This window comes from Cyprinodon tularosa, unplaced genomic scaffold (assembly GCF_016077235.1).
Source record: "Cyprinodon tularosa strain WSP-4 unplaced genomic scaffold, ASM1607723v1 ctg32, whole genome shotgun sequence".
Classification (NCBI taxonomy): Eukaryota; Metazoa; Chordata; class Actinopteri; order Cyprinodontiformes; family Cyprinodontidae; genus Cyprinodon; species Cyprinodon tularosa.
This window is the reverse complement of record NW_024039030.1, coordinates 2,047,636-2,117,543: the sequence shown is the minus strand read 5'-3', so window position 1 is coordinate 2,117,543 and position 69,908 is coordinate 2,047,636. Positions and strand designations below refer to the sequence as shown.

Sequence of the window (69,908 nt, the reverse complement as noted above, 5' to 3'; positions counted from 1 at the left end):
CCTGCTTAGGACAGATGAGGTACTGTAAAAACAGCCAGAGCTTTTCATCCTGAGGTGCTTTGTCTCGCTGTAGATGATCTGCCTGCAGAGGAGCTCATCTGTCATCTGTTTCTGTCAGCCTTAAATCAGCTGACTGCTCTGTTTGGAAGCTGGTGTTGTTTAATTCCTACCTAATCACCAAGGACTACTGTTCTAAGTGTTTATATGCTTTTGCATCTCAGGAGAGATTCTTCTTTCCTCTCTTGGTTTGTTGTGGTCAGCATTATTTCTGCTCATGCTTTTTAATTTTTTTAGCAGATGCAATACATTGAGTTGAGTTGCAACTCGGGAAACTACATGTCTTATGCTGGTGTAGTAATGATGCAATTACATTGCAGTTTGTCAAGAATGTGTTTTTGTTGTTGATATCGGCCAGTCTGCCTGCATAATTTCACAGCTGACTTAGTAGAGTTGTTTTATGCCCCAGGTGTTTATTGGCACCTGCATACTATCTGTGGTTTCCATGTACAGTGTTGAGCAGTAGACTATGTGACTTTATGTGACCAGACAGGAAACGCTCACTGAATGAATGAAGGAAATTCTCACATGTTCAGAGATACGCACATGAAACACTACGCTGTAAAGCCAGGAAGGAAGCATGCTTTTTCAGTGTTTCACTCTTAGTTTTGTTAAGCGAAAGATTCGGCGATGTGATCATTCCACAGCCACACAGTAAGGAAAGCTGAATGTGAGTTGTTTTAAATTGAAACATTTGCTTTTCCTTGTAAATCCTCTTTTTTTCTGTTTATGTATACCAAAATATTCTTGTAACGCTCAAAATGCATATTTGTGTGAACGCACCTCCCGTTCTTAGCTGCTCTTGCCTTTCTTGGTTTTACTCTTTAAAGGAAGCTGCCATTATTTTTAGAGTTTTATATTAAATTTAGTTTTTTTGCTTTTAGTTACATTCATCCATCAAGAAATATTTTAGAACGTGAGTACAACAGTCGAGAAAACAGCTAAATAAAATTATATGTTACATTTATAACTCCAAACGTTTGAAGACAAAAGGGGTGATTGCAAATCTCCTGCTAAATTTAACTTCTTTAAGTTAAGGTTTATGTGGTGATTAGGCAGGAGAAGGGTTATATATAAAAAAAAAAACTGCTTCAGGATTAGTACATCCAATGCAGGTCCAGCAGATTCCAAAACAGCTTCTCCCCCACTGTCATTAGAATACTGACTGTTGAATAAAATGGGGGGAAAAAGCACGAAATCTTAGAAAAACTGTAAATCATATACCAGTCTTATGTTTACATTTGATCACCATGTTTACATTTTATCACTGCTGTACTTTAGAAATGAAAATGGCTTGAGAGCTGTACTGAATGAAATGTCGTTTTGTATACAGTCTGTGTCTACAAAATGACAATAAAGTTTGTCTTAAATCTATATTTATAAGATAATGCTTTTAAAACAACGGTCTTAAATGGCCACTTGTACCCAAAACTGGGATTCAGAACATTCAAACTCTACAAACTGATATTAAAGGCATGTGTGACCAACTGTGTAACCAGAATTGCCCACTCTACATAAATTAACCATGGATAGGTTGTCTTCAAGGATACCATCTTTTGTACCACTTACACATGCAGACATTTCTAAAGGCAGTAAAAGCTATACAGGAAGTCAGACAGGGGAAGGGTGAAACGGATCCTGAACATTTTAAAATAAGCGGGGCAATGTACAGATGCTTGAACCGATCCTACGATGCAATATGCAACAGATGACAGAGCAGAAATGGAACATAGTCTGTGTGAAACCGGAGTAATGCCACCCTGGCTAGCTGCCCACATATCCAGCTATATAAGCAGCTGCTGCTGCTCGAGCTATGAAACCATTTGTCCTATTTTCAAATATGTGTCATCATTGATATATGGTACCCATATACAGCTTTTAAAAGAGTGCTGGCTATAAAAGCTTTTGGGGGACAAAAAAGTAATTTGGAAATAATTCATTGCTCCGGAAAACAACACAAGGCTGATTATGATGGATTTATGTTTCATACTTTTAGTATTTATGAGTTTCTGAATCTTAAACACAAAAATATCTGTCATTTGATATTTAGGGCACCTCTGATATTTAGCCTCAAAATTATGTTTGTGTAAAGAAAAAATATCATATAAAAAAATCTAATATAAAAATGCAATATATCAAAGTATGAATAACTTCTGATACCCTGAGGCAGCTCAGCACAAAAACATAGTTCTAATAAGTTACAGACACAATTTTCTCTGCAGAGACCAACCATCCATTCAACCATTTTCTTCCGCTCATTCCATCTGGATTGCAGTCTATGGGTGAGATGTGGGGTACACCCTGGACAGGTTGCCAGTACTCTCCAGAGACCCAGTGGCTAAATAAGAACGCATGACTCCTCATTTACATCCTCCATTTGGCTCTCTGATATCATAAAGCCTAATATAACATAATGAAAAACAGCAGCTCTGCTTTGATGTCACCCTAAGATGATAAAGAGTTGGGTAAGTGAACTGTTGCATGCATATGTTTGCTGACACGCATTAGGCTGCTGCAGCACTTGAAGACTGCCAGTTTTTTCATTGAAAAAACACACATTGTGATGCACTTCCTCCTCCTTCACTTCTTGGTGTGTGAATTATCTTTAGCACTTTCTTTGGAATACAGCTAAGCTTCATAGTAGTAAATATGTATTGATTTTGATTATGGACACCTTTAAAGTATCACTAACTTTTTTTTTATATAGAAACAGCTTAATATCAAGAGGGGCCTCCTGGAAAAGCTTTTTACTAGGATGAAGAAAATTCTTACTAAAATAGACGAAGAAACTAAGTTTTGGGTTCAGATATTAATTCTGTTACCGTTACTAAAAAGTATTCCTTTAAGTTGTTTAACTAAATAAAATCTGCTCAGTTTCCACAAAGCGCTTTCATCATAGATAATTTCACATGGTAAACAAACATGGTACATATCATACAATAAAACCAAAGTTATCAGACATATAGCATTATAACCATTAAAAGCTGAAGATAATCTCTAGTTATCTCTTCATCATAGTACCCAATTTAATGGAATATGTGGCAACAAGTTCATATTTAGATTTAAAAGCAATTAAAAATGGTAACATTTGTGAAGTTGGATGAGTTTGGTGGGGGGAGGGTGTCAATTACTGGGTCAGAGCTTCTCCCAAAGCTCCTGGTTTGCCTTTTCCCAGTCTGCAGTCATCGGTATCTATCTCAACGGCTTCCAAGGAAGGAATTGTGATGAATAAGCATAAATGTCAGGGTCTGCTAAGACTCACTTGATGCACTTGGGGAGTAAAGGCTCCCCCACTCCAGCAGACTACTATAAATCAAACTTAGAAAGTTTAAAGCTGTGTCTAAGAAAAAGTTTTCAGAATGTTTTATGCTTCACAGCTTGTTGTGTTGGGTTTTCATAGCTAGGGACAAATGAAGGGACCCCATACTGGTCTTTTTTTTTTGCCTGATCTGTGTATGTATTTCTTTTGATATGTAAGCAGACTGTTTTATAGGTTTTTCTGAAATGTGGTGTTGCTCATTGTTTATGCCTTCAGATCCTATTATGCTGTTATTTATTCTTCCAGATAAAAATGAAAGAATGGGACTTCAGCTGAGCTTCAGTCGCTCCATTTAGGATCCGGGTTGTATTTTTTTTTGGTAACAGTGTTGACAGCTACACTAGCATTCCAGCAGTTTCCAGTTTATGACATGTTTGAGCCATGGTAGTTTCCTGGCATTCTAATTTTCTTGTTTCTGAGGGGAAGGTTTGGATAATGTTGTTAAAACTTGCACAGATTTTGATGTTCTAACAGGACGAAACTCCCAGACATGCATCAAACCATGCAGCCTTTCCAAAGCCCTGACCTCAGCCCTAATGGAAATTTTGGCTTTCTGCTTAGAGGCGATTGGTATCCTGGGATGAAGAGCCTTTAAATTTGCACACTTAAAATCTTTTGGAGTTGTCTTCTAATCTTCTCATCATGAAAAAAAAACAAATGCTTCAAATTCACCATTAAAGGCCCAAGGGTAGTATAACATCCATGCCAATGGAGAGTAGATGTAGGTTTCTACTGGAGCAATGTCTCCAGCCTGCAACAGAGCCATTTAACTCTAAAAAGATACAGTGAACATTCACTTGAACACATGGCGACCCTGAGAGATCACATGTGGGACATCACAAGGCTGAAACTTTCTGCACCACATGCCTCCCCAAAAACAGAAACACACGGATTGCATCCCAAACAGAACATTTCTGATTAATTTCAAAATAGACATGCTCTCATTTTTTTATTCTGATATTGCTATTTCTCAATATACCTTTAAAATCTCTTTGGATTCTAGTTGTTTTTGCAGAAATACAATAAAAGCCATGCACTGCTGTAATATGGAGTCAACTTGATCCAGATGGAAAAAATGTTGATAAAAAACATAATTATGTGGACGGCCCATGTGTTTCCTATTTGTTCTGTTAGTTCAAAGGCGTCTGGTTTGTACTGAGAGGCTATGAGGCTGGTGTGCACATCTCCCTCTACAAACAACTTTAAATCAGTGTCCGTGGAGTTTAATGAGAGTTTATGCCAGGTAAATAGCGCTGAGGAACATAACCCAAGCTCCCCTGCAGTCCAGCGAGTTCATTAGAGTAAACATCAGGTTTATAAAATTACATAAGACACAGCTTCTAATATTGCACTGTAACCTCCAGTTAAAAATCCTGTCTGCAGCTTAGTTTTGAAGTATTATTTGTGCTTTTTTAAAACTTTATTTATGATGCAGCTCTGAACATCATAAACCTCTAGAGTTTCCGAGCTGTTATACAAGAATGCCTTTACATTTTACCTGAAAAAAGCCTTACCAACTATATCTAATCTACTTTTTTTACCATAAGAATGTGTCTGCCTTGTTTCTAAGACAACTTCTAGAACAACACAAAACTTTCACAGACACACCAGCATGGGGAGATGATTGTTTGCACGTAGTCACAGGTTACTTTGAGTGTGTGTTTGCTCAGGCTTTTTGGGCCAATCAATGTGTGTTGGTACTTTGGACCTTTGTAGGATTGTTACATTTTTTGTAGTAAATATTCTTAAGTCATGACAAAGGTAACTATATCCAGTCACGTGAAGGCACATAGGTTGACACAGTCTGATTGAATGACTGTATAAAGTTGCACATTTCATTACGTGTTCAGGGAATTACAACACAAAATCCTTGAATACAACGTGTACATGCGTGCTGCATACATAAACTCTGTGAACTTAGCAGTGCTGTCATGAACTGTGGGGGATTCCTAGATGTTTACACACTTGGTTACCTGTGACTCAGCACCGATCAGAAACCTTATTCCTCATCTGCACTGTGGACTAATGTGCTTACATATAGTGCCTTGCAAAAGTATTCATACATCATAAACCTTTTAACAAATTATTACATACACAACCTCTGATGTATTTTATTTACATTTTATGCAATGGAGGAACACAATTCTTGTATTATGTTGAAGTGGGAGTAACATGGTTTAGGGTTTTCAAATTATTTTACACATTAAAATCTGAAAATTGGGGATTTATTACACAACAGTTCATAGAACCACATTCCCTAAAATAAAAGCGGCAAGGGGTATATCTGTATCAGCTTTTTATGTTAAGAGACGGAAGGATTTTCCCATTGTTTTCTGAAAAAATGCTCAAGGAATGAATTGCATGGAGAGACACATATAAATGAGCATTGATTCCTTGAAGGTATGACTGGGGTTTTCCTGCTAGTTGCTGAACCTAAAGCCCAGTCTCAAGTCTTTTCCGATCTCTTGCAAACAGATTTTACTATTACCGTTGATGAATTTGCCTGCTTCTGTTTAAGAAAGGTATCCCCACAGCATGATGCTTCCACCACTAGTTAAGCCATGAATATTGTTTTTAGGTAAATGTACTGATTTTTTGCCAGGATTTTCCTTTGAGGCCATAAACTTAAGCATTGGGCTCATTGAACCAGAATGCCATCTTTTTGGATTGCCATTTACTTAGCACCATTCTGATTCCCATTTACTTTGATCAGCCGACCTGTCCCTGCTTTAGAAAACTACCCCAATGTTCCACTGGGATAGTGTGCAGAGGGCAAACTGAATTGCTAGTTTTGTCTGTAGAGCTAGTTGTTTTGATGCTGGCATTGAGGTTCACCTCTTGAGTGCTTGCTGTGTTCCCTACATGGCTTCTAGCAAGCTCCAAACGAGGCGTCTGGAAACTTTCTTTCAATGTTAGGCATCCTTTTGCTAATTTGCCCAGATAACCCAGCATTATAAGAGTAAAAACATCTAGATGGAAAAGTGTGCCATAATTGTCATGTTTTTGTAAAAAGAACCCTGAATTATATATCTCACACATTACAATTGTGCTCCTCTTTGTGGTGCAATTATCATATCAAATCAAAATTAAAATTTATTGCTATTTCAGCTTGTATAAGAAAAAACGTGATAGAGTTTAATGGGTTTGGGGTTTTGCTTTGAACTACAAATGCACATGATTAATAGTGTTTAAAGCTTAAGCAATATTTATAGTGAGCAGATTATTTGTTAGATGTAATGTATTTTCCGCAGCCTTTATGGTAGCCATGCCAGATGCATGGGCCAAACCGGAAGGCAGCCTGTGGTTCTTTTGCTCATAACTGTTTAAAGCCCACTGAATTACAAACCCTTCCAGAGCTTTTTGAGTCACATCTCTTCTTTATGTTTCTCCTCTGCATCTCAGGTGGCTCCAAAAATCGGCTCGATAAATGGCAAAGGCAAGGCACCGATGGAGGATACCCACACAGCAATGGAGGAGAATGAGGAAGTGGATGGCCGCATACCTCATACTCAATCTCCAGTCATTGTCCAGTCCATCACCAATCAAGGCGGACAGTTGGCACTTATCAAAAGAGAGTCAGAGTTGGACTTGACCAATGGTGCACTTCACCAACACATATGCTCTTCTGTGACTTATCAGAATACTTCTGATGAGACTTTAACTAAGCCTTATGGTGCTAACATGACCAACGGGTCTCAGTCTGATCTGAAATCAGTTTGTAAAAAGGCCACAATGGCATCAGAGCTTCAAAGGACTATAATCGCAGCAATTCCAAAAGACAGCTCTGAGAATGGGTCTAAGACGTCTGTAGACGAAATGTCAGTTCCACTAAAGAAGATCAAACTGGAAAAGCCATGGCTGTGGATCACTGAGCAGACCCCCTCGCAACTAAGTAAAGTAAATGATGATACGTGCGAAGATCCATTGTCGATGCTAGCAGCGGTTGTATGCTTGTCTGTCACAGAGAGGAAGGGACTGGAAGAGAAACTACTTGGGACGCAGTCCTCCATTTTTCGCTCCATCAAAACAGAACCACCAGATTTGCACTTTGTCAAAACAGAAAAAGATGAGTTTAAAAAAAGCACTCCTGCTAATTTGCAAAGGACTCCTCAATCTGTCAAAAGTGAACCTCCTCAGGGTGTCCTGCTACCCAGTGTGCAGACTTTGGCAGAGCGAAGAAACCTTAGTGTTGATCAGGCTATCGCCATTGAGGCCTTGACTCAACTGGCAGTTATACCTCAGAGCCCCTCAGGTCCCATTAAAGCTGAAATTAATAGTGATTTTCCAATTTCTTCCTGTTCCCCAAATTTGAACCCAATTTCTCCTCAGCCAGGAGCTAAACCTCCATCAGGCATCCACTACAATAAAGTCTCCGTCATCAGCTCACCACTGAACCAGACGTCAGTGATACGCCCTCCTGTGGCCAGACAGGGGAATGTCATCCAATGCTCCCGTAGGTTGAGTTGCGACACAGAACCTTCTATGCCAAGTAGAGGCTCAAGCTGCAGGGAGACAGAGCAGGCTCCTTATGTCATAAATTCTCAGCATCAGTATAAGGAGAACATTCACCTAGAGTCCCACGGCAATCACGAACAGTTGGTGGAGGGCAGAGAAAGGTGTGTCATTAAAGTGGGGAGAAACAGGGATGAGGAGGAAGTGGCAGCTCAATTGGCCGATCTGGCCTTCATCATCCAGTTACGACACAATCAGAAGTCAGAGAACGGCCAACCAAAGGGAACACCTGTTTCAGCTATAAAATATAACTACCAATCCCAGCAAGCTGCTTCTCAGAGAAAGCCTCCCTTAAAAAAGGTAAAAACTACACCCTCCAAGCCCAGGAAGAGGAAAAGCGACGGACCACAGGAGGGAGTCAGTCGTAGGACCCCGTTCTCAAAAGGTCTGATGGATGGGAAGACATCCCATAAAGGCAGAGGCCAGAATGGCCTTCTCCATGGAAAATCAAACCGTGTCCATAAGGACCATTTATTTTTGCCTCTGGCTCAAATTGATTTGAAGAAATACTCTGCTGAGGCTCATGAGGCAAAGAGACAACTAATCCATCAAACCAATGCTCATAACACAAGTCTGTTAACTATGAACCACAACGGTGCTCATCAAAACCAGCCATGGCCTCTTTCTAATGGTCTGCCTTACCAACACAATCACTGCAATGGTTTCATTGCAGGACCAGAGGAGGGCCATGTTTCTTCTCAGGTAGCGCCACCTATTGGTGAGCTGCAGCACGGTGCAAGTCCTAACACCAGCCCTACAAAACCACCTTTTCTCAGCAATGTGAATGGGCTCCATGTTGTGGCTAATGGCTTTTCAGGGCCTCCTGATTCCCCTCCTCCAAGCCAACAGAGCTACTACAAAATAGAGACATCAGGGTCGGTCACCGTCCTGTCCACAGCTGCTGATGGGACTCATCCTGCTGAGTCGACTCCGACGAGAAATGGCGTCAATAGTTTTCTGGACTCTCCAATGAGTTTTCTAGATACCCCTATCAAGAACCTGCTCAGCACACCATCCAAAAAAATTGCAGATCTTCCATCCTGCCAGTGTGTGGGTGAGTTTGTTCTGCTTTGTATTATTCACTGGAGCACAGCAGTGCACACATCACCCTTAGTAATTATTGTGTTACAGAAATAAAATGGATTCATTCTAAGCAGTTGTGACAAATACAACCTTTAGTTTGAGAGTATTAATGTGGGAAAGAATATTTGCCAAGTGAAGTGACATATTTCTAAAAGACCATTTTAAGTCTTTCTAGTTAGATTTAGGTCTGAATTTTGACTGGGCCATTTTGATTCATTGTTTTGATTGATCATCAGTAGATTGTGTTATTTTTTCTAAACCTAATGAAAAACCTTTGCTCTTTGCAGCCTCTTACAGATATTCCAGAAGTATTGCCTTTTAATCAGCTCATACATTGACTATATCAGTGTTAATTTTGTCATCTTTTTTAAATTTAGTCTTAGTCTTAGTCACAATGTCAAAAATCTATTTTAGTCTTAGTCATATTTAGTCATTGCCTTCCTGGTTAAGTTTTAGTCTTAGTCTAGATGACAAAAATCAATTTTAGTCTTAGTCATATTTTACTCATTTTCATTTTTGTCATTCTAGTCATTTTTGTCATTTTAGTCAACACTGTAAATAATAGAACTTCTCCACACACTGCTTTTTTTTTTACATATATATCACACTATACAGAATAAAAATTCTTCACACACAGCTTGTCTTTTTCTCTATTTTATTTAACACTGTGCAGAATAGAACTTCACATACCGATTCTCTTTTTAACATATATCACACTGTACACATTGAACCTTTTGTCAGCTTGTTTCATCATATCCACAAAGTGTTCCTCCTAAATGGTCCTTGCAGGCTGGTTCTCCTGGGCTTTCTGCTCTATGGCGTCAGGTTTGTGCAGTTGGGGTGCTCCCAACATCTCTGCAACCGACTTCCCTTCCTTACACAATCTCTGATTTGACTGTGGTGTCACTGTGTCAGGTATCTAGTTGGGAGGAAGAAATTTTAACAATTAATATCCAATTTATCAGTAGAACATCTTTCTTCTATGACAGAGAGGCAGACAGATACAGGCACAAGAAGGCACACACACGCATGTGCCCGTGCGCGCACACACACACCCCTGTTCCTACTACAGGACCACCCATTCCTTACCTTCTTCCATATGGTAGCATTTTCGCAACTCAGATGTCGCTTGAGATTCGCTGTGTTCTTCCCTGCCATTTTGAAGCCTCAGACTCTTTGCTGGCATCCTTCCTCCGGTGTTGTCCTTCGCGTTGTAAACAAAATGGCTCCATACATCCAGGCGTTGTTTTCGCCCAGCTCCTCCAACAAACCGTACAAACTGTACACCGATATCAAACCTTAATGACTGCGAAGTTGAGCTAGCCATGGTTAACTGCTACCAGTGACCAATATATAAGCCCTGTACTGCTACTGAGCGGCGTGAGGCACTGTGGGACAGGTGGCGTGTAGGGACAAACAGGGCAACAACACGTAATCTTCTATGAAGCTCAAGAAAAACGTATATTAACAATTACAAATTAATTAAATTTCTTAATGTCCATTTGTCCATGGCTCGTAAATTTCGTCTGGTCTTAGTCTCGTTATCGAAAATCATTTTTTATTTTCATCATATTTTTATTTTCTTGAAACATATTTTGTGCGTTATTGTCACATCATCATCACAGGAAAATGGGGCGTTGACAAAATGTTTTGGTCATCGTCCTGGTTGAAGAAATTAACACTTGACTATATTTTTCAATTTTTCAGACCAAATCATTGAAAAGGAGGAAGGCCCTTACTATACTCATCTTGGTGCAGGACCCAATGTTGCTGCTGTGAGGGAAATGATGGAAAACAGGTAAACTAAACAGTTTTGACCAAACACATTTTGTGAGCCCCCTTGTTGCCACTAGCAAAGGACTTGGTTGCAGCTACTCTGAGAAAGAAGGAAGTTTCGTTATGGTAGTTAACACTTGCACTATTTGTAAGACTACAACAGCTCTGCACAAAGTACACAGAAACACACAGCCTGGTGTAACAGGAAGTCCCTTAAGCTGAGACCGGGGGGCCCATAAGCTTCTTTAACTGTTTTTTCCTCCATCACTGTCCAACTGACAGCATGTTTGTACTGGCAGAAGAAAATACGATGAATTATAGTAGAAGATAGAGTTAGGATACAATGAGAGTTTGTGTAAAATAATGTAATGATTTGTAATATAATCAACTGTGATTATCGTGGTCTGTCCTCCAAACAAGAGCTACTATGGCAACAAATATGAACTCTTATTGACAGGATGTAAAAGAGCCTGAACAAACAACATTTGGCTTTGAATGGAGCCATGTCTAGTAGGATGATAGGGCCACTGTTTTTAAACAACCATCAGAAATCTTTTAACCTTTTGAAATTAGATTACCTTTTTCTTTTTCCTTCATTGAAAAAGGAAATAACATGACTAGTAGTTTGATTAGTTGCCTAAATCACTGATGCTACTGTAGTAGAGGTTACTTATAGTAGTAGAAACATCAGCTTAAGAGCAACGGCTGCATTGTGGATTTAATCTGCTGACTAATATTCTGTGCCTTCATTTGATAAAGGACATTTCTCTTTTAATATGCAATATAACTGTACTTAATTTACTACTTTAGGGGCCATGGCTGCATTTATGCTGTTGCTTCAGAAATAAAAAAGTAGAAATTCAAAATAACTGAATTTCAGGACTTTACTCCTTATTCTATTTTTTGTTTCCTTAAAATAGAACTATTTTCACCAGTATGCAATAGCTGTCAGCTTTGAGTCAGATCAGACCAGTGTTACAGCAATATTTTTGTTTTGAAAACTTATAAAGCAATGTAACTACTTTCATGAATAAAAACTGATCTTTTGCATCCAGGTTTAAACCTTTAAACTGAGATATGTATGTACATAAACCTGGTTTGGTTTGAAGCCAAAAAAGACTGAAACAAATACTGTTAGAGGTGATAGAAACAGCTCAGTCATACTTACCAGATATGTTTTAAAGATCTGAAGTTATAATTTAATTTTTCAGGCCTTATTAGACTGCTTTAAATGATTAGAAATTAAGTTTACTATGCAGCGAGATATAACTCAACTTCAGCGTGGTATTGCTCCATGAATTGTTGAAACTATGAATAGTAAAACTTAAGGGAACTTTTATTGTTGGAAATGTAAAGAACTGAAAAAAATAGCCAACCCATAATGATGAAATCTTGAAAATGAATCTCAGAAATAAACAAAAAATGTGACATATGTTCAACATGATGGGATTGCTTTAATGTTTGGTTTCATTTCACAGATATGGTGCCAAAGGAAATGCAGTGAGGGTGGAAGTTGTTGTTTACACTGGGAAAGAAGGAAAGAGCTCCCAGGGGTGTCCCATAGCTAAATGGGTATGTGATTGCTGTAATGCTCATCATTTTCTTTCCTATAATTACATGTTGAGGCCAGACATGTATTTAGAAAAGAGCTTCTCGCTTTTGAAATTGGATTTTGAATCTGTTGCCTGATTTAATCTGCTGTGCATCATCTGACTTGTTTTCTCCCAAATCACGTGGCAGGTGATCCGGCGTGGGAGCGAGGAGGAGAAGCTCCTGTGTTTGGTCCGCCAAAGGCCAGGACATCACTGCGAGACAGCTGTGTTGGTGATCCTGATACTAGCATGGGAGGGAATCCCTCGACCGGTGGCGGATCACCTTTATCAGGACCTCACAGAGACCCTCTTTAAATACGGCTCCCCTACCAGTCGACGATGCGCCCTAAACGAAGAGTGAGTGTTTTCCTGTTCTGCCTCTTTATCCAAACTGTTTCTATTACTTCCCTGCTCTAACCTCTCTGTCTCTGCAGCCGCACCTGTGCATGTCAGGGTTTGGACCCAGACACATGTGGAGCCTCGTTTTCCTTCGGCTGTTCCTGGAGTATGTACTTCAACGGGTGCAAGTTTGCACGCAGCAAAGTGCCCCGCAAGTTTCGCCTTCTTGGAGACCTTCGGGAGGAGGTTAGGGAATGTTTGCTCATTTTGCAGCTTCACGGGCTAAACCATTAAAAATCCTAAAGTACTACTAGAACTCGTCCCTCTGCTGCCTGGCTTTATAATGGTTGCTCCGTGTAATCAGTGTTTGATTTACTTCATGGTTTAATTAGGCAGAGCTGTTTGTTTTATTAAGCCCCATGTCATTTACTTTACCTCTGCATCTTTAAAACCAAACATCTTCCTTGTGGTGAATGCTGAGTATGACATTTGAAGCCACTTTTTTCCAAACTTCTTTTTCACAACTGATCTCTCAGCAACCAAAGAAAAAAGACCTAAATCTGTTGCTTTTAGGAAGAGAAGATCGAGAACAGCCTTCAGAGTTTGGCCACTGATCTTGCTCCACTCTACAAAAAACTGGCTCCCGCTGCGTTCCAGAACCAGGTATGAAACAAAAAACAGCTCACCTTACTTGCTCATCATAAGGGGGACTTTTTTGTCCTTTTTGTTACTTTTATTAATTTAAGGTCTTCTGATCACTAGATAAAAAAAAAATTGACATAGTCTTATGTATTCTTTTAATAGAAACCACTTTGTACAAATGTTTTATTGTTCTTCTGACCTTTTACAGGTTGAGTATGAAGCAGCCGGGGACGCTTGCCGCCTCGGTAGGAAGGAGGGACGTCCTTTTTCAGGAGTCACGGCTTGTGTGGATTTCTGTGCACATGCTCACAAAGACACCAGCAACATGAACAACGGCAGCACCGTGGTAAGCATGCCTCAGAGTCAACAGTAAGTGCAGAGAATGCGATCAGAAATTTTATTAGGCTGTTTTATTTTAGCACATATTTACAAGAGTTTTGATGTCTTTTGAAAGAAAACTTTTTTAGTTTTGTCTAATAAAAACAAAAAAACTGTAATGTGTTTTGTTAGGATGTTTATGTTACAGACCAGGGGAATGTCTATTAAAGCAAATTTTATGGCAGATTCTTAAAGATATAGAGGACGATCTTTTGTATCCAGGTGGATCATCTAAATAAGTGATCCTCCTAATTGTCAATCATTCTGGTTATATGTTTACGTATGGCCGTCCCACGTGCTCTTCCCGTTAGCTATCTTTTCCTGTGCATGCACACTTTCAGGCGTATATCTGTGGTGAGCTACAGTTTTAAGGCAGTAATTGAAGCTCTCCTTTCACACCCTGGTTCTTTGAAAATGGCCAAGGATCTTAAGAGAAAAAGTGTCTAGGAAGTGTGTGAGAAGAAAAGAAAGGCCTCAGAAGAGGCATTTATAAAAAAAATTGAGGGCAGACATTCGGACACAGTAAGCTTGTCTGAGCTATGATAACAGAACCTTTTAAACAGAGCGTGCATGAGGAGAAATGAGCTTGTGCATGCTCTCGCACGCATTTAATAGGCATTCCCTGTTGGGAGCCGGTACAGGGCTTTCCATGTGCATTTGTTTTTTTTATTGGAGAAGGCTGGTCTTTTAAAAAAAATGCTTTAAGATTAAAATTTTAAGTGATTATAAGTGGGTCACTAAGTGAAACAATCACAAGAAAAAATCAGCAGAGACACTCCTTCCATAGCTCTTATAGTAGGTAGTAGTGATGCCCTGTTTGGAAGCTGTCCCTCATCATTTCACACCATAGAAGAAGAAACTCAAAGTTGTAGTTTTCAGTTGAAATAAAAATCTTGCCTTCTGTCTGGTGTTCTTTTTCAGGTATGTACTTTAACACGGGAAGATAACCGTGCGGTGCGAAACATACCCGAGGATGAACAGCTCCATGTGCTCCCCCTCTACAAGATCTCTGAAAAAGATGAGTTTGGTCAGGTCGAAGGCCAGTGGGCCAAGATCCGGAGCGGTGCTTTACACGTTCTCTCCTCTTTTCCCAGAGAGGTAAGTTGACAGTGATGCATTGTTTGGGGGGTGGAGACTGCTAAGAGAAACTTTCTTTTTTTTTTTTGTGCTTCACTCATCTCTTTCTCCTTTATTTTTAGCATCTTTTCTCATTTATCCCACTCCTATTTCTTTCAGTCCTGTCCCTGTTTTCTTATTGGACTGCTCATCTTCTCTTAATATGCAAACACTGGTCCAGTGAGATGTTTTGCTTAACTATCTGCAGCTGCTACACAATGCAATGATGCTGTGCTTTATTTGGTAGAAAAAAAAACTTTTAACATCGGCCGGTTCGGTTTGACACTCCAGTCAACCTCTCATTTATCTCCCCCCCCCCCGCCTTCAAAGGTTGCGCTCTGTCTGCTGGCAGGAGCATTTCTTTTGCTTTTAATAAAAGACTCTTTACATTCTAATGTGGTATTAGGATAGCGTTGAAATAAAATACCACCAGTTTTCTTAACCTTCTGCTTATTTCTTCCACCTGATATTCTTTATATCTAGATTATGACATGTTCCTACAACCTGAATCCCCTCCATCTTAAATGTTACATTTGATGTTACATGTATTACTCCAGGAATACATTTGACCATAATCTTCTTCTCTTCCTTTATTTTTCTTTCCAAGATGATTCTCCCCGTACACAGGTTTTCCATATTCAAACCTTAAAAAACTTGCAGCTCTATATTTAGCAATTTTTGCTGTGAGATATTGAATTACCAGGACTTGATTATTTATAATACATTACTCAAAAAAAAAATTAAAAGAACACTCTGTAATCAGAGTATAGCATCAAGTTAATTAAACTTCTGGGATATTGATTTGGTCAGGTAAGTAGCAGAGGGGGTTGTTAATCAGTTACAGCTGCTTTAGTGTTAATGAAATTAACAACAGGTGCACTAGAGGGGCAACAACGAGACGACCATCAAAACAGGAATGGTTTCACCAGTTTTGCATTTGGCTAGGGTCACTGTCACTACTGCTAGCATGAGGCACTACCTGGACCCTACAGAGATTGCACAGGCAGTCCAACTCCTCCAGGATGGCACATCAATACGTGCCATTGCCAGAAGGTTTGCTGTGTCTCCCAACACAATCTTAAGAGCATAGAGGAGATTCCAGAAGACAAGCAATTACTCCAGGGGAGCTGGACAGGGCCGTAGAAGGTATACAACCCATCAGCGGGACGGGTATCTGCTCCTTTGTGCAAGGAGGAGCAGGGGGAGCACTGTCAGAGCCCTACAAAATGACCTCCAGCAGGCCATTGGTGTGAATGTCTCTGACCAAACAATCAGAAACAGACTTCACGAGGGTGGCCTGAGGGCCCGACGTCCTCTAGTGGTCCCTGTGCTCACTGCCCGGCATTTGCCACAGAACACCGGAATTGGCATGTCCGCCACTGGCGCCCTGTGCTTTTCACAGATGAGAGCAGGTTCACCCTGAGCACATGTGACAGACGTGAAAGGGTCTGGAGAAGCTGTGGAGAATGTTATGCTGCCTGTAACATCATTCAGCATGAGCGGTTTGGTGGTGGGTCAGTGATGGTCTGGGGAGGCATATCCATGGAGGGACGCACAGACCTATAGAGTCTAGACAACGGCACCCTGACTGCCATTAGGTATCGGGATGAAATCCTTGCACCCATTGTCAGACCCTATGCTGGTGCAGTGGGTCCTGGGTTCCTCCTGGTGCACAACAAATTGATTGGCCCCCATGCTCGCCTGACCTAAATCCAATAGAACACCTCTGGGACATTATGTTTCCATCCATCTGACACCGCCAGGTTGCTCCTCAGACTGTCCAGGAGCTCAGTGATTCCCTGGTCCAGATCTGGGAGGAGATACCCCAGGACGCCGTCCGTTGTCTCATTAGGAGCCTGCCCCGATAATGTCAGGCATGCATACACGCACGTGGGGGCCATACAAATAGCTAAATACCATTTTGAGTTCCTGCAATGAAATTTCAGCAAAATGGACTAGCCTGCCGCATCATTTTTTCACTGTAATTTTTAGGGTGTCTTTGAATTCAGCCCTCTGCAGGTTGATAATTTTTATTTCCATCAAATGATGCGGCAACCTTTTGTTCCTAACACATCACCCAGTCCACATCAGTATAAATAAACAGCATGATTTTTTCCTCCATTAAGATCTGATGTGATTTCAAAGTGTTCCTTTAATTTTTTTGAGCAGTGTAAAGATTTTAAAACCATGTATTATTTTGTTTGACTTCAGAATAATGCACTACTTTGCATTTTGTTTGTCACATACATCACAGTTCCATTAAAATGCATGTTTGTGTGAAAACAAAATGCCGGTTTGTGGTTGCAACATGGCAAAATGTAATTGCAATATGATGTAATATATAGATTTGGTTTCCGTTTTTAATACAGTCATTTGTTTTTTTTTTTGTTTTTTTAGGTGCGCCTGCTGGCTGAGCCCGTGAAATCTGCCCGCAAGATAAGACAGGAAGCTCGTCTAAAGGCTCAGGCAGAAAAGATGGAGAAGAAGCTGGGGGGGTCTTCTGTCACTCCTGGAAAAGTCAAATCTGAAACCCCAAATAAAGGTGATACATCTAAATATCTCATTTCTATTTTTATAATAACATTTCAGAAATGATCAGAAGAGATTTTAAAGTTATGTTAAAAAATGATGTTATTTTTTTGCCCTAAAAGAGCCTCAAGGCATCTACAGCCCTTACAAAGTACCACTAAGGCCGGCCAGTGTTGGCAAATCCTCTCCAGAGAGAAATCAACCCACTGCCTACAGCCAGAGCATCAGCAGCTGCTTTTCTGCAGGTGCCGGGGCCACTGCACAGAAGGAGGTGTTCCCCTCCAACCACCATGGTATATCAAAGCTCCAATTGGAGCAGAACGGCATAGCTTACGGCTATCATACAGTGGGTAATAATATGAGTGGATTGACTCATGCTTTTGGAGAGCATGGTGCTTTGTTAGAACATATACCTCCACAGAACATCAACAATGAATATCCCTTTAAAGCTGAGCCCAACGAGGTGCACTGCTCTACTCTGCACAGATTGTCCCCCTCCTCCCTCTCCCCTAGACCTACCTCTGAGGGCCTCTTCAGCAGGCTTAATGGACTTCAACCTGCAGAACATGTAGCAGGAGAGGTAAGGAGCCATGACCTCCCTCCAGGCCATTCTCTCCCCTTACAAACTCCTCCGCAAAACATGCAACAGGAAGAGGTATGGTCCGACAGCGAGCACAACTTTCTGGACGAGCATATAGGCGGAGTCGCTGTGGCGCCATCACACGGCTCGATTCTGATCGAGTGTGCGCGGCGTGAGCTCCACGCTACCACTCCCATCCTCAAGCCTAACCGCCGCCACCCCACCCGCATTTCGTTGGTCTTCTACCAGCACAAATCCCTGAATGAGCCGGGCCACGGTATGGCGATGTGGGACGCCAAGATGGCAAAACGAGAGCGGGATCGGGAGGAGGAGGCTGAGAGACTGAGAATGGAGGGAAACAACAGTGCAGGGAAGAACAGAAAAACATCAGGTGGCGTAGAGGGAGAGGAGGATGAGGAGACAGAGGAGTCAAAAAGGGTAATGAATGTCCCAACGCGTCAGGCTTTAACTACGCCTACAGGTGGCGTTACAACCGTGTCTCCTTACGCACTTACACGCGTGACAGGCCCTTACAATCGCTGGTCTTAGTCTGGGTGTTTAACCAGACTCACTCAAAACTCCTACACCGTGGTTCTGCCTTACCTCATTCAGCTTCTAACCGCTTCTCTCATTGTTATCGTGTCTGGGTTTTTTTTACTGTGCTTTTCTAATGTCTGCTGACTTTGTCCTTCTTGGAGTCTGCCCTGTTTGGTAATGAGAAGGACCAAAGTTTGTTGGCTTTTTAACTGTGAGTTTCGGTGCTGGTTTTTAATGTAAAAAGATGGTGCTTTGAAGCAAGATGTTTTTAAACTGGTTTTATACACATGATTTAGAAGAAAAAAAAAGATGTGATTATTTATTCTTATCATAACGATTTCTATTTAATTTCTGACGTAAGCCTGTTTACTGCAAGATGTCTATATTACCCTGCTTTATATTGTACACTAATGGTGTACTTTGGTGCCATTCTCACTGTAACCGTGGTTAAGCAACTTCTTTACGTCACACAGTTTATTTACTACAGATTGTCACATGTAGCATTTTTGCTTGTTCCTTTAGCTGCCTCCGTCTTCTCTCAGTGGTTGAAGAGAGAAATGTTCTTCTTTTATTTGTTTTCTGTCTTCTTTCCTCAAAATATTTCATTTCTTCAATTCACAGCTATAGATGGCATATTAAGAAGCACTTTTTTAATTTCTCTTAACTTAAAAAACAGTGCATAGGCCTAAATATGTATGTACTGACAGATACAATAGAGTAAATATGACAGCTAAGCATTATTTTACAGTACAGTTATTTTACTGTTTTATTTTACACTATTTCTGCATTAATTTCCTTTTTATTTAGTTTATAAAATATTGCACATGTGTCTAATGAAATTTAGTAGTCGCCACAATGATGGAACATGAGAAACTGCAGGGGATTGTTAGTTATCAGCTTGACTAGAGCCGGTCCAAGGCCGTTTTCAGGTGCTAAACAGAGTGTGAATTGGGCCCTTTCTCTAGCTACTACCTGTCACCAAAGCTCAACCACTGTTTGCTTTTAAAGTACAAATTTTACTCTCATGCGATACTCTCATACGACGGGGCGAGCATGTAGGACGGACTTCCGTAAACATATTACCAAAATGATTGACAATTAGGAGGACCACTTATTTAGATGATCCACCCAGAAATAAAAGATTGTCCTCTCTATACCATTAAGTCATGTTTTATAACGTGTGCATTAACTATTGATGTTATCATGGATCCAACAGTAAGAAGTAAAGAGAAGTAAGAGAAGTAAAAAAAAAGTTTAAACAGCCAATTGAATAATTTGAATTAAACTATCAGATTTAGAGGCTTGATAATTTAATCATTGAGATGATGTTCTTATCAGTATTGGATGGAGTATTTTGTCTCTAAAAGATAAACACGATAAAAGCCCATCCCTAATAAATCTAGTCCAGCTGGTGAGATAAAAAAAAGTAGATTCCAATTAACTAACTTTTGCATCAGTTAGGAGTTTGAAAACAGTTGTTGATCTAGCATCTAACCTGAGAAATGAAGCAGGCTTTTTCATAGAAAGTTGTTTTATCAGCAACATGTTAGGATGTGTCTGAGGTTTATTTAGGGTGTGAGAGTCGGGGAGAGGGGTCAAGAATTTCGACAGATAACAGAATGGTTGAAATTCTTTTAGCTCTGTTTATCCTTTGGAGCTTCCCACATTTATCTTTTACGTATGATGCCACCTTTTGGAAATGATATTTTTATATTCTCTACCAGCACACAAAGAAAGAACTGCTTTAGTAATGAAGCTGATTGCTAACTAGATTGCTAATTGCTACAATAAATGGCAAAAGTCAGTTTCCGTGATCAGCTGTTTATGTGATTCCTCTCACACACAAACGTTTAGAAAACGAATGAAAACCCTAGAGGGGAGCCCTGTTGGTGGCGGTAGAGCTTGGGTTTGGTTTGCTTCTTCCTTGGGCCGGCTCATGTATTCCACTCACAGAATTGGCATTCTTCATAGGGGGCAAGAGTGATAATAGGAACTTAGAAATATATTTTATTGGTGCTATTTTCCCAGAAACTACCTTCTTAACAGAAGTGTCAGATATTATCACAAAGCCATCTTAGCAACTGCTGAATCAAACTTCTCCCTTTTATTATGAAACCACTTGAACACCACCTCCCACTAAAGCAATTAAGCAATTAATTAAGATCTTTTTTGTGCTCGACTCTCATGAGGACCTTTGTTTACAGATATCTTTTTACAGGGTCTCAATAATAGTTTTTTCTACCCATAAAAGAGAAGCTCTTTATTTTAGGAATACCAATGAATGCAACTTTAGAACAATTCTTCAATCACTTTCACACTAACACCAATGGCATTACATTTTCAGCTACAACGTTTTGGTCACATGCTTAAACTTGGTTTTGGTGCTAAAAGAAGACTTGTCCAAGCAGACATTGACTTGAACTGGTTCTAAAATGCATAACGGTGCTTTTTCTAAAACCTATCCATGTGGTACTTATTCAGCAAACGTTGTCTTTGTCATTTCCTTTGACATTTACTAGCAGACAAGGGACAGCAGAGAGAATAATGAATACATCTGCTCAAGTCCCATTATAAGGTGCAGTTTTTTACTTTCAGATTAAATGTCTTCCACAGGTAAGGAATTCTCCAGCAGCTCTTAAAAAAAAATCAGAACCTACATGCAAAAAAAAAAAATACATGAATGTAAGCTGTTTAGAATCCAGTGAATTTTAAATACATCACATGATAAAATGAAAGTTGTATTTTTGTGTTTTGTTGTTGGGACATTTTCAGTCCACATGGAACATTTTTGTAATGAGCACCAGCATTAAGAAAGACTGTAAATATCTATGTGAACCACATTGTTTTTACTGTACTGTTAAAGGTGTTTTAGACAATGGGTGATCTTGCTTATTTTGAAACTGAATTACTGTATGTTGGTAAAAGTATATCCAGTTTAGACTTGAGGAGAGACTAAATTTAGCATTCCTTTTGTGGATGGCTGATCTCTTTTGGCATTGTGAAATAAAAGTCATATTTATATTTTGGACCTCATCTTGATTTTCTTTGTTTTATTTTCAGTCTTCTTCACAAGCTAGCAATACTTCATTTACAGTTTAAAACAGAACTTTACTTACACTTAAAAACAAGACAACTTTGCACTTACTGTCTGATATTCAGTCAGATTAAACTTTTGCTGTTTAGGTCAATTAATATACCCCAAATAGTTTATATCTGCTTAACTGGAATGTATAGTAAAGAATTTTCATATCTCTTTAAAATGTAAAATTTTACATACAGTCAGGTAATTATGCCTTCATTTAATTTACAAAATCCATTGGTCATAATTTTGAGATAGACTGGTTTAAAACAGTTCACTTAAATGGAGGCACATTTGCAGCTGTATTAAAAATAGGGCTGCAACTAACAATTATTTTGCAAATCGATTAATCTGTAAATTATTTTTCAAATTCAACAATTAATAATTGAATTGCCAAAGGTTCTTTAATGAACACTTTTTATTAAATGAAACTCAAACTTTTCCACTTGTGGAGTTCTGGATAGAGCATATTGATGCAAAATGTTTTTTTTTTTTTTTACAATCTTGGTATAATTTCCCCATTGTGGGACAATAAAGGGATTTTATATTATAATTACTGCTCAAAGTGTGTCGGTCTGTCAGCTAAAGGCATGTTTTACAGTTTCTTTACCCCAGTTAACGATTAGTCGATTATTAAATTAGTTGACGATTATTTCAATAATCGACTTTTCATAATTAATCCGATTAATTGTTTCAGCCCTAATTAAAAAGGCAACAACCTGAACACACTGCTTTCTCATTAGACATCAGTGGAAAAGCCAAATATTTCTGTCAACATATCAGAAAAAAGAGTGTTGACCTCTGCAACCTCCATCTGTTCAAACAGATAAATCAAATATTACCAATATGGAGTGTCCATGGAGCAAGTTGTGGTTTCTACCATGCACATTAAAATTAACACAAATTGAAATGCCTTTGAGATATGAATATTTTTTCAAGGCATTACATTGAATACATTTTTTTGAATTCATTCCATCATTTCTGTGCACTAAAAATATCAAACAGGAGAATAAAATATAAAAAAAAACCCTTTACTTCAGGATACTATTTGGGAATTGTTGCCTACGTGACAGGTCCCGCAAAAAGAAAAGAGCTGGTAGTTTACCTGCAGGATTGAGAGCAGTTTAATAATGGACCAATGCTATCTTTAAAAGCTTTGAAAGTTTACAGTTGGGCTATATCCTTTGCTTTTTAAAAAGGGCAGCATCTCTAGTTGAGATAAAGTATTCATTAAACAAAAGCCCAAAGGTCAGTCTGCATTCTGAGCTGAGGCCAAAATACCAAAGTGTCCTTTAAAACAATCTTGTCATTATTGTATTTCTCTATGTAAAAACACTCAGATTAAAAGTCTTTCCAATCATTTAAGTAACTAAGACCCCTTTCATATGACAAAGATATACACAGTGGTGAAACCCAAAAGGATAAATAGGATTAACAACATAAACGGGGAATAACAGATAGATTTAATGTGGTGGGTGTTAACCTACCCCCACCATTGTTTTTTTTTTCTTTTAGATGATTACATTACTCTTTCAATAGCTGTATGTTAACCTGCATTTTGAAAGATTTAACTGAATCAAAGCAGCATAAAGACAAGATGACAATGCATTCCACAGACAATGGCCAATTCTGTACAAGATATTTCTCCTCTGTCCCTAAAATGAGAGCATCAGATGATCTCAGACTTGGATTTCTGAAAAGTTAGATATGTAAACTAGATTAGGACTGCAAAGGACTCTGAATGAAAAACTTCAAATGGATTCTCAAATTAATAAACAAATTGCATAAATAATGTGTTGTCTTTCTTGAGTTCAGTCTAATACTTGATTGATATTAAAAGAGATGAAATTAACAGCTTGGATTGTTTTTTTTTTTTTTTGTAAGACTACAGCAAAAGTTAAAGGATCATGAGCCAGATGATATAAGCAAAATGATTCATCACTAAGTTCCTCGTGACTTTTTGTCAGCTTTAGTCCCGGCTAATGGAGGATGGTCTGATCACTCAAGGAACCACATGTGACAAAGATGCCTCTTAAAGCTAATAACTAAGGAGGAAAGTGAGTTCTAGGCAGTAGATTCCAGGTTCATCTGGTTCAAAGTAGTTTAGCATTACAGTAAACAGCTATAAGGGGAATTGGGACCAACCTATAGGTAAAACTACCTTTAAACAGGGGATTTTCAGTTTAATTATCTAACTGTAGACTGATTGTCAATTTGATCATTTTCTAAAATATTTGCCACTTTAGGTTTTTCCTTTTTCCATTTGTATATTTATAAGATACATCCATAAGTTGCATTTTTTTGGCAACATTTTACATGTGTTGATTAGTAATTTGTGTTTAAGGTTTTTAAATCTTGGAAGACTTAATTTTTTTAAGAATAAAAAACGTAGACTTTGATTATGGACCTTTCCCAATCGGTGGCTACTCCCTCGCCCTACCCACCTCTCATTCCGTTTGTGTGCCTATGGAGAGTCGGCCATATTAAGTCCCGTCTGAAACCAATTACGTATGAGTGTGAGTGGTTCAAAGGCCCTCCACATTAAGAAAGTATCTGTTTGGCCCAGTCCCAATACCTGCACTCCTACCCTTGCATACTTCAATTATGCGTTCCCACTAAGGGTTCAAGTGCATAGCGTGTCCCAATTCCTTAGAGCGGTCTTTTGCTAGACTTAAAATACTTTTGTTCCAATTATTTACAGATATTTCGGATAACTTTATTTTTCCTCTTACAATGAGACAAGGTGTTATTATCTTGCCCCAAACCAGATAAAGACCCAAGACCTACTGAGAATAGAAGATGTATCTCACTCAGAAATTCTGATTATAAGTTGCCAACCTACATATTTACTACATTCCTATTGACTTGATTCTCAAATATTGTTGCAGAATCACAATCTGGCTTCTTAAAAGGAAGATTGATCCACAGCGTTGTACTAGTCATGGATTTAATTGAATATAAAGTCTTAATCAACAATGATGCTTTAGTATTTCCTTTTATTCAGATTCTGTAGAACGGCAATTTTTTTACAGTACTTAAATATTAGGCTTTGGAGAGGGACTTGTTAATTTAATTAGAGGCCTAAATCAGAACATGGAAAGTTGTGTAACACTTTCTAACCGTACGATAGTTAGATTTAACATTAATGTCGGTATTCCTGAAGGATTACTGACATTTCCCCATATCTGCTTATTTTAGTTGCAGAAATGTTAGCAATTTGCCTGAAAAACATTGAAAAATTAGACAATTAGACAGATGACACAATCCTTTTCTTGAAAAATGGCTGTCAATATCCAGTAGCAATAGATAAAATCAATTTATTTTCAGAGGCCTCGGGACTATCAATAATTTACTGACAAGTGAACTACTATCCATTCATGACAAAACCCTAAAAGAAATATTGAACATCCCATTTAAATCTGAAATTAAATACTTAGTAGCTATTTTAATGTAAAAACCACAGTTCAACTTTAAATAACGTCATCAAAAAATGTCTTTCCAAACTTAAGTCATGGCTCCAATAAGACCTTTCTATGTAAGGGAGATTCTTTCTATCAAAAATGGAATACTTGTCTAGATTAATTTCTTCTACTTGTAGTACTTATGTCCCAAATAACTTGTATTAAACCATCAATCAAATGAACATGAACTTAATTTGGAGGAACAGACCACACTACCTGAGAAAAGGTCACATGGTAAAAGATATTAGACATGTTAGTCTGAAGGTTTTGAATGCCTTAATGGTATTCTTAAAGTTAAAAGTTAGTTAAAATCCTGGATTAAGAATCTATTTAATCCTGGGTTAAAAATTATATTTTGGTACAGTATCCCATATTGCCTCTTTAACAAAGTTCTAAAACTTCTACTGCTAGATGATTTCAACACAAAAATTCCCCATTTAACTATCAGTTAATCAAACAAAAAATTTTTGGGCATATAATTCCATAAACCCTCAATTAGCCACTCTGTTAATGTAATTTTACTAACAGGCAAAAAAGTGTATAGCCTCAAAATTAGGAACTAGGTAAACGAAACTCTGTTCGCTGGTAAGATAAATAAAAATAACATACTCTACAAATATATATATAAAAATCTATTAAACAGTTAAGAAGCTTACTTCTAAAACTGTACAACCAAAAGCTAATGAAACACACTTTAAAATCTTAAATGCTTTTTACCCTTCCAAATAATGATTAAGATTTTGTTTCAACATTGATGATAACAGATGCTAATTTTTTGAAATACATATGGAAAAAACAGACCATATTTTCTATGAACACAATAAAACTAAGATATTTTGGAATATCTTTAAAATGGATCAAAACAAAATGTATGCTTTTTGAATACATTTCTAGAGATATGATAACACTTGGAGTTTTGTCTGAAAAACAAAAAAGGAAACAAAATTGTTTTTTAATCTCATTTTTTTCCAGGTGAAAATCTTCTTTTCGCAAACATAGATGATAAAATCACCACTGGTTTATAGCATTTTTTTTAAATCATAATTTAATTTATATCTAAAATCTCTAACATATTGAAAAATAAGATTTGTATAAAATGCTGATAGAATTTCCCACCAATAATCCTTAAGCATATAGTCCAACTTTTTGTGCATTTTGGTGAATTTTGTTCTCTTTATTTCAATTAAATTGTGTTGACTTGATATTCTTAAATATCTAAATGTGCCTCAGTCATGTACTCTGTACTCTAGTTTTTTTACATTTGATTTACATTTGTTAATTGCTATATTTGTTTGTACATATTTTGGTATTTAAAAACAACTAAAGCAGCAGCGAGGGCGCTTCATAGCGAGTGTAGTGTGAAGTGAGTAAGGGGAGGGAGTAGCCACCGATTTGGAAAGGCCCTGCTCGAACTCGAACCAAACTGAACCGTGGCGGCTTCCGTAGGAGTGGATTGAAGCAGTGTACAGTCAGATCATTTTCTACGAGTCAAGATGGCGACATCGGAACCGGTAAGAGAGAGGAAACACAGATAAAAATAACCAACTGATGCGCAATGAAAGGCTTGCAGGGACCTCGTCTCATCAGCTTGATTTAACACCCAAAGTTTCCAAGTTAAAAGTGACGCTAGTAATGTGTTTAAGTGGCAGTACTTTATTTTTTTTTAAATCGGCGTGGATTAGCGTTAGCATGCAGTGCAATGTGCCTGACTTTGTCAGCAGGGAGGGACTGATTGACTGAACCTTGTTCATTCATACTTCACACAGTAGTTTGCTTTACTCTTAATCAACATCAGACCTAATATATAGTGGCAAATATAGTGGCGACATTTTTCTCTCGTCCTTTTTAAGTTATTGGTAAATTTTATGACGTTAAAAACACGTGTGAATCGCGCTTTAGCTAGCCTAGCACGGTTGCTAAAAGTAATGCTAGCCACCCTTAGTTCAGTTAGCTCAGCTTTGACTTTTTTGACACATATCTCGAGATTTATTTGTCCGTTTTTCATCTGTATGTACCCAAAACGTTAATTCAGAGTGATAGGCAAATACATATCATTCAAAATCTGAGCTAAGAATAAGTTAATAATATTGTGTTAGTACGGCCTATAAACCACAGAAGTGTTTCATAAGGTAGATAAAAAAAAATTGCAGCTGTTTTAGGATTTTATGTAGCAGGGAGCTCAAAGGATCACAAAAACGACGTTGTCCTTCTTTAGTTATGCTCATCTCTATATATACGTGTCCTCAGTAGCAGGGAAGTTGCATGCATTTCACTTAATCTCGTTTATTTAAAAGGTTTTTGCTAATATATATCTATTGTTTTATCCAACCAGATGTGCCCATAATCTGGGATCTGGACAAATCCATGGAGCTGTCTGTGGTGCTGAAGAAAATGTTAGGTTGTAATAAATATATTTACCTGGATGGATGTTTACTGGGGTCACTTCATGGTAGATGTTATAGTGTACATGAGCAGCAGTTATAATATGAAGCATTGATCCAACTACAGCAGGAAGCCTAAAGGAAAGCTTTAAATTGAAATTCAATAGTATGGACATGTTGAAATAGTAAGATGTGCAGGATGTGGGAATGTTGTTTTTATTGGTTATATCAGCATAACTTCACCCCATTCCTTACAAAACAGCATCAACCCACTGTTTTGTCTTTTACTGCTGTTTTGTGGGGTTTTCTGTTCTCTGATGCTTAAAATGTTTGGTGTTGCTGGAAATTCAGAACCATTTTTTTTAAATCACAAAGGAGAATGAGCTCTCAGTTCCAGGTGTTTTATTTATTTTTTTATTACCATTAATATAAGTGGATATCCTGAATGCACTTGCAAACCCTAGATGCAGCCCTGTCTGTACTAATTACCACTCTACACTATATGGAACATTACACAATCATTGATATTCTTAAAAACTTGTTTTTTAGTTATTTGTCATATTTACTGGGGGCAACACTGAGTTTAAATTGTTATATATATATATATATATATATATATATATATATATATATATATATATATATATATATATATATATATATATCCTTGATTATGGTGGAATGCCCCTGTGCTACAGATCATTACAGGCCAAGTTCATAGTCATGCTTTCAGAGGTCTTACTTATGCACTGATCTCTTTATCACGTCGGATCTTAATACTTTAAATATCCATGTTTTCAGGGATTAAGGACTAAAATGTTATGAAAATTCTATTCAGAAGCATTGCAAGATTTTTGTAGTCCCGATTTAAATATTAGTTCCTTCTTTGTCTACAGTACATAAAAATTACAATTCATGCAGAATACCTCTACCAGACATTGATAACTATACGTGTCGTCTTCTGTGTATGTATGTATGTATGATATGTTTATGTGTTTATCTCTATAGAAAGCAGCTGAGACTGAAGATCAACAGGCTGATGGTCAGGTTATTGCAAATCCTGAGCAGTATATCAAACACCCTTTGCAAAACAGGTGAGTATTAAAACTGTAACCACAATAGATTGTGTACATTTATACCACTTTTAAGTTTGTTTATAATCCTGGTCCATGGGGCTGGTCCTTGTAAAATAGTTGGTAAACCTGAATTAGAGATCACATTGCAAATTAGGTATAACACTTTTCTGTTTCTTGGTTTTGACTCGACATATTGCATTATTTTTAGATTTAATACAGGTTTAGATCAAACTCTGCAACTCAGTTTCCGTGTTGCAACGTAAGACACTTGATTGTCTCCCAAATTTCAAGTGTTTCGACCTGATTTGCTTAAAACGTGGGACTCGAAAGCAGCAGCTGCTAGGCAGGGTGCACAACAGGTTGAGCTTTTGAAAAAACAGAGGAATAATGTTTTTCCTAGATAAATGAAAAGATAATTACATAATCCTTAATTATTAAAGTACAGGTGCTGGTCATAAAATTAGAATATCATGAAAAAGTTGATTGATTTCAGTAATTCCATTTAAAAAGTGAAACTTGTATATTATATTCATACATTACATACAAACTCATATATTTCAGATGTTTATTTTGTTTAATTTTGATGATTACAAATGACAACAAATGAAAATCTCAAATTCATCATATCAGAAAATTAGAATATTGTGAAAAGGTTCAAAATTGATGGCCCCTGGTGCCACACTCTAATCAGCTAATTAACTCAAACCACCTGCAAAAGCCTTTAAATGGTCTTTCAGTCTAGTTCTATAGGCTACACAATCATGGGGAAGACTGCTGACTTGACAGTTGTCCAAAAGACGACCATCGTCTTTTAGCGATGACACAAAAGGTCATCGCTAAAGAGGCTGGCTGTTCACAGAGCTCAGTGTCCAAGCACATTAATAGAGAGGCGAAGGGAAGGAAAAGATGTGGTCGAAAAAAGTGTACAAGCAAGAGAGATAACCGCACCCTGGAGAGGATTGTGAAACAAAACCCATTCAAAAATGTGGGGGAGATTCACAAAGAGTGGACTGCAGCTGGAGTGAGTGCTTCAAGAACCACCACACACAGACGTATGAAAGACATGGGTTTCTGCTGTCGCATTCCTTGTGTCAAGCCACTCTTGAACCACAGACAGCGTCAGAAGCGTCTTGCCTGGGCTAAAGAGAAACAGGACTGGACTGCTGGTGAGTGGTCCAAAGTCATGTTCTCTGATGAAAGTAAATTTTGCATTTCCTTTGGAAATCAAGGTCCCAGAGTCTGGAGGAAAAGAAGAGAGGCACTTCATCCACGTTGCTTGAAGTCCAGTGTAAAGTTTCCACAGTCAGTGATGGTTTGGGGTGCCATGTCATCTGCTGGTGTTGGTCCATTGTGTTTTCTGAGGTCCAGGGTCAACGCAGCCACATACCAGGAAGTTTTAGAGCACTTCATGCTTCCTGCAGCTGACCAACTTTTTGGAGATGCAGATTTCATTTTCCAACAGGACTTGGCACCTGCACACAGTGCCAAAGCTACCAGTACCTGGTTGAAGGACCATGGTATCCCTCTTCTTAATTGGCCAGCAAACTCTCCTGACCTTAACCCCATAGAAAATCTATGGGGTATTGTGAAGAAGAAGATGCAATACACCAGACCCAACAATTCAGAAGAGCTAAAAGCCACTATTAGAGCAACCTGGGCTATCATAACACCTGAGCAGTGCCACAGACTGATCGACTCCATGCCACGCCGCATTGCTGCAGTAATACAGGCCAAAGGAGGCCCAACTAAATACTGAGTGCTGTACATGCTCATACTTTTCATGTTCATACTTTTCAGTTGGCCAACATTTCTATAAATCCTTTGTTTTTATTGGTCTTCAGTAATATTCTAATTTTCTGATATGATGAATTTGAGATTTTCATTTGTTGTCATTTGTAATCATCAAAATTAAACAAAATAAACATCTGAAATATATGAGTTTGTATGTAATGTATGAATATAATATACAAGTTTCACTTTTTAAATGGAATTACTGAAATCAATCTACTTTTTCATGATATTCTAATTTTATGACCAGCACCTGTACTTTTGCTGTTGTAAATATCCAGTACATATTTATGAATGGAAAAAAAACAATTTTTTCTGTTGATGTTTTAACAAATATTTATTGCCTATTTTAATTGGTTATATTAAGGGTCTATGAGATTTTGATCAAAATGTTTTCGAATAAACCCAGCTTAAATCAAAAATAGTTTGATCTAGTGTAACATTGTTTTGTGAATGTAACGTTCAACCCTCCAATAATGCTGCTTATTCTGCTATCCAAGGTTAAGCATTTTTTAATTTAGATGGTGTCCTTCATTCCTAGTTACTGTTCAACTTGTGCGTTTTTGGGAAATCTATTAACTGGTTATTAAATTACTAAAAAAAACAATAAATAAATGCACACTATTTAAGAAACGAAACAAACAACCCCTGACATTTTAAAAGCTGTTTGGCACCGATGCTTTTAAGTCAGGTATTTAAACTTGACATTTGGTTTTTAGATTGAGTCTGGTTTAGATGCAAAACATAGCTGATTGCTAAAACTTTTTGTTTATGTGAACAAAATATTGTCTTAAGTTATTCAGATATTCAAATTTTTATCATCTAAACTCTTACAAACTCATAAAGCTCTTCACCACACTGTAAAAACAGATTCTAAATTCAGCATAATGTTTTGTGATTCCAGTTTTACAAATAAAACAAAGTGGTTGAAATCTTAACTGGATTGGGGTTGTTTCCACGTTGGAAAATGAAAATTAGCGACACCTTTAACACGTAAGAAATATGTGGTGATCTGAAGAATTTTCAACAGTGTTTATTAAACTGAGGATATAAGTGTTAAGTGGTGTTTCTGCAATGTATGTAAACAGGGTTTGCTTTAGAGTTATAGCAGCTGATGGTTGGGTTTAGTGTAACAGCTGTAGGTGGTGGGGGCACCGAGTTCGCCTGGTGTCCCCTGTCTGCCCTCAGCTTGCCCCGCCCCCTCTGGGAAACATGTGAAAGAATAAATACACCCATTGTACACAAAAGCTGCATTTCTAGAGCTCTGATGGTTTTCTGCATCAATGCCTGCTTTTGTAAGAAGCTGTTGTTCTGTTGTAAACTGAGCGCTTAGGATTACAATACAAAGTAGAAGCCTTTTTCAGACAAATATTTAAATGGTAAATATTTTGTGAAGTGCAAAAATTGTCTTGTGAGGATAAAACTCTTTTTTTTTTTTTTTTTTTTTTTTTTTTTTTAGATGGGCTCTGTGGTATTTCAAAAATGACAAGAGTAAAAGTTGGACGGAGAACCTGCGTCTCATCTCCAAGTTCGACACAGTTGAAGACTTTTGGGCGTAAGTTTTTTTTGTTTGTTTGTTTTGTTTTGTTTTTTGTCCAAGCCATGCAATGTCATGTGGAATTTTTAAAGTTTTTACTGCAGCAATTTGCTTTACATTGATTATTTTCAGGATCAGATAAACTTTTAATTTACGTCAGGTTTTTACCAAGAGAGATTAGGAGTAGAAATAATCCCTCCCCCTTCGTTCTTTTGGATTTTTTATTTAGCTGATGGGATGAAGGTGGTTGTTAAACATTCATTTTAAATATTTCTATCATATTAACATGTCTGTTAATGTATGCAGCCTCCTAACTTAAACCATAGGCAGAAACAAGAAGGGGTTGTTATCAAGTCTTTGTCAGGCTTCTATTCATACAGGGTGTTTTAATAATCATGCTACTGTTGCCGTAAGCAAATAAGGCTTAATATTACCTCTGCACAATTTATTATGAATATATATAATTCCAATGGGCTGATTAGAGTATTAGCATTGCGAATGTATCACAACTATTGTGTTCTTCCATTTATATTGCTGGTGTGATATTTAACAAAATAGACTCACAGCATTGGTTACAGAGGGATGGAAACAGAGGAAAGAAGAAAATGGACATATTATATCTTTGTCATAACATTTAGCAATATTATGGCATTTGCAACACTTTCTCGTATCTTGCAACCCTACCTAATATGTATGTTTAAAATACTGCTGAGTTTCTATGCTTGGTGTTTCAACAATTCCTCTGCTCTTCATTACAGATTATACAACCACATACAGCAACCTAGCAAACTTGGCTATGGCTGTGATTATAGCTTATTTAAGGTAAGTCTAATCCCTTATTTCTTTGTTGACTTGTATGTAAATGTATTGCCCATGCTGTCATGCATCTAGTTGGATTCTGTGCTATAATGTTTGACTTATTTAATGTGTTTGATAGGCCAATTTTAGTTTTATTTTTTTAATGTTTAAAGTTAGACAGGCTGGTTTCATATATATCAACTATTTAAAACATGTTACCAGTGAAATCTCCGAATCAAAGGTTTGGTTTTCTTGGTTGACAAGGGACTAGTCTGAGCTTTGAAAAATAGAATAAGCAGACAAGACATTGTTTTTTTCAGAGAGTTAAATCAAGGTCACTAGAACAGATGTTTTTTAGGTGTGCATATTCAGTTATAATTAGTGTTGCACCGATACTGCCCTAAAATGGTGGTATCGGTATCGGCGAGTACCAACAAATAGGGCACCAATACCATTTTGAGAGCCATAAGTTTATTCAACTATTGTCACTCACTCCTGGTAGGCAATAAAAAGTTCTACTGGATTCAATTTGTGTTAGATTTTTTTTCCTGCTTCACAAAGGTAGGCAGCAGCTCGACAAAGCAATGATGGCAATTATTTTACATTATTATTGTATCGGAATCAGCCGATACTGCACAGCCAGGTATCGGGTATCTGTATCGGGGCCAAAAAATGGCATCGGCGCAACACTAGTTATAATTTTTGTTTTTTGTGTCAGGATGGGATTAAGCCAATGTGGGAAGATGACCGGAATAAGCTGGGGGGTCGATGGCTGATGACTCTAAACAAACAACAGAGGCACAATGACCTTGATCGCTACTGGATGGAAACGGTAACACTGATGTTTGTCTTTTCACTAGTCAAAAATGACCATCATCTGTTTCGAAATCCAATAATTAAAACACATTGAAATGCTGAATTTTGCAGCTCCTGTGTTTAGTCGGTGATTCATTTGATGAAGCGAGTGAAGACGTGTGTGGAGCTGTGGTCAACGTCAGACCAAAAGGTGATAAAATATCCATCTGGACAAGCAACTGCCAAAACAGGGAAGCCATCATGACGATAGGGTGAGTGAGGAAGTCGGATTACTTCGCTATTTGTGCACTATAGACATTTTCCATTTTTTTCATTTCATTTACAGCCACAAACCTCCATAAATTTGATCTATTTTAATATCACGAGTAAGTGCAAAGCTTTGATTAAAAAGTGTGGCCTGAAGCTTTTAAGCCCCTCTTACTCTGATACCCCTAAATACAGTGAATTACACACAATTATACTGGGATTAGGTAATAAATTAGTTTCTGAAGTGAAACCAGAGCCTGTTCAGTACATGATGAAATGGGTCAACACATCACCCATCTTCACTGGCTTCTGCACAACAAGAGCTTTTACCAGAGACACAACTATGAGGGATATTTTACCCCTAGTGGAGCTACAGAGATCCACAGCTCAGGTGGGAGAATCTGCTAACATTACAATCAGTAGTCTTTGCACTAATTCTGAACAACGCTCTGGTGTCATGAGGCCACATTAAACTTCCTGGCCTGTAAATTAAATGCTTTGTGTGTCACTATCACTACCTTTGATCACGGTGGGGACTGTATCATGCTGTGGGGTTGCTTTTCCTCAGCAGTTATAGGAAACCGGCTTAATGTTGGTCCTTCACATAAAATCTCAATGATACACTTTGAAGTTTGTGGTTGTTATGTGACCTTAAGTCGTAGCTGAATTCCTCTGCTGTTTCTGATCACTAGGTGGTGACTGTGAGCTTCTTTTCATTTTCTTTCTACAGGCAACTTTACAAAGAGCGTCTGAACCTCCCTATAAAAGCCATGATTGGCTACCAGTCACATGACGACACGTCCAGTAAGAGCGGCTCCACCACCAAGAACATGTACTCCGTTTGAGAGACCCTCCCCCTGTTTCAACATGCTGTAGATTTAAACAATTACCAATCTGCATCATCACATTAACTTTTGAGTTGTCAACTTACTATAGTGTACTTTTCCTTTTAATGCAAACAAATATTGTTTATAGTGTGTACAGTCTGAGCTTCCCTCAACAAAAGAAGTTAATGGAACCAGGCTGGATGGAGTGTCCGGCTCAAGATGTCTTAAGAGCTAAAGAACATAAATAATTTCCTTTTAGAGGTGAAGAGTTGTGTGAGTTGTATAGTGACCTCCCATAGCTATGCTGAGAGAACAAGCTTTTTCAGTACTAAACTTTGAGTTGAGAAAGAAAACCCTTAACTTTTAAGGCCTTTTTTTTCCTTATGCTGATTTCTCCTCTAAAAAGTATTTCTCACCCCACCAGAAGAGATTATATGTTCTTTTGTTACACAGAAGAAGTTTTAAGGTTTTTAGCTCAATTTATTCAGGAGTGTAGAGCATAAATCAAGATTTCAGGTAAATCAGCATGAAGAGTCTACAGTATCTTAAAGGTTTGGAAAAAGTATGGTCACACTCCAAAGCGGAAGGTTTGAACTTAGGCCTCTTGTTATTTCCGCTACGCTGGAATGGTGGAATACTGCTTGTAGTACTACTTGTTTTGTTTTCTCCCACTTACATTTATTTATAATGTATGAATTGCAGTTACTTAGTTGAAAGACAGAAATGTATTTCTTTTTCCTTTTCTTTGGTTAAGGTTTATAGTGAGGACTACTGCTTAGAGATAAAATTTTTCTCCGTGTTGGCTGGTGTGCTTTTCACTGTTCTCCTAACAGCAACTGTAGATTATATCGCACTCCTCTTGGTTAATGTGAAAGAAAGATGATATTCATTGTGAAATGATTTTGCTCATGATGTATCTTTATCTGTAATTCCAGGATGTATATTACCTTCTTTCAAGTAAAGGTTAAGTGCTTTGCATTAAATCTCAAATTTGTTGTCACTTTTGTAAAGAATGTGGGGGTGAGGTTTGGCTCCATGTCACTGGGGGGACATTGCATCTGAAGGAATTCTAATATAGTAATCATGAGTATATTTCAGAAAATATAATGGGTTTGTTTGCAACCAACTGCCCGTGCAGATGTTGCATACAAATGTAATTATTTTCTCTACATTCATCTCCACAATTATCTATAGTTTCACTAATAATGATAAAAAAACACAGATTATTTTGATAGATTAAGTGACTCTTAAATAGCAATGTTTGCTGGAGTTTGAGCCATTCAAAAAAAAAAAAAAACATCAGATAGTCTAACTCATAATATTCTCTTTCTTAGAAAAGTATATTATTATAAACTTAAATGGCCCGCCGCAGTTGAAAATGGATGGATGAATGAAACCTAAATGTTCAATGTTATGTATTTGCCATAATATAGCTGACAAAGTCGTGGAAAAGATTGCCAACCTGAGGTGAGTCCAGAGATCACAGATAATGATGGTAAACCACAAAATGTCATTGCAGAAGAAGCTGTTTTTTCAGAGTTGTTCATCCATCCACGTTCATTGATAGTTGAGTGCAGGGAAAATGTTGAACAAAAAAGGGGGAAACCGCAGTTTTTACCAGAATTCTGCAAAATTTTGGAGAACTTTTGAAGGGAGAAAACGAACTGAAGCCGTTTTTTTTTTTTTCAATTGCCATGGCAGTATTCTATTGCCAAAGCACAATTACATGCAAACATATATTCCTTTTTTTTTTTCAAATTAATGGGAGTCACATAACCTGTTAAAGAATATTAAGACAAAAAGTAGCTCTTAAGCTAAAAATCCCTGGCAGTAATTTTCAGGTGAGGTCAGGATTTCAGACAACCCAGTAAAAATAATCTCTTTACAGCTTTAACATGCATGTATTATGACATGTATACAATTGTTATATGTATAATTTAGTGCTAATGTCTGAAAGGGGGTATGAAGATATACATCTTATTTAACTATACCCCATTCACCCTCCTATAGTGCATAGCAGCATCAATATTCTCAGTTCCTATTTAATTTACTAGTCCATTCTTTTCCAAGAGTCAATTAAGTTAGAAAATGAATGAGTTTATCTTCATTTAAATATATAGACATTCAAACACATGCCTACTTAAATCTTCATTTATGCAATGAAAGTCTGGAGAAGTGGGTAGGAACATAATCCACTTTATAAATCTAGTACAATATCTCATCCACTGGTGTTGGTCCAACAACATGGATATCTGTGATTACTATGACTGATTTTCCAAGCAAAACTATTTATACCAAATTGTAATTAGAGGTTTATCTGTCTCTTTGTTTTTCACCATTTTATAAAAATCAGTTTATATTTTCTGATGAAATAGCAAACTCTTATTTTTTGAACTGAAGTATATGGTACAGTTTTATTAAAACCATTACAGCTGGATTCTAGTAGCATCATCCTTCGCCTCATGATGTTTTTCAACAAAGCTGAGAGAAACTTTGAAAAACATGCATCATAGATGAAGAGAATCTGAAGGCGTTTCTTGGAAAATTAGGACCTGGAAATCATGCGTTAAAGAGAAACTCTACAAATGAGAATTTGAAATTATTCACATTTTCTATAAAGGTGGGTTTTAGACAAACTTGTACAAAGAGCTTGGAAATGTACAAAAAACCAACACCTCTACAGATGTTCTGTGTTACATACAATTTCTACCAGTTATGACATTCCTTTAAAATCAGTGAGGGACTGTTTTTAAAGAGTTTTTAACCCTTGATTCATAATACATGACAGGTTCACTCTGGGAATGTGCTAGATTAAGCTGACAACACCCTATTGGAAAATTACATTTTGGGACGATGACGTCTGTTTGTTTTAAGTGAGAATGAACAATTAAAAGTGTCTGTTGGCTTTAGTCATCTAGTCAAACAGGATCTTTAGGAGCTGCTGGAACTCCACCCTCCTCCACCTGAGAGCAACATTAAATCCTGTTATATAACACATGACTTTTTAATTTTATTAAAGTGCCTAAACGTCATATCTACAGGTGCTGGTCATAAAATTAGAATATCATGAAAAAGTAGATTGATTTCAGTAATTCCATTTAAAAAGTGAAACTTGTATATTATATTCATACATTACATACAAACTCATATATTTCAGATGTTTATTTTGTTTAATTTTGATGATTACAAATGACAACAAATGAAAATCTCAAATTCATCATATCAGAAAATTAAAATATTGTGAAAAGGTTCAAAATTGATGGCCCCTGGTGCCACACTCTAATCAGCTAATTAACTCAAACCACCGGCAAAAGCCTTTAAATGGTCTTTCAGTCTACTTCTATAGGCTACACAATCATGGGGAAGACTGCTGACTTGACAGTTGTCCAAAAGACGACCATCGACACCTTGCACAAGGAGGGCAAGACACAAAAGGTCATCGCTAAAGAGGCTGGCTGTTCACAGAGCTCAGTGTCCAAGCACATTAATAGAGAGGCGAAGGGAAGGAAAAGATGTGGTCGAAAAAAGTGTACAAGCAAGAGAGATAACCGCACCCTGGAGAGGATTGTGAAACAAAACCCATTCAAAAATGTGGGGGAGATTCACAAAGAGTGGACTGCAGCTGGAGTGAGTGCTTCAAGAACCACCACACACAGACGTATGAAAGACATGGGTTTCTGCTGTCGCATTCCTTGTGTCAAGCCACTCTTGAACCACAGACAGCGTCAGAAGCGTCTTGCCTGGGCTAAAGAGAAACAGGACTGGACTGCTGGTGAGTGGTCCAAAGTCATGTTCTCTGATGAAAGTAAATTTTGCATTTCCTTTGGAAATCAAGGTCCCAGAGTCTGGAGGAAAAGAAGAGAGGCACTTCATCCACGTTGCTTGAAGTCCAGTGTAAAGTTTCCACAGTCAGTGATGGTTTGGGGTGCCATGTCATCTGCTGGTGTTGGTCCATTGTGTTTTCTGAGGTCCAGGGTCAACGCAGCCACATACCAGGAAGTTTTAGAGCACTTCATGCTTCCTGCAGCTGACCAACTTTTTGGAGATGCAGATTTCATTTTCCAACAGGACTTGGCACCTGCACACAGTGCCAAAGCTACCAGTACCTGGTTGAAGGACCATGGTATCCCTGTTCTTAATTGGCCAGCAAACTCTCCTGACCTTAACCCCATAGAAAATCTATGGGGTATTGTGAAGAAGAAGATGCAATACACCAGACCCAACAATTCAGAAGAGCTAAAAGCCACTATTAGAGCAACCTTGGCTATCATAACACCTGAGCAGTGCCACAGACTGATCGACTCCATGCCACGCCGCATTGCTGCAGTAATACAGGCCAAAGGAGGCCCAACTAAATACTGAGTGCTGTACATGCTCATACTTTTCATGTTCATACTTTTCAGTTGGCCAACATTTCTATAAATCCTTTGTTTTTATTGGTCTTCAGTAATATTCTAATTTTCTGATATGATGAATTTGAGATTTTCATTTGTTGTCATTTGTAATCATCAAAATTAAACAAAATAAACATCTGAAATATATGAGTTTGTATGTAATGTATGAATATAATATACAAGTTTCACTTTTTAAATGGAATTACTGAAATCAATCTACTTTTTCATGATATTCTAATTTTATGACCAGCACCTGTATACTGTGTGTTTGTTGGTATATTGTCAACATTTAAAGGTTATTGTACACACAAAAAAACAAAACATTAGCTTAAACATCTTATCAAATCTTTTCATCAGAGCCATCCTTTCCATAAGGTAACGCAGCCAGACCGTTGGAAAAACTATTCACACCCACGTTCATATTTTGCTAAAGTGAAACCACAAATTTGAATGTATTTTATCAAGTTTTTAAATGACACATCAAGGAAAAGTACAGCAAAACTGGGAGATGGAAGGAAGATGGTTTATAAAAGTGTGACATCTGCTTTCAGACTCTGTCTTTCTTTCTATTATTTTGCCAGTTTGTGTTTGTTGCTCATGTGAAATATGGTGCGCTAGTCCTATTACACCAAAACTTAACATTTTGGTGAGGTAGCATCATGCCATGTTTAAATACAGAGTAGCAAGTATTCCTTCCAGCCAGGCAGTAACCCAAAATGTAAAACCTGCGGAATGGTTTCAAATGAGGTCATAACAAACCAATCTATCCAAAGAACAATCCGTGCCAAACTTGAAATTCTCTCTCTAATCTGACTGACCCTGAGCTAAATAACACAAGAGAATGGACAGAAATGTTGGTCTGTGACAGTAATTGCAGTGTAAGATTGTTGCATAACATACTGACATACTTACCGAAAGAATATACATACCACTTTTTTTCATATTTTCTTAGCAATTTTGAAAAATTTATTTTTCCTTCCACCTCACATTTATGCATCAGGGTCTGTCATAAAAAAATCCCACAAAAAATACATTGAAGTTTGTGGTTAATGTGTCAAATATATGGAACAAGTTCAAAGGGAAGGAATCCTTTTGCAAGGCATTGTGTATAAAGCACAAATACATGTTTTGTTCTTTTGCTGTTGCAGTTGGCATTTTAATAAATATATGAGCTAAGAAACAGAAATGCCGTGGAAAAATCCCTCCCAAGGAAAAGGATCCAGGTCCGAGCCATCGCAGGCTGAAACTACATAAAAAAAACACTATTGAAACTTCAGCCAGGATCCAGCCACTGTTGTTACTGATGTCCTTCTTTGTCCTTCATCGCTATCTGTACTTTCTTGCTGGACCCTGGCCGCCATATATCAGGACATGGATATGATCAAGGGCTTTTCCTCCTCCCTTTGGCTCAGCAGGTTTGAAACCATGAATGACGAGAAGAAGAAAAACTCAGCGGTGTAGGTGAGCTCAAACATCTGTATGTTGACACTAAGGCTCCACTCGAACACAGCAGACAGATGGTGGTAAAAGTATTCTTTTTGGACAAACAAAAAGGTATCTGCAGGCTTTGGAGTTAAGGATCTGTTGGACAAAGTTAGATGCATGATAATAACTGGAAATATTGTTTCTGACTGATTGAAAACTGGATTGATCATAAATTATTGGATTTTCTGCTCTCATTCACTCCCACAATAAACTGCCCTAGGAAGGTGTTTGTTAAAAATTAACCTAGTCAAGCTTTTAAGCCATGTCCTTTTAACATGCACTCCATAGCAGTCAGTCCCATTTAGTTAACCAAGAAGCACTATAACCTATAATGTTTTCAGATATATTTAATCTAATCAAGTGTATTTAAATGGGACGATCATGCAAATTATAAACATTCTGTTAACAAAGGCATAATCCCTTCAGCAAACAAAGCTGATTTGGCACCAAGCAGTCTGAAAGGATACAGCCAAGAGTCACAATGATTTGAACCACTGTGAAAAAAATGCGCAGAGGGAAGAGGAACTTCTCGAACCCTGTCAGAACGCACTTCGCAGTCAGCGTGGTGAGCAAGATGGTGTAGAAGCAGGCAGACGTGAAACTGACAGCAGCTCCAAGGTAGTGCATGAATGTGACATCACCTGGCTGTGGAGAGAAATCACAAGTTTTTTTATGATCAGGACAAATGGATGAAGAGTTGAATAAAGGAATATTTTCCTGTGTATAGATGCCATCATTTTAGCAATTGGCTTTTAAACCCATAAATTGTGTAAAATGTATCATTATATTGTCAAATTGTGCCTTTAGATCAATGTTTTTGCAAAAATGTTCTTACTTTCCCAAACTTATGCATGGTTTGCATTTCTTTTTGTTTTTTTCCATTAAGATCTTGCTCATCCAAAAGGGTCTAATACAAAGAACTGACCTTAAGGGATTGAATCTAAATACACACCATATTTATGAACCAATTTGTAAATGTATATAAACATGAACAGTATATATATTTCTATGTTAATGCCAGTAATAAGCTATTTTTATAATTTGGCCTTTTCATTTCCTTATGATGGTAATGCCTGTATTTAAAAAAGAATGCATGTGATTAGTTTAGTAGGGGGGAAACAGCAAATAATTTCTTGACCCGGTTGACATCTTTATATACCTGAATCTAGGATCAAAAGTTATGTATTATTTCTGTGCAACATTATGATCTAGTTAAGAGAAAATAATACATCTCTTGTGCTGGAAATCTTTAAGGAGGGCTTTAAAGAAAATAGTGCTCTGCCTTTGTTTGCCTTTTTAACACAGGTTGTCAATTGAAACAGTTCCGTTTTGATATAAGTATTTATGGCTATAGCTCCTGTTTGTGTAAAGTATCTCTCTGCTGTGCAGGCCCTTGGATTCCTGCTCCCTTTATTATTGCTGAATATTACTCGACAGTAACAATCACTTACGTTACAGTTTCCAGCCCCAAAGGCCCCAATAGCTGCCACTAATCCAAACGCTAATGCAATTCTGCTCAGCATGGAATGGCACATGTGCTTCTCCATTATATGGGCATGATGGAATATGGTGAACAGCAGAACTAAAGAAGAAAGCAGAGTTTAAATGGCACATATCAGAACATGAAGTACACTGCCTTGCAAAAATATTCATATCCCTTTTTCATATTTTACAATCTCAAACTTGTATGTTTCATTGTGGTTTTTAGGGGTTAGAAAAAGATGAATAGATGCATAATCTGCAGAGCGTGAAATCTATTTGTATTACGGTAAGCTCTTTTCAATCAGATGCCCCTAAATAAAATCCATAACACAAAAGGCCTTCAGATGTCAGATCAGGAAGTTCACATAAGCTAAGATCTAACATATGGCCACCACCTGAATTGAGAGGCCAGACAAATGGAACGTTTATCAGAAATGCAGCCAAGAAACTCATAATCCGTGTTTAATTTCATTAGAGTTGGTCCTGGCATTCATTTACTGTTTATAGGCACTTCAGATATAAAGTACAGACATTTTGCTGCTAAACTCACATAGAAAGGTCCCAGCGTTCATGGTTGCTGTAAAAAGGGAGCTCTCTGGAGCATAAGTCCCACTTCCACTGGAATAACAAAGCTTGTTTTATTAACAATGTCCAAAATTCAATTCAAAATAAGACGTTAAGGTTTCAGACTTTTTACCTTATGGTAGGAGCCAAGCAACATCCCTTTGTTTTATTCTCCCTGCAGTAATTCGCACCACTCCTGAAATGATAATAATAAAAAAAGTTGCCATTTATGAGTTAGAACAAAATGGGTTAGAACACTTAAAAGAGAGTAAACTTACCAATTACTGAGTGAGCACACGTGATTGTTGGAGTAAGCCATGCCATATCTGAAAGAAAACGCATCAAGAAAAAAAAACTGTAATAAATATATTTTATTCTTGCATTTGCCAAAAGATTGCAGGAAATAATGGATTTTATATTTAAACTGCACCGCCCTACATGTTTTTGAGAGGTTTCTGAAATCATAACAGAAGTTATAGTTATTTTTTTCAGCAGATTAAAACAGGTTAAACCAACTTATTCATTTTTCATGCAACACTGAAACATGAAACCAGCACTGGTTGAAAATGCTGTTGTACCTGCCTTTGAATGTTAATGGTTGAACCAAATACGGGGGGGGGGGGGGGGGGGGGGGGGGGGGGGGGGGCAGGAGGAAATAAACTTTAAACTCACAGTTCAACTTATTAATTATTATTGAAATCTATTATGTAGCTGATGTATTCAAGATTTTCTTGTCTATCCGCCTAGCACACCCCACGATATACTTGCCAGGTCACATATTTTCAGTCGTTTGTCTCAAGGATACACACAGGGGACATATAAGTTAATTTGTGCTTTTATAACTCTCTATTTTGGATGACTTTTTAAAGATTATGTGTTGCCTAATCTTGACAGAATAATGTCAGGGCCAACTCTTATCAATATAATTTGTCCTCCATCGTGTTTTTATTGTTTTTGCCCATTAATATATACAGGATGCTATCACCCCGGTAACAACGACATTGTTCTGACAGGCCACGTTTTTGTGTACTAAGTTGTTCTATCAGCTTTAAAAAAAAGAAAAACATTTAATTATATCTGCTTAGAAGGTGAAAAACAAATAAAACTATTGTAAATTTGCCATTTAATTCCAGCACACACAAAGCAGCAGACTGTAAGCTGTAAAAATGAAATGTTGTCTTTTCACCAGGATATACAGTCATCAGAGACACTGTCAATAAAAACTCACACGCTCCATGTTCCAATGAAGGACACCAGCGACAATGAGATGGGAAGGATGATCCAGAGCACCATGTCTCAGGGTTAAGGAAGAAGAATGAAATCAAAAACAAGGATTTCTTTTGTCTCCAACACGCTCTGTGTCAGACTTCTGCGCAGGTGTGTGGATTCCTCATAGAGCCAGCAGAAAATCTTCAGGTGAAGTTTGGTAACAAAACCATAAAAACAAACAAAACAAACAAACAAAAATCTGTAGTAAATAAATAGATTGTATATATATATATAGCCTATATATATTTATATATTTTTTAAATAAGCAGTTAGCTATGTGTTGTAAAAGTGAGTCCTCCACAATCAGGAGTCCAGAGCTTCTGTGTACAAGTCTCCTTCTGCCTTTCTGCCACTCCTTTAAAGCACCACCTTGTTCTGGGAGTAAAGTATTGGGACACAGGGGGTTGGCCTTCTTTCTTTTTATCACATTGTTTGTTTTACTCTTAACAGACTCCTAGTGACCATCTTCTGAATGTGGAGTTGTATATTTTAAAGCAAAGTGACCAAAAGAATAGGAGTGAAATCATATTGTAAAATGTGAAGCTAAAAATCTGATGTTTATTTTTTGCAGGGTTTAAATTGTTTGTGATGTTTGCTTAGTTTTTGTTTTTTTGTTTTTCTGTTTTTTTACTCAATGATGGGAAACCGTTTTGAAATAATCTTGTCTTCTGTTTTTGAATTTTTTAACTCTTAAAAGATATATATTATTATATATGTTTATTAAGACTTTTTAAGCAGTGAAAATCTCTAATAATTTAATAACCTAAGCTCCTTCCCTGGTCAATTTTACCGGAAAGTGGTGGGGTGGCACCACTTTTCTATTTTGTTTAAAAAAATAAATCTTTGCACAGGTGATAAAAATCAATATCAGTTTAACTTTATCAGATTTGACAAATATTGTCAGATCATCAGGGTTGGTAACAATCCCTGTCACCACAGCGTATGATTCTAAATATTCTAAATGAATGAATCCATAAATTAAATAAAAATAATAATAATTTAAAAAAAGAAGAAAAAAAATCAATCAATAACCACCAATTAATCTATAATGTATCATCTTTTACGTAACAAAGACATGTTTAGTTTAATTAATCATTTTGGGATTTTGCTGCTGAATTTAAACCCATCTGACAGGCAATGTTTTTTATGGTTGGGGGCTTTAGGAAGTTATGCAAACTACTTTTTTTTTTACAAAGAGCTTTTTTATTTGAAATATTTTATGATTTTTGTTTGATAAATTGAATAAGTCAGGTAAGTAAATTCGTAATAACTTTGAAGAACAGAAGGAAAAGAACAGGACCCTCGGATCAGGCATTCGCGACTATACCACATGGGGTCCTCAACTTCAAAACAAACAAAATGTCGGCGACCATTAGATGGGGACTTCAGCGGCTAATGCGGACCCAAACCAAAGCTTTCCTCAGGTTTTACGTCTCTTATCTGCCCCCAATAATGTGTTAGATATGTTCTATAGCAGATATGATGCATGTAACGGGCTGTCTGACGCCTATTAGTAGCATTATCTTTGTCCGGTGGAGAATTAGCGAGGTACCATGCTAATTGCCAAACCAAAAAGCAAACAACCGGCTTAACCCCTGAAGTCCGTGAATGCGAAAAGCGGTTAATAACATGTTTAAGCTTACAATTTCACCGATTTGTATGAATTACGCAGGTTATTGGTGGTTTATAAAGTTTACTCTGATAAAAGTCTACTAGCACTGATTATCTAGTTTTATCCGCTAAATCACTTCTATCTGTAGTCTTTTTTTATCATGTGACAACGGACGTTGTTAACTGTACCTTCAATCATTACTTAATCCAATAAAACTGAGTATGACAAACTCGTCACGTTTCCACCAGGTTAACAGATCACTCACAAACTACAGTGTTAAGCTTCAGGGGGTTCCTGCGTCATCCTGAGACACGAGCTACATACTTCTCAGGTGAGACACTAGCCTCCAGACTCACATTATGTAAGTTGTGATCTTTTGTTTATCCCTACCAAGCATCTAGTTGTGTCACTTTTTCCAGTGAGAAACCTGTCCATTCAGACTCAAGATACGCCAAACCCAAGAAGCTTGAAGTTCCTCCCTGGGAAACCTGTTCTGGGAAGCGGTACGCTGGACTTCCCTTCCCCAAGCTCAGCTGGATCCTCATCTTTAGCGAGGTAATGGGTCAATATAAGCAATGCACTTTGCTTTGTTGATTCAAAATAGAGTCCCAAACAATGTCCCACTATGCACTGTGTATTAACGACTGTTCCTATCACAGCATTCAGATGCCCAGCAAAGTGAAATCTGTTTTTATCTGAGCACTAAAACAATGATTGTTATGAAAGTAAGTCCAAAGAAATAGCAACTAAACCCAGACTTTAAACTCTTTAAATATACCTAGACGCATACACAGGGTTTCCACGGGTCATTAAAAGTCATTAAATAATTATTTTTTTAAATTAAGGCCTGAATTGGCATTAAAATTCATTAAATGGGATTATTTTTACATTTAAAATGCTTTATTTAAGAAAATGTTTATAAAAACAATTTCTAAAATGATATATATATTTGCAAAAATATTGCTGCTTCCGGCTGATCGTCAAGCCGTATGTCCGGAAAAGAAGCTAAAGGAAAATGCTAATTTCAACAAAAGTGGACGGAAATCAAGGAATTGCAGCCTGCCGAGAGTAAAGATGAAGAAGGAATTTGCCGTGTATATATGAGAGTCATGGGTACTTGTTGCATTAACATTATTTTTAAGAGCATTAAAAGAGCATTAAAAAGCATTAAATTAGAGTTGTTCATTCCTGTATAACCCTGGTATAGTATATACCCAACTAAATCAAAACAGTATGAATTGGTGCCATATAGATTAATGTTCCTCCTTTTGCTATTAAAAAAGCCCTGCCCTGTCCATACTCTGGCTCGATTACTAATGATGTCATGTAAAATTATGTTATTTAACTCACTATGAACACAGTACACAATTAGAGACCTTAAACATCCCCCGATTACATATTTACTTAAATATTTAATATTTTTAGTGTTTTTTGGCTCTTGGAGAATCAGTAATTGACTAAAGTTGTGGGTTTCTGCACAAGAAAAACGCCAAAATTATCTGTATTTTTTGAGAAATCCTTATCTAATTTGAAACCCAGAGGCCACAACTTTAAAACCTTAAGCCTTGTGTTTTAAAGATCAAACCATCATGTAAATCCTTCTTTCAAACACACTATAAGCCAAACCCCTCATCGTTTTTTTTTCCTTTTCTTTTCTTATTCCAAAATGTATTTAAAGCAATTGTGTCTCCTTCAGGGACCTGTTTGAAATTGAGGGAGTGAAAAGTGTGTTCTTTGGGCCCGACTTCATCACTGTCACTAAAGTAAGTATCTCTGCTCGTCTGCCTGTCAATCTCTGCAAAAGTACTTTTTTTTTAGGGGGATAGCAAATGAGATTACGGTATGTTGTTTTTACTGTCAGACGGACGAGGATGTGGAATGGACAGCCATTAAGCGCCATGTTTTAGATGCAATTTCCAAGTTCTTTGAGAGTGGAGATCCAATAACTACAGGAGCAGTGCACCATGAGAGCAGTAAGTTTTTGTTTTAACATCTTGCCCATGACTTAAATGAGCTACTCAACATTTTTGCAATGCTTAATGGTTCCTTTGGTACAGGCCTCTCTGAAGACGATGATGATATTGTGTCTATGATAAAGGAGCTTCTGGACACCAGAATTAGGTACAAAAACTACCAGTTTATCACTGTCTACACTTATCTAGTTCCACTAAAATAATGATAGAATGATAATGTGTTGTTGTAATGGGAAAAAAAATGTCATGCTGACAGTTTCTCCTTTGCTGTTTTGAGGTAATATTCTTGATTAGACTGTTTTCCGTGCTTCTATTCTGTACAAATACATGTTGTCTCTTTCTGACATAAAGACCGACAGTGCAAGAAGATGGAGGTGACGTCATCTTTAAAGGTTTTGAGAACGGAACAGTAAAGTTAAAGCTGGTGGGATCCTGCACAGGATGTCCCAGCTCCACGGTTACTCTGAAAAACGGTATTCAGAACATGCTGCAGTTTTACATCCCAGAGGTGGACAACGTAGAGCAGGTGCCCAAATAACCTTTTTTTTTTCTGTCAATTGGTTTATCTATTTAAATAAAGTATATGACTGATATATTTATTTGCAGTAAATGCTTTTTAACAAGTTATAACAGCTTAACCATAGGAATGATTTATTTAGCCCTCCAGATGCCTTTGTGTCATGATGGCCCCAAGCTAAGTTTAAAAGCAGATCAAGTACTATAAGATATACTTTTTTTTCATTTGTAATTTAATGGTTTTAACCTAACCTGACTTCAGATTTAGAATAAGGTTAAGTACTTACTGTATTTACATTATTATGTAAGGTACAAAAGGATTCCTAATATTGTCTTCTGGTGAATTTGACTTGCCATTGGGTGACAGGCAATGGGGGTTAAGTCTTTTACCCAAGCACACAATGACAACGTTGCAGTTTAAGAACAAACTTCAGCATCATGGGCCACTTTCTCTGCAAAGAAATGCTGGAACTTATAACATCTCATGATTGAAATATAACTATATGCTACCTGGTCAGTATGGTTTTTTAACATCCCATCCTACAGAGATGAGGGGAAAAGCAGGAAAGCAGTGGGGGAAGCACAGATTCTCATCACATATTGTTATACTTTGAGGCTACTCAGAGGCTAAAAAAGGTTCTAGAGCAAACATTTCCCATAATCCTCACTGTCAATATATATTTTTCTTAAAGAAAAGTACGTTACCATTTATACTGAATATAAAAAGTGCACCTTGTACCTTTTGGATTTAGATTTAATCTCTATTTTATATTTACACTTTTTTTTTTATTAACCATAAATTTATCTCATCCCAACAACTTTCCTTTAACTTAGTTTTTACAATGAAGACAACGCAATAAGAATAACATTACTTATGTCTAATCTTTTGCCTAGGTGGAAGACGAAGTGGATGAAATCAATGCAAAGGTTTTTGAAGAAGTGGAGCGTAAACTACAAGATTAAGAACGTCCTTTACAGATGACTAGTTTGTGAAATCGATCAGCCAAAATGTCTGTAAACACAAGATGAAAACGAGTATTCAACTTGTTGATAATACTGGAACAAAAGCTTGAAAGGAGAAAATTATTTCCAGGCTTTTGTTTTTGCCTCCACCCTAGATATTCTAACTGTAATTTGCATGTATATGCTGTTGGCCCCGTTCTTAAACAAAGGTAATATACTGTTTTTTTGGTTGCTAAAGAAAAGTGTCCTGCTGTGATTATTGTAAATGTGGTGTTGTATTTATTTCTTATAAATATTGTATGATAAGAAAGAGATTATTTTGTCAAGATCATGATTTTGTGAAGTTGATGACTTTCTGGAAAATTTGACAGTTATTTCATTTGCTGCTACTTAACACAAAAGGGAAAAAAAGAAAAATAAATGCATTATTATATACATTATTACTAAATTAAATGATGGAAAATGGGTTAAATTACCTCTTGTGAAAGTAGGCTCACATTATGACACCTCCAAGGAAATGAATGTGCATTGTGCTCCACATTGTATTTGTCCTAAATCCCATTAAAGTTCAATTTGACTTTTTCTTCTGTCCTGTGTCTATTACTTAAATTAAAAAGTTGACCATATAGTAAAATGATCAGAACAGTTTTAAAAAGTAGCAGACCTTTTAAATCAGCAAAAATAATAAAATAAATTATACCTACATGACAATTATGGTGCACACATGTACATATATTGTGACAAGAAAATAGGATAAATCATGCCTTTATTTTCCTAAAGTGGTGTCAGGTGTGACAATTGCAAAAACAAGTAGATATTACTCTGTTTGAGATGTACCTGATATACAGCTAAAGTTGAGTTTAGATCGCTCATATCCGAATCGGTCTTTGTCAGCCACGTGACTGACACGCCCCCTAGCGCCATTTTTGTGGTGAGCGGAAGAAAAACAAAACAGCAGAAAACAAGAGGAGAGCGCTGCAAGCCAGCAGCGAGGATTATCAGTTAAATGGAAAAGAACAAGAAAACTGAACGGATACCCTACCCAGACAAACTTTCTAAAGCTGCTAGGGAACGATATTATATATTATTATTACAGTGACAAGGCAGATGTTGTGGGCAGTTGCACAGATCGCTGCAGTTATTAGAGTAGTTTGTGCTGCTCATCAGACTGAACGGAAAAACTTGTCAGAATTTTTGCACATTGATAAGTTGCACACTGTATTTGCTGTTCACTTTACCCAGGCCTGTTTTCACTGGGATCTGCAGTCTTCTTCACAGATATCACCTGTTAGGTCATATCTCTACGGAAGACCACAGTGAAAACAAGTCCAGGGAAAATGAAAATCGTCTAATTTAATCTAAAGAGCAATCTGCTATATACGAGGGAGGAAGACAAAGTAAAACATTTGAAGCTTTGCACTGTTCTGCATTATTTATGTATTTGAGATTTTGTATTGCATTTTCATAAATTCTCTGCTTGATTGAAAAGATAATAACAACGCTTGTTTCAAATTTCAAACTCCACTCTTTATTGTACACACATTTTTACAACTTCAGAAACATTGTTAATATTTGAAGTGATGGTGAAACTTATATTTGTTTTGCTGTTATTTTTCAAAAGTAACTTTAAAAAAAGCAAAATTCTATTTGTGTGAAAAGAAGAATAAAAAAAGAAGAAGAAAGTTGAAACAGTACTTGATCTGGCATTCATTTATTAGCTGGTTTCTCTGTGAAAATTTCAAAACAGTCACTAATCACTGTGACTCTATGTCCAAAGGCCTCCACAAACGGATGAGGCATAATTTTGTGCAAGGTGTCTCTATCTGGCCACACAATTGCACGCTTTAGATTTGCATATAAAAATGACACCATTTCATTGAATGTTCTGTACACTGTCTTTGGTGAAACACAGAAGAGATAAGCAAGGTGTTGTGAGGGCAGATCCAATCTCAGACGCATGAAGGTTAACAGAAGCATTTGAAATGGACTGAGAATTTTATTTTGAGCAGACATGAGAGGCAGCATAAAATTAAACAAAGCCATAAAGGTCACCAAGTTTGGTAGACCCGTATAGTACTGGACTTTTTCATTAGTGTCTCCAAAGAAGCAATCAGAGATCCGCAGCTCATCAAGTTCACGCCGCAGCTCTCTGTTTTCTTCCAAAAGATGGTTCATCTCTGCACACCTGAGCACACACAGGTTACATTCTGTCTGTCCTTCCTGACGACCACCTTCTGTGTCATCCTTGGTGTTTGGCCGGCCAACGTTTTCAGCAGCCTTCTGCGTGTCAGTCTGTTGCTGGTTAGGGTTCTCTGTCGCCTCGTGTGTTACTTCATCCTGTTGCTCAAGGATTTCATCAGCCCGATGGAGCCCCGTTTCAGTTGCTTGCAGGGCATTCTTTTTCAGCTGTTCCCGATAACCACGTCTTAAAGAGCGGTCTGTGTCTGTTGGTTTGATGTCAGTGTGGCCCAGATGCAGGGATGGAGCCCAGTCTGGGTCAGTCTCCATCATCTCATATGCGGGTTGACCTGCAAAGTAGATGAAAGGTTGAGTGTTTTACACATCTATTCAAAACACTATATAAAGCACCTAAATAACAGAGCCCATTAGATTAGATGTGTAATAAATTAAGATAACCTTATGTGTCCCACAGTGGGGAAATTTGCTATACCGAAACAGCACAAGTACATCGGACTAGTAAGGCCAGGGGTAAATAAATAAACTGAAAAGCTTACAGACGAACAAAGGATTATAATATACTTAAGTAGATTGCACAGGATAAATAAATACAGTGAGTTGGCTGACGAGTGGGTATGTACAGTGTTTTTATATGTACAGTGTATTTACATATATTTATTCATTTAAAAAAAATTGTATTGCAGATTGTGTAAATGATTATATACAGAGAATGCATTATTTATTCAATTTTAGCGGTCTAAAAAAGAAATAAACAAAACAAACATCACTTTCCGCTTCTCTTCCACAGCATGTTTCAGTAGGTTTACATGAACTCCTGCAACTTTATAAGCAAACCATTTCAGCGTGTTGATTTCTATTAGTGTATATTTATAAGGACTTACCTTTTTGAAAATGCCGAGAGCAAACACGAGCATGAGGAGATATTTTATGAAACGTGATGTCTTTCCTTCTTACAGCAGCGACCCATGCAGCCCGACGCCTCTTTGTTAAGTCCTCTGTCTGCGGTCCGTATTTTTTTTTCCAAGTGGGGAATACGAAAAACCGTAAGGCCCCATCTGCTGTTTTCTGTTTAGAATTACTGTTGCATCCTTTGACGCAGCACCAGTGTCCCATTATTTCCAACGGAAGCAACTAGAACACCTCTACTCTCTGTTAGTTTTCTGTTGTTAGTTGCTGCTGTCTCTTCACCACAGAAATGCCGCTAACTACCCTAAATGCATTGCGCTTTTGCGGAAGTGACGCACACTGTCAAAGACCGATACAGTACATCTATCAGCCACTTCATGCAGACTTGGCCACATGGCTCAGGGGTAATTCTCATGCGCATGCGCAATTCATATCACCAACCGCCAGGGATATATCGGTGAGTCAGTATTTTTTTTTTGTAAACCTATATTTTATTTGACTTTATTAATGTTTCCCTTAATCATAATTAAACTGCACAAGAACCATGCTGTTGCTTTACCACTGGCTTTGATACTGTTTTAACTTCTGTCATTTACTGCTCTCTGCCTGGGCCTCGCTGCTCGCGCTCATTAGCATTAGCCTAGCACGAGGCTAATCTGGCAACAACGCTAGCTAGCACATGCTAGGTGTTAGCCATATGTTTTGATTCAGCGGTTGTTCTGTAAAATATGTTAAGAACTAAACGAACTAAACGCGTTTGGATAGGTGAGGTCACAGCACTAATGGTGCAAAATAAATTACATGTTCGTGACAAACAGCTAATTTTCCTTTAGCTTGCCAGACAAATGTTAAAATTCGTGCTTCTTTACTTGTTAACGCAGAACTGAGTCCCTGGCTAATATATGCTAGCTGGTCCTTTGCGTTCGCCCTCCTGTTAGCCTCCGTTGGTATGTAAACGCATATTGATAATATAAAAAAAGTTAAGAACCGCTTTAAATTTTAGCGATATCGGATTAAGGTATAAAATAATCCACATGAATAATAGTCGGCCATTTGTAACGATAGGTCCCGTTAACGTGTATTGTTTATCTCCTAATCCTAAACTGAAAATTGAATTAATTCACTATTGGCAATGGAGCTTGCCTGTTCAATAGCGATTTAATTTAATGAGGTTTGCAGAAGTTTTAATAGTTTAAACGTCTCTTCTCAAAGCTCACGTGAAGCTCAGTTGGTGCCAAATCATACAGCAATAAGTGTTACAGGGTTGACAAAGAAACAAGTTATTACATGAAAACATGGATATTTCTTGATGAAATTGAAGCATTTAAAAAATATGTAGCTAGAATAGTCTCACATCAATTGCACTAGAGTTATGTACTTAAACTGACTGTTGATTACTGCCAATGAGGTTAAATTATATTTATTCATAGCAAAAATAGAGCAGTTCAGTATTTACAGAATATAAGATTGACGAATCAGAAAGTTACAGATCTAGTTATGGCGTTTTTCCTCCTTTGTTAGGAAAAGATGAACAAAATGCAAAGCATACACTGTGAAGCTACATAAAGTATTACTTATTTTTGCTGATGAGCAAACAAAAATGGGTGGCAGTTATCTAGAAATTGCATGAAAACACAATTATGTATATTCCTTGTAACTAGGTTAACACAAATTGTCTTTTGAACGGTCATTTCCGCTTAGAGTTGCGGCTCCACTGAGGTGGTGACAGTTGTAAAAAGAGGGATAGGCTGCATCAGATGGCATTGATAATTTTGTTTAGATTAGTCCATCATTGCCTTCCTCAAATTGGGCTTTTACTTTAGAAATATGTTTTGATATTGATACAAATTGTGTACCCTACAAGGTAATTGCATCAAGAATTTGTTTTTTTGCTATAATAGTCTTTAGGTTTAACATTTATATTTTCCATGTTTGGTTTTTCTGTTTTAAGCATTGAATCGACCTGGTAAACAGAGACTGCCCTAAAGCTGAATGAGGCATGGCCCAGTTCGGGGGACAGAAGAATCCGCCATGGGCAAATCAGTTTGCTGCCACATCCGTGTCTCAGCCAGGTCACTCAGGACAGTCTCTTGACCTCAACAGCCTGCACTGTGAGTACAGTAAACCAAAAACTTTGGGCTGTTGCAATCTGTCTTAGCTTTCTGTGATATACTAAGGTATATCTTTTTTTTTTTTTTTTTTTGCTTCCAGTAGACTGGAGTAAATCTATGTACTGCTATAATTTTGGTACTATTGGTTTTTTTTAATTACATGATTCCCCTAAAGAGAGTTTTATAGGTAATGAATTTAATTTATCCATGCAATTGAAAAGTTGCAAACAGCGATTTGCATAATGACATACTGACTGTATTTCACACAAGAGTGTTCAGATTTCTTTTGTATTAATCCATATCTATTATAGGCAGCTACTCTACATTAACTCTTAAAGCTAACAGCTTACTCTGGTGTCAAATAGAACAGACCCACCTTGAATGGATTAAAACATCTAACAGCTTCACTGACTTCATCATTATTGTTCTTGGTTAACACTTGCAGCTCTTGGGGTGCAGCAACAGTCTCTTCTGGGAGCGTCACCCTCCGTTTACTCTCAGCAGTCAGCCTTGGCTGCAGCTTCTCTCAGTAACCAGTCTGCAGCAAACTATCAGCTGTCCCAACAAACTGCTGCCTTGCAGCAGCAAGCTGCAGCAGCTGCAGCTGCTGCTTTACAGCAGGTCAGTCACTCTAGTTGTTCAGAGCTCAGGCAAAAATGTGTTATTGTCTCATATAACCCTTTAACCATTGGATATGTTCTCCTTGTTGCTTGCAGTCTCAGATCAATTCAGCACTTCAGCAGTATCAGCAGCAACAGCAACCTCCCCAGCAACCACCTCAGCAACTGTATAATGTACCTCATCAGGTGAATAATTGGCTTTGTCACATTTTTAATTTTATGGAGTTTTATGGAATTTTATTGTCAGAAATTTTATCAATCATCATTTTTTATACTGTACTTCTCCACATTGATTTTGGTTACATATTACAGTATTGCTTAATTTTAAATTAAATTTGTGATGTCAGTATGTTAGATCCTCTGTAAGCATCATTGCTTTCAATCAGCAAAATCATCAAAATTTGCATTTCCTTATGATTATTTCTCAGCTTCCTCAGCAGGCACTGATCTCTCAGGTAAATTTAATGCATTTAGTACATACCATTCAAACTGTTTTACTGTAGGGCTATGCTTCTGTTGATTTTAATTGAGTAACATTGGTTTATTATTGTGATATAATTTTATTTATATATATATATATATATATATATATATATATATATATATATATATATATATACAATTTTTGTAATTTCAATGTAATCTTCAGCCCCCCGTCGCATTGCCCACCAGCTTGAGCTTGTCCAACCCTCAGCAGACAGCTCAGATTACGGTTTCATATCCAACGCCACGTTCAAGCCACCAACAGCAGACGCAGCCACAGAAGCAGCGAGTCTTCACTGGTGTAGTCAATAAACTGCATGACACGTTTGGCTTTGTAGATGAAGACGTCTTCTTTCAGCTAAGGTGGGAAGTGCTGTCATTGTCGGATGCTCTGTTGTTTGCCAGGAAACAAGACTGGGGTCTATTTCAGACAATTTCCTCTCTAATTGTGCTTATTTAACCTTTCATAGTGCTGTGAAGGGGAAAACTCCCCAGGTCGGGGACAGGGTCCTAGTGGAAGCCGTGTACAACCCTAATATGCCCTTCAAGTGGAATGCCCAACGCATCCAGACTTTACCTCAGCTGGGAAATCAGTCGGTGAGAACATTTAGAGGTTGTAGTGCTTCATTAGGAAAGTACATTTTGAAATTGATGGCGACTCCCGCTGTAGTTTTTGTTCATGGTAGATTATCATATACTGGATACCAAACTTTGTACTCACAAAAACTTGAAGGAGAATAGCCTAAGTTAGAGTTTTTGGAGATGTTTGCCTCCTCTTGCAACAAGCTAAAATAACAGTGCTCTAAAAGTGCATTGGAAAAAAAGAAATGCATTGTAGTCTGCTGCTGTAACCTTACAATATTGCAGGGATTGAAGTATTCCGGCCTCTGGCCGGATTTCCAGCTCGTAGCGATTGCCCGTGGATATAGAAAATCACTTTTTAAAAAGACAAGCCTTTAAGGTGTAAAAGAAAAAAAAAGTAGAACCCATTAATCGAATCGTATCGTGGTTTATTCCTGAGTATCAAAACTAATCGAATTGCTAGGTCAGGAAATCGATACTGAATTGAATCGCCATGATAGGTGTGATTTACACCCCTATTAGCCAATCAGAAGAAGAAGGGGGCGGGTCTTAGGAAAACGTGTACTTCCTCCTCTCATTTCTTGCTCAAGTCGTCAGATAGATTGTGATATAGAGCTGTACTTAAGTTCTACACAGAAAGTCACCTTGCGCCGTTTACGGCTCCATTCAACGGAGAGACGTGTTAAAAGTAAAAACATTTATAAATGAAACTTTGTGTTTGGAGAGGAAGACGATAGAGAGAACGGGATTGCATCGAGTGGGCACAATGCAGTTCATGAACTCCAGCACGCTGTGCTCCAGGAAGCTAATTTAAGCATGAAGAGGCAAAAAAGTGCTACGCAAACATGACTTAGACCCTGGTGATGAAGCTGCTGTTCATGCGGTCCCGCACACTACACGTTTGCCAGGGGCTGCGGCAACAGCTGATGTAACAGCGTCAATAACTGACCGTGTATGGGTGTTAGAAATAAGAGTTTGTGCTTTTCTTACCAAACACTACCTCTCATTCACACTATAGTTGCAGTTTTGCCATCTTGTGGCCGTTTTTGGTATTGGATTTTCAAAAGTCAAATTTAGTCTTCAATCATTCATGCAATCTCGCCGTATATATATGAGAGAGAGAGAGAGAGAGAGAATTTTGATCAGGGAATCTTTAAAGATCTTACCTCTTAAATACTGTGTCACCCTTTTCAATTGTATTCAGTTTTGCATTAGTTTCCTTTTGTCTTTCTGACCTTATCCTGTTGTGTTCTCAATCCCTCCTAGCATCAGCAGCAGCCTCCGCCTTTACCTCAAGCTTCCCCACAGATCGGCAGCCTTTACAGTGAACCAGGAATGCAGCTCCGCTACACAGATATGCACTCTGCTATGGACAACAGACAAAATGTAACCCTCTAGTCCTGAAATACATATTTAAATGGCTACTTTTTCTGCTCACCCATTAGATTTCTGTCTTTGCTTTACCAGCAGTATACATGAACAGTAACAAACACACTTCTGTCGTTTTTCTCTTAACAGTGTCATATTTATTTTTTTTTTTTCTATATCCCTCCAACAGAAGCTGCTGTTTTTTTTTTTTTTTTTAGATGTACCCTACTTTCCAAACTAGAGAGAGCACCTCACTATATGCAGCTCCTACTAAGTTTTTTTTTTTTTTTTTTTTTTTTTTACTGGAAACATGTATGTAAGCCGCACCAGGCTATAAGCTGCTGAGTTCTCCCCCACCAAACCCATAAGGGGAGCTCTATTTATCACCCCTAAAGTAGGGAGGAAGAAGAATGCTAGCTCCAGTTAGCTTGTTGGCTCATGGCAGAAGGCTTCTACTGAAAAATGGGGCTTTGTCAGCTCTTTATCTCAGCTCTGCAGGAGTTGAGCCCAGCCTCTTCATTATTTCTACAGCTTCGCTTTTGAAAAAAAATGTCAAAATTTGTGAATTCGGGATATTTTTCTCCCTCGTCCCTGCTGCTAGCAAGTGGCCCCTTATTCTTTTATTAACAACTTTGACTCCCTCCTCTGGCAGTTAGGAAAAAATTAACAGGAAAGCTGCACCTTCTTATAAATTATGTTCACTTTATAGGATAAATAAGAAAGATTCAAACCTTAAGTTTTTTTCTGTTTTAGGACAACCTGCATAAAAAACATTAATTCTCCAGGTTTTTGGTTTCAAGCAGGCCTTTCAGACTTTCTTCAAGCTTCTGTCCTCTAAGCAATTGCTGATCGGACATGTATCTATTTTAGTTGTTTCTATTTATGCAGTCTTTGCCAAGTCTGAGGTTTTGTCTTTTCTACTGTTTATTTTTTAGGTTTAAAGTCTTCTCATGTTTTTGTCTTTTTTTGTTTGTTTTTTTTGTTTTCCACCTGTGCTGTAGAGCCAGGCTCAGGCTTCTAACATGATGAAGTCAGCCCCAAACATGCTGCAGTCGCTACCTCCCCCGACTACTTTCAGTGTTCAAGCTCAGAATCCATCCTCCCTGCTGCAAGCCCAGCTCTCTGCCGTCTCTCTGGCCCCGCTTCTCCAGAACCCCCCTCAGCCTCTGCTCCCACAGCCTCCCACCAAAGGTAAACACTCATGGCTTTACTGCTTGTTTGTTTTTTTTTATTGAATACTATATTAGATATAACAATATAAACACGGTTAGATAGTTGTATTTTTGTTTTTTATTTTATTAAAATGTCTGTAAAGCATTTAAGTGTTAAGAATAAAGCAAAGAAGGTGGCTGCTTTTTGTAACATGGTAAACAGAATATTTTTTTATCCCTAGATGTTTTTGGCGGTGGTCTGCTGCAGCCCCCTGTAAGAATAATGCAGCAGGCGCAGAACCTTCGCCGAATGGAACCAACTCGTTTCACCACTCGCAATGATCGAATGCCTGAACTTATCCTCAGGCCTAAAGAGGAACGCAGGTTTGATTGTATTATTATTATTTGAATGTGGATGATTGTTCTGTTCCTCGTTTATTGTTTTTGGTGACATTAACTGTGTTTTGATGTGATAATCAAGCAGAGATCGAGAACGCGATCGTAGGAGATCTAGAGAACGCTCTCCCACACGCAAACGCTCGAGAGACCGGTCACCAAGACGGGAACGCTCTCCAAGGCGCAATCGCAAGGCGGTTCCACGCTACACTGTACAATTTTCCAAGTTCAGCTTAGATGGGTTAGTATAATTTCTTCATCAATTTAAATTGATTGTACTACTAGGAACTGTCATCACTTATTAACTGCATTTCTTTTCCCCTTCAGCTCCAGTTGTGACTTGATGGAGCTTAGACGGCGCTATCAGAGTCTCTACATCCCCAGTGACTTTTTTAATGCCGTCTTCACCTGGGTGGATGCCTTCCCTGTGACCCGACCCTTCCAGTTCAGCAATGCCTGTAACTTCCACGTCCTGCACAAAGAAGTAGATCCTCCAGTCAAAAACACAGCAGTGCTGGACCCTCCCGATGTTAGCCGTGCCTACAGCGCAAAGGTACAGTATCCAAGATGCTCTGTCATATGTTGGGTTAAAAAAATAGATTTATGTTTTCAAAATGAAATAATTCCAAGGGGTTTTGTTTTGGCTCAGGTGATGCTGCTTGCTAACCCCAGTTTAGAGGAGCTTTATCACAAGTCATGTGCTCTGGCAGAGGACCCTCAGGAAGTCAGAGAATCTTTCCAACATCCCGCGAGGCTCATTAAGGTGGGTGAACCTCCTTTTATTTTTGCACATTGTGGAGAAGCTGACAATGCTGCCTTGGTCCTATTCCATTGCTGAGTAGCCACTGTGTCGATAAATGACTGATGTTGGCTCTCTAAAGTGAAAACGAAATGGTTTTTCTTTGTAGTTCTGGATCCTCTGAGGTATGAGCATCTCTTCTATCAGCTTACCTCTTTTATACTCTGTCCCCCCCAATCTCCCCTAATTTAATCTCTTTACCCATCTATTTCCACCAAATCTTTACTCTCTGGGTTTCCTTTGTTCCCGTTTCTCTTTTCCTTCAGTTTTTGGTGGGCATGCGGGGTAAAGACGAGGCCATGGCTATCGGGGGTCATTGGTCTCCCTCTCTAGATGGAGCTGACCCGGAGAAGGACCCATCAGTGCTTATTAAGACAGCCATACGTTGTTGCAGGGCGCTCACAGGCATAGACCTTAGTCTGTGCACTCAGTGGTAAGTACTGCTGTTGTCATCTCTTTAGTTTGCATCAATTTTTAACAATATTTTAACTCTTAAAATCTCAAATATTGTGTCAGTGACGGATTAATTGTTTACTACCTTGATATAAAACTTGTTCTATTATATTCCTTGTCTATAATACTCTGTTAATTTGCAGTTCATTATTATTTTGTCGTGCATTGTCCTTTTGAGACTTTTGTGTGTCGTCTTGGCTCTATCTGTGACATCCTGCCCATACACATTTTGTTGTGATTAAAAACCAAATGCTTGGAGTTGATGGCTGGAAGCTGTAGCCTGGAGCTGAAGATCATTACTTTGTCTTTTAATTTCGTCATTTTTCTACTCCTTGTTAAATATCTTACATATTTAACTGGCTTTCAGTGTCATCTTGATTCTGTCTCTCTTCGCACAACTCTAATTTAGTGCATTAAGTGTATCCTAGGTTTAATGCTGAACACTCATCCTGTAATTGGCCGAAATGATACCTGGGATTGTGTTTTGGGGTTTCATTTTATTTACTTTTATTGTCTGTGATTGTTTTCAAAATATCTGCCGTAACCTGTGACAACAGATGAAGAGCTGCAGACTGGGTCCATTTGTCTATCCCAAGGGTTGTGTGGGAGTTGGGTCAATGTAATGATTTCTGTAATCATTCAGTGACCGGATGGGAGGGGAGTAGCTGTAGACGGCTTGCCTGTTGTTCTGTGACCTGACCAGAATGTTCCTTTCCAATGCACCCTCTTCCTTTGCGACAGGTATCGTTTTGCAGAGATTCGCTATCATCGGCCGGAGGAGACACACAAGGGGCGGACAGTCCCTGCTCATGTGGAGACAGTGGTTTTGTTTCTTCCGGATGTTTGGCATTGTCTTCCTACCCGCTCAGAGTGGGAAGTGCTGTCACGGCGACTCCGGGAGCAGCTGGCTGAGAAGCTGTCGGCCGAGCGAAAGGAGGCGGATGGAGAACAGGCACTGAACCGCTAATCCTTCTCTTCTCATTTCCGCTTCTCACAGGAAGGCACAGGAATTACAAACAAACAGAAAAAAAGCAACATATCCCAGATACACAACACACACAAGGCACACCGCACCTGACATACACAGATGAATGAAGATAGGCATATTAATGTTCCACCAAATCTCACCTAGACTACTTCTGTTTCCTACTCTTCCCCCACCTGCCTCCCTCTCCCCTTTTTCCTCCGCTCGAATTCCTCCATTCCTTCTTCAGCACCCCCAGCCTCCCTCATATCCAGCAGACACATACAGTGGAAGCAGTGAGACTAGGGTGTGTTTTGCAGGCCCCAGTCGCAAATGGTGAAGCAGCTTCCAGTTTCTTAAACACCCTGTAATTGGGTGCTAATCTGATACAGTGATTGAACTTAATCTGTAGATTTTCTTGTGTTGGTTTAAAAGCCTAATCTGGCTTTTAAAGTTAGCTCTATGGAAATCAGTACAAATCAGTTCAATCTCTCGGTTCCTGACAGGGGAACTTTAAATTTTAAATCTAAGCTGGAAACTGTGGAGCCACTTGCGTGCACATAATGTTTGACGTAGAAATGTCTATAATTATAATTTTTGTTTTCATTTTTTTTCAAATCAATCTGATATCTTCTGACAATGAAAAGAGAATCTCCCCAAAGTCTTGTTGCTTGTCTGTTCTTATTGTTGGATTCAACTCTCTCAGTTGGACTGCATTTAGAACTTGGTTTTTCCAGGGCCGTTTTTATTTTTATTCTTCATTTTTTTGTTGGGGCAGATGGCTCCTTTCTGATGTAGACTGTTAAGCTCATAAATGACAATTCCCCAGACATAGAGCTATTAGGGCTACCCTATCCTCACTCCATGCGGGGGCCAGCCTCAGTTCACCTGATGTACCCACACGCCCTTTGGTTACACCTCTCATTGATTTTTGACCTTTTTTGTGTTCCACAGATTGATTGATTGGCAGCTGGGGGAAATTTCCGTTGTTTTTTTTTTTTTTTTTTTTTTTCATTTTTATTTCTAAAGAGCTAGAGACCTTCCCTGTGTACGCTTCAGTAGCAGTGGACTTAAACACAGTCAAGCTAACTAGAACAAGGCAGTGAAAGACAGATGAGACCTTGCTTCTTGCACGGATCAACTTTAAAAACTCTCCATGGCCAGTATGCTGACTGTTCTCCTACCTCCTCTCCCTTCCTTTTCTCTATTCAATTCATTTCCTATCAAGGAGGAAGAAGAAAAAGATGACGAAGAATCTAAAGATGACTGTGTTCCCACTCACTGGACTAAACTTGACCCGAAATCAATGAAGGTAAAAGGATATTTTTTAATTTCTGTCCGTCTGGGACAGCTGTTCATTTGGATTATTTGAAGTGTTTTTGCTTTATTTTGTCATAAGATAAAGTTAAATGTGCAGCAGTGTGACAAGTATTGATGTTTGCCCCGCTTGTAGGTCAACGACTTGCGTAAAGAACTTGATTGTCGCTCTCTGAGCTCAAAAGGATTAAAATCCCAGCTCATTGCCCGCCTCACTAAGCAGCTGAAGGTGGAGGAGCAGGTGGAGGAGTCCAAAGAGCCAGAGAAAACAGAAACTAAAGTCGCAGAGGAAGAGGAGCCGCCACGTACCGAGGATGACAAAGAGGTGCTTGGTCCACATGGCTTGGTTCATTTCAAGTCAGTTTATTTATATGGCGCCAAATCAAAACACGTTGTCTCGTGGCACTTTATAGAGTCAATTCAACCAGATCATACAGTTAAATGAATTCAAAGGAAAAACAGCTGAACTCGTGTTCAAATGGTCAGATGTTAAACTTTGAATATGATCAAAATATAGAAGAACAAACGTTAAACAAAATGTATGACTTAAAAAATATATATACTTTGCTTGCCCGACATGTTGAACAGGAACTTGCTTTTTAAATGATTTTATTTTATTTATTTTTTTACATTTGAACAAGCCCTTTGATCGAAGTATTTTATTAATGATCAGAAATGTGACATTAGCTCTTCTTCTAATCGTTGTTTTTCCCCACCTGCAGCAGCAGTGGATAACTTTTATAAATAGACATGGGCCATTTACTTGTACTAAAATGTATAAAAGTTGAAAAGGTTCAGGATTTTAAGCTGATGTAATTTTCCATCATAATTCCTTTATACTATCTACAGTCCTTTATAATGATCCATTAGAACAAACTGAGTGATCACTGTTTTCTACAACTGGATGGACTGGTATCATGCTGCCCCTGTCCAGACCGTCGCTGTATTATATGAAACTTAATTTCTAATAAAGTAACTGCACATATGGAACAGATTTGTTGAGCAGTGGATTGGGGATTTGCTTTCTAAGCAGATGCATCAATTCTTCAGCAGCTATGATAAGGTTGTTGTTGGCGTGCCTTATTAGTGAAGAAAAAAGTGGAAATGGGGAGAATATTCTGTGCAATATGCATATAAAAATCAAATGTTCATTTATTCTTTTCTAATCAAAAACAAGGAAAAAAGTAAAATCTAATGTGATATTGTTTTTATAGCAATAATAATTTTTTCCTCAATTTTATATAAAGAAAGAAGCAATGTTGTAACCATATTGCATGTTATGCCTGCTCAGGCCTGTCTGTGAAAATGCAAAGATTTATTATATATACTAGTATGAATCTAATCTTAATTTGTGTAAAAATCATCTAAGCTTTAGAAATATATGTATTGTTTTCAGACCTTTCAGAAAAAGACAAAAATATGTTTTTCTTTTTTTATTAGGATGATGAAAAAAGGAAGCAGGAGGAGGTGGAGCGTCAACGTAGAGAAAGGCACTACATCCTCCCGGATGAGCCCACCATCCTCGTGTATCCCAACTGGGCTGCTAAGAGTGGCAAATTTGACTGCAGCGTCATGTCCCTAAGTGTGCTGCTGGACTACAGACTGGAGGACAATAAGGAGCACTCTTTTGAGGTCGGACTGCCTCTCAAAGAGGATATTGTAAAAAGTAGCAACTCACAAACAAAGCTAAAATAGACAATCAATGAAACACATCAGTTAAAGGTATAGCGGAGGATTTTTTTTTAGAATGTTTGAAAACACCTGCCCCTCTCCACTTAAAAAAAAAAAAAAAAAAAAAAAAAAAAAAATGCATATGCACAACCCTGTACCCTGTTCCTGAGAAGGAACACCTATTTAATGCGTGCGAGAGCATGCATAAGCGCATTTCTCCTCATGCACGCTCTGTTTAAAAGTTGGTGTTTGCATCGCTCCTACAAGCTTACTTTCCAAATGAAGATTTGCAATTTTTCCACTATGTCAGACTCGCCATCATAAGTGAAAATGTTAAAGAACACGTAGGACGGCCTTACATAAACATATCACCAGAATGATTGACAATTAGGAGGAGCACTTATTTTGATGATCCACCCGGAAAAAGAACATCCTCCACTATACCTTTAAATGGACAGCATTTATTGGACTAAAAGTTGGAACATTTACTCCTGCAGGCTGAGGTATATTGTCCTGTTTCTGTACAGGTTTCCCTGTTTGCCGAGTTGTTTAACGAGATGCTGCAGAGAGACTTTGGCTACCGCATCTACAAGGCGCTCGCTTCTCTTCCCTCAAAGGATGAGAAGAAGGAAAAGAAAGCGAAAAAGGAGGGAGAAAAGAAGGAAGCGGAAAAACGTGAAATCAAAAAGGAAAAAGAAGAAGAGAGCGAGGAGCCAGCAGCAAAGAAGAACAAAGATGAAGAGGAGGAGAAAAGAAAGGTTGGTTTGAAAAACCTTTTGTTTTTCTTTTTAAAGGCTGGTTCACACAGAAAGATCAAAGGCTTCTGTGAAAGTCATGTTCCCTCTGACTGCAAATCAGAGGAATCCATGTTTGGTTGTCTTGGCACAATATCTGCCAAGCCGAGCGTGTTCCAATCACAAGCTGGAGTTTAACATTCTGAACTGTTAACGCTCTACTCTGTGCCTCAACAAATCAGAGAAGGGAGCTAGGCTGGGAGATGCTGGATCCAAGCCGCGAGCTTTCCTCTCGAAAACAATCAAACTAAGTATATTCTGCGAAGTTTACATTGAAAAAAAAAATATTTTTTTTTTGGTTCCTTCCTTGGCGTACAAATAAGTGAAAGTTCTCTGATCACTCCAATAAACTATTTTGCTATATGGATTGTGCTCTAAACTTATAATTCATAACTACATTAACCTAAAATGTCAAAACTGCAGGTGAAAATATTTAGATAAAATATTTTTACTCGCAGTTTTTACCACCTAGAAACACTTTATATTCACCTGCATTCTGATGCTTGAAACACCTACAGAATATGTAAAGATAGGATCATAATCCTCGTGAAGTAATGGCCTGGATGCATTTTTTGAGATTTACTTTAACTTTATTGCTTAAATAAAATAAGCAATAGCTTATTATTGCTGTGAACCAGCCTTAATACTTTCACAGCAGCTGGAAATAAAAGTTTGTTTTTCTACAAGTGTGAAGACAAAGTCATCAAGATGGAGTCTCGAGATGAGGAGGAAGATGAAGGCAGCACAGCCAACGCTGAGGAATATGACCCCATGGAGGCTGAAGATGATGATGATGATGATGATGATGATGGTAATCTGCATGTCTTTTTGTTCTTTCTCTAAAATGTGAAACTAAAGATCATCTAACAAATTTGTCTTTTTAAACTTGACACTTGGTTTTAATAGACTATATTTTTGTATTTTTTTGGAAAACAAAGATGACGAAGACTACAAAGACAGAAGCGACCGAAAGGATGATCATAAGTCATCGAAGGACAGATCATCTAAAGACAAGGTAGGCATCTCATCCTTACCGATAGCTGGTTCTGCTGCTGGATGTAGGTTTTAACTTTGTTTGTCTTGCACTATTACAAGAAACAGATGGTGACCCAGAACAGGGACCTGCTCATGGCATTTGTCTACTTTGACCAAAGCCACTGGGGCTATTTGCTGGAGAAAGACTTGGAGGATATCCTATACACACTGGGCCTGCATCTTTCTCGTGCACAGGTGAGGATACACTTGAAAAAACTCCATACCTGGAAGCCTCTGGGCCTGTAGAATGATTATTCTGTATGTTTAAAGGTCTATTATTCTAAGTGTAATTTGGTTTCTCTTTCTAGGTCAAGAAGCTTTTGAACAAACCTGTCGTTAGAGAGGCTTGTTATTATCGAAAACTGACAGACAGAGAAAAAGATGAAGCTGCACTCTCCTATAATGAAGCCCAGATAGAAAACCTTACTGGTGAGTGGTGTGCCTAAAACTTTCGTTGTCTTCATGGAAATAAGCTGCTGATGGAAGCTGCTCTGTTTCTTTTCCCATCAGGTAACAGAGCTCTGCTCCCTAGTGTAAAACCTTGTGCTTCATCAGAGCCCAGTGAGTCTGGAAATCTGATCGTGTACAACGGAGCCATGGTGGACATCGGCAGCATGATGCAGAAGCTAGAGAAGAGCGAGAAGTCTCGGGAGGAGATAGAGCAGAAGCTTATTACTCAGGAAGCCAAAATGGGTAAAAATATTTAATGATGCATTTTTCTTACCATGTTAGAAACAACCTCAGTACAAGGTTCACACTTAATTTAGACTCTTCTTCTAAATTCTCTGCTTTTGGAGACGTTTTACTTTCTAACAAAATTATTTAGATTCTCCACTGAAACTTAAGATTAATAGTGAACTTATCGTGTCTCAAGAAGTTAAGAGGTTTTCCTTAAAAAAAAAAAAAAAAAAAAAAAACAATTTAATATTTTCAAGCAGATCAGGTCTAATTACAAGCTGTCCAACAATAGCATGGGCCTGTTGGGACATTCCCACAGTAAGGTATTAAGGCCAATTTATACTTTTGACGCATAGCCTCTGCAACGATCAAATCTGGCTCTGTGCGCGACCATGCCTCCACGCAGAGGTTCTGCAACAGTCGTCGCGCACCTAAAGAAAAAAAAATCCTGACTACGCGTCGGACAGTCGCAAACCCACGCAGACCTCAAGCGGAAGCTCACGGACAAAAAGCAGCTGTGATTGGTCCTTGGTATGCCTTTCCGGCTGTCTGTGTGGTCGTCCTTCTCGATTCGATGCCGTGGCCCGCTATTTTTAAAAACCGAGGAACAATTACAATGGACAACTACAATGAAAGGTTAATCTGTCTTTTTGCCAACTCCATTAACAGAAGCTGTTCCTCTTCTGTTTAAATTATTTTATTGAAGGCAACATTAAGTATGTTTAAATCAGACATTTATTGGGAGTCTGAAGCGTTTGTTTTGTTAACCTCAGTTGCTGTGTTTGCTGTAGCTTAGAAACCTTCCCAATAAACAGCGAGAGGCTGTTTGTTTAGTAAAAGCTTTTCGATAAAGATCAGTGACTGTGAAAGTAGGTGTGATGGACCTTTTTAAATTTTAGTTGAATAACGTGTTATTCAGATTTGTTTTAAATAGCTGTTTACTGTGAAGAACATTACCTTTTTTTCCAAAATTTAAAGTTGCATGTAGTAGAGTAAGCTTTTACTTTCTTTGCATTTTTAATAGTAACATTGGTCATTTGTTGGGTGTGTTTTTCCAATTGTAACTTTATTGTTAAGAAATAATTTTATAATTTAAGAGAGATACAAAAAACTCATATTTTGTCTGAAAAGTGTGCTCCTCTTTCCCTTCTATGTTAAAGCAACATTTAGAGTTTAACCTTTTCATCAACAAAACAAATGCATTTAAAACTAGAAAGTGTTATGTATTATTCTACCAGTGCTATTAAAATCAATCAGGATTAAATAAGTAATTTAATAATGCAAGACAATTCATACTAATGACTAAAATAATTTTAAAGGATTTCATTTCATTTTGCTCAATTCTTATTTGTAAAGAGCTCAACAATAACAGAACATATTTGTATAATCTAACCAATACTGTTCAGTAGACAGATGTTTATGTTTATTAAAGGTTTTCCTTGTTTCGTCCAACAAAAGCCAACTTCACCCAATAATGTTGTGTTTGCCAAAACTACAGATGAACCATCCAATATTTTCTGCTCTATATGTGGTCTTATATTGATATAATCTGTATTTTAACAATTAAATATAGTCTATTTCTATAATTATTTAACTTTTAATAAATTAAAATTATATTAAAAATCTCTTGAACAAAAAAACATGATGTACCTCTTTATGGACATCTATTTTTGATTTCATAAATTGCTGATTTGAACCCTTACAATTGTTATACATTTGTTTTTTTCAGGGTGGAATTTGTCCTTTTCTTACTATTTTGTTATTTCCTGCTCTTATCTTGCACTAATATCAAGCTTCCTTTTGTACATGTGTGCTTTCAACCATAACAACCTTGCTTGTAGAGAGTTCATGAATGTCTCCTAAAAAATCAGCAGTGATGATGAACAATGGAGTGAACAGAGCTCTGGTATTAGAAAAGCACTGAGATCTGCAGATATCCAAATTAAAGTGTTAGAATCAGATTGGTAGTGAAAACATGGGGATCAGTCCATCTCTATCTAAAACAATCTCTATCCTAAAAGGCACCAATGTCCATTTTTAACATGTTGATTACATTAGTAGAACGTAATTACCTCTTTTTATCTCCTGTGTTTTTCTGTTAAGCAATGAGGAAAAAAAAAAAAAAAAAAGGTAAATTTTTGTCTTCATCATTATATCTGATCTTAATTCCCAGGAGAGGATGCAAAGTTGAAAGCTCAGTTAGAGGAAGCCAACAAAGTCCTAACCAAGGAACTGGAGGAGGTGACGAGCACCCTCAGTCGAACGGAGCACACCCTGAGAGCTGTGACGGAGCAGAAAACCATCTATTACGACTACATGAGAAAGTCTGCCAACACCTTGATGACGACTGTCAATGAGCTTCTGGATGTACTAAAGAAGGTCTGCAGCCTTTTAGAAATTTTACGTGCATGTTTTATGTATTCTCTATGAAAAGCCTAAACTTTTTTTTTGGTTTTCAGGAGCAAGTAGGTGAACCTAGCATGAAGACCAAGAGCGACGAGATCCAGACATCTCAGACAAACGGAGCTGATGAATAACTTCTGTGGATACATGAAGCCAACCTGTAACAATGATCTTAAATTGTAAATATTCCCTAAAAGTGTCACTTGAATCTGTGTTTTTTTGAGGCTTTTGTGTGTAAAGTTTATCTCAGAAGTTCCTCCCTGATGTGAAGTCCCCCCCCCCCCCCCCCCTTTTTTTTTGTTAACTTTTCCTAATTAGTCATTTTAATAAGGACAAAGTGTTCTTATTAAAGCTCTTATAGTTCAACTGACTTTGGTTTAGTTGCTAAAATCTGTTTTGCTGTTGTTTTAGCTTTGTCAGGGCCAATGAAGTGCCGTATTGCGGATTTAAATGCCAGTATGTGTGAGTGGTACTTAAGTTGATTTTCTGTTTTTAACTAGCAATAAAGATGCTATTTATGTGCTGAAGAATTCGTAGAAAACTAAAGAAATAAACTGACTTGAGTAAGAAGGTGCAGAGAATCTGGTTTGGTTGAGTTATTTTCCCTTTCCATCGTTCACCCTATTTATGTTTGATTAACATGCAATTGAAAGTTCATCTGTTTGACTAGTTTGATAGTTAGTTTCTGCTGTTTTGTTGTTTTTTAACACATGTGGCTATGCATGGCTCCTGCCTCTCTTGGACCTTTTATTCTGACTGTATTCACCCACTGAATGCTCTGCAAGCATTCTCAGATTTGCTGATGAAAAGAAACTAGACGTAAACCCAAAGCTAATCTCAATGAATGTGTGTTCAGCTGAAGGAATGAGCCGGAACATTTTCAGTTAGTTTTCGGTTGTTTCTAAGAAAAAAAAATGCTTGATTACATTTAATGTCCTCCAAAGTAGGCAGTTTTATTTTTCTAATGATAATGTAATCTTTGGATGTCTTGTGCAAGAGTAAAGTGGTCCTTTTAACACTACAATCTGCCCGTTTTGTTTGTTTGACAAAGTACATTATTTTTTTAGATTTGAATTAAATTGTATTGGTTAAACAGTTAATTAAAACATAAGAATCAGGAGAGACTTCATCTCTCATCAGTAGATGGCAGCAGAGTTGAGGACTTGTGTTGGAGCAATGTCTTTTGCAAAGCTGGAGAACTCAAGGTTTACAGTATTTCATGCATTGATAAAAAATATTAGTATCTGGGTT

At 37.8% G+C, this 69,908-nt stretch overlaps 6 protein-coding genes across 10 annotated transcripts in view; 4 read left to right on the top strand and 2 right to left on the bottom strand.

Annotated features, from left to right (window-relative positions):
• Window positions 1–19,687, top strand: part of tet1 (tet methylcytosine dioxygenase 1) — a 43,554-nt gene extending 23,867 nt beyond the window's left edge. Inside the window, exons 3-12 of the mRNA XM_038293071.1 lie at window positions 6,779–8,942; window positions 10,679–10,769; window positions 12,226–12,319; window positions 12,488–12,696; window positions 12,774–12,924; window positions 13,252–13,341; window positions 13,529–13,666; window positions 14,620–14,796; window positions 17,212–17,356; window positions 17,466–19,687. Coding sequence (XP_038148999.1) covers window positions 6,779–8,942; window positions 10,679–10,769; window positions 12,226–12,319; window positions 12,488–12,696; window positions 12,774–12,924; window positions 13,252–13,341; window positions 13,529–13,666; window positions 14,620–14,796; window positions 17,212–17,356; window positions 17,466–18,472 — 4,266 coding nt within the window. The 3' untranslated portion in view covers window positions 18,473–19,687. The remainder of the gene's footprint in view (window positions 1–6,778; window positions 8,943–10,678; window positions 10,770–12,225; window positions 12,320–12,487; window positions 12,697–12,773; window positions 12,925–13,251; window positions 13,342–13,528; window positions 13,667–14,619; window positions 14,797–17,211; window positions 17,357–17,465) is intronic.
• Window positions 19,688–26,366: 6,679 nt separating this feature from the next.
• Window positions 26,367–35,452, top strand: eif4e1c (eukaryotic translation initiation factor 4E family member 1c). Its single transcript, XM_038293084.1, has 7 exons — window positions 26,367–26,511; window positions 28,390–28,475; window positions 31,705–31,800; window positions 32,541–32,604; window positions 33,299–33,412; window positions 33,508–33,647; window positions 34,373–35,452. The coding sequence occupies exons 1-7, from the start codon at window positions 26,494–26,496 to the stop codon at window positions 34,485–34,487; spliced, it is 633 nt and encodes a 210-aa protein (XP_038149012.1). The 5' UTR covers window positions 26,367–26,493; the 3' UTR covers window positions 34,488–35,452.
• A 3,833-nt stretch (window positions 35,453–39,285) lies between these two features.
• On the bottom strand, window positions 39,286–44,022 carry si:dkey-228d14.5 (uncharacterized protein LOC796266 homolog). The gene is made up of 7 exons (XM_038292922.1): window positions 43,623–44,022; window positions 42,673–42,720; window positions 42,528–42,590; window positions 42,381–42,448; window positions 41,800–41,930; window positions 40,816–40,993; window positions 39,286–40,421 (listed from the first exon to the last, which is right to left on the bottom strand). The coding sequence occupies exons 1-7, from the start codon at window positions 43,685–43,687 to the stop codon at window positions 40,228–40,230; spliced, it is 747 nt and encodes a 248-aa protein (XP_038148850.1). The 5' UTR covers window positions 43,688–44,022; the 3' UTR covers window positions 39,286–40,227.
• Window positions 44,023–44,960: 938 nt separating this feature from the next.
• zgc:110319 (uncharacterized protein LOC796111 homolog) lies at window positions 44,961–49,309 on the top strand. Its single transcript, XM_038292930.1, has 8 exons — window positions 44,961–45,087; window positions 45,524–45,606; window positions 45,695–45,830; window positions 46,972–47,038; window positions 47,137–47,248; window positions 47,333–47,396; window positions 47,600–47,774; window positions 48,659–49,309. Exons 1-8 carry the CDS (start codon window positions 45,023–45,025, stop codon window positions 48,725–48,727), a joined length of 771 nt encoding a protein of 256 aa, XP_038148858.1. The 5' UTR covers window positions 44,961–45,022; the 3' UTR covers window positions 48,728–49,309.
• Window positions 49,310–49,977: 668 nt separating this feature from the next.
• LOC119788544 lies at window positions 49,978–52,048 on the bottom strand. The gene is made up of 3 exons (XM_038292939.1): window positions 51,808–52,048; window positions 50,780–51,255; window positions 49,978–50,028 (listed from the first exon to the last, which is right to left on the bottom strand). The coding sequence occupies exons 1-3, from the start codon at window positions 52,037–52,039 to the stop codon at window positions 49,978–49,980; spliced, it is 759 nt and encodes a 252-aa protein (XP_038148867.1). The 5' UTR covers window positions 52,040–52,048.
• Window positions 52,049–52,233: 185 nt separating this feature from the next.
• On the top strand, window positions 52,234–69,678 carry ccar1 (cell division cycle and apoptosis regulator 1). 5 transcript variants are annotated; one of them, XM_038292972.1, is made up of 26 exons: window positions 52,234–52,289; window positions 53,784–53,943; window positions 54,389–54,564; window positions 54,660–54,749; window positions 54,992–55,018; window positions 55,213–55,409; window positions 55,517–55,643; window positions 56,895–57,014; window positions 57,998–58,187; window positions 58,390–58,531; window positions 58,632–58,784; window positions 58,871–59,096; window positions 59,193–59,306; window positions 59,609–59,775; window positions 60,537–60,747; window positions 61,988–62,071; window positions 62,213–62,401; window positions 63,517–63,708; window positions 64,275–64,505; window positions 65,229–65,352; window positions 65,480–65,556; window positions 65,637–65,771; window positions 65,885–66,005; window positions 66,087–66,269; window positions 68,428–68,633; window positions 68,714–69,678. In XM_038292972.1, exons 2-26 carry the CDS (start codon window positions 53,832–53,834, stop codon window positions 68,789–68,791), a joined length of 3,672 nt encoding a protein of 1,223 aa, XP_038148900.1. In that variant the 5' UTR covers window positions 52,234–52,289; window positions 53,784–53,831; the 3' UTR covers window positions 68,792–69,678. The 5 variants fall into 5 exon arrangements, with proteins under 5 accessions (XP_038148900.1, XP_038148901.1, XP_038148898.1 ...); XM_038292973.1 differs by having other exon boundaries at window positions 58,629–58,784; window positions 65,643–65,771; XM_038292970.1 differs by having other exon boundaries at window positions 58,629–58,784.
• The last annotated feature ends 230 nt before the right edge of the window (window positions 69,679–69,908 follow it).

Excerpts from the sequence above, each read along its gene's own strand:
- zgc:110319 (XM_038292930.1), top strand. The coding sequence starts at position 45,023 with ATGTCGGCGACCATTAGATGGGGACTTCAGCGGCTAATGCGGACCCAA. Across the intron at positions 45,088-45,523 it reads CAAACCAAAGCTTTCCTCAG|GTTAACAGATCACTCACAAA; the intron begins GTTTTACGTCTC and ends CGTTTCCACCAG. Across the intron at positions 47,775-48,658 it reads AGGTGGACAACGTAGAGCAG|GTGGAAGACGAAGTGGATGA; the intron begins GTGCCCAAATAA and ends TCTTTTGCCTAG.
- LOC119788544 (XM_038292939.1), bottom strand. The coding sequence starts at position 52,039 with ATGGGACACTGGTGCTGCGTCAAAGGATGCAACAGTAATTCTAAACAG. Across the intron at positions 51,256-51,807 it reads CTCTCGGCATTTTCAAAAAG|GTCAACCCGCATATGAGATG; the intron begins GTAAGTCCTTAT and ends TCTACTTTGCAG. Across the intron at positions 50,029-50,779 it reads ATACGGGTCTACCAAACTTG|AGATATGACCTAACAGGTGA; the intron begins GTGACCTTTATG and ends GGTCTTCCGTAG.
- eif4e1c (XM_038293084.1), top strand. Across the intron at positions 28,476-31,704 it reads AAACACCCTTTGCAAAACAG|ATGGGCTCTGTGGTATTTCA; the intron begins GTGAGTATTAAA and ends TTTTTTTTTTAG. Across the intron at positions 31,801-32,540 it reads ACAGTTGAAGACTTTTGGGC|ATTATACAACCACATACAGC; the intron begins GTAAGTTTTTTT and ends TCTTCATTACAG.
- ccar1 (XM_038292970.1), top strand. The coding sequence starts at position 53,832 with ATGGCCCAGTTCGGGGGACAGAAGAATCCGCCATGGGCAAATCAGTTT. Across the intron at positions 55,644-56,894 it reads CTCAGCTGGGAAATCAGTCG|CATCAGCAGCAGCCTCCGCC; the intron begins GTGAGAACATTT and ends AATCCCTCCTAG. Across the intron at positions 65,557-65,636 it reads ACAGATCATCTAAAGACAAG|AAACAGATGGTGACCCAGAA; the intron begins GTAGGCATCTCA and ends CACTATTACAAG.
- si:dkey-228d14.5 (XM_038292922.1), bottom strand. The coding sequence starts at position 43,687 with ATGGTGCTCTGGATCATCCTTCCCATCTCATTGTCGCTGGTGTCCTTC. Across the intron at positions 42,721-43,622 it reads TTCATTGGAACATGGAGCGT|ATATGGCATGGCTTACTCCA; the intron begins GTGAGTTTTTAT and ends GTTTTCTTTCAG. Across the intron at positions 40,994-41,799 it reads TTGGGGCTGGAAACTGTAAC|CCAGGTGATGTCACATTCAT; the intron begins GTAAGTGATTGT and ends TTCTCTCCACAG.